Source organism: Grampus griseus (assembly GCF_964374135.1).
Source record: "Grampus griseus genome assembly, chromosome: 20".
Classification (NCBI taxonomy): domain Eukaryota; kingdom Metazoa; phylum Chordata; class Mammalia; order Artiodactyla; family Delphinidae; genus Grampus; species Grampus griseus.
The window spans coordinates 19,633,442-19,694,313 of NC_139014.1; the positions used below are offsets into that span (position 1 = coordinate 19,633,442).

Consider the following 60,872-nt stretch of genomic DNA (forward strand, 5'->3'; position numbering starts at 1 on the left):
AGACAGGAAGGAGATTCCGAGTCCCCAGAGCTGCTATACAGCCCGTTCGGTTGACACCCCAGCCCCCCTCCCCAACTCCCCCATCGCAGCGGCGGTCCGCCCACCTCCTAAGCGATCAGGCCACTGCCCCTAGCCTCCTATGTTCTCCTCCCAGTGTAGCCCGGCCTATCTCCCCACCCGAGGCCCCGCCCCCGACCCCTCCCTGTCCTGGCAGGCTCCGGAGAGGCGGTGCCGGCCAGCGGTCTGGGACAGACGCACCACCGGGACTACAAGTCCCAGCAGCCACTGGGGCCCGGCCTCGGGGGCGGGGCTATACCGGGCAGCGAATTGAGAGGAGCTCTGGAGCTCAGGCTAGGGAACGCGTGTGGCCAATCGCCGGGCGGCTCGGGCAGTGTGCCGTTGGGGGCGGGGAGAAGCCCGCCAGGGCCGGGACAAAAGCCGGATCCCGGGCGGCCGCGGGAGGCTGGAACGCTCCCGGTAGTGGCGGTGTTTGGGGCCCTGTAGACCGAGCGCCGCGCACAGGCTTTCGCAGAGAGGTGAGTGGCGGGCGACTGCTTTCGCGAGATGGACCTCACCTGGTCCAGAGCTTCCTGCCTCCCTCCCCCAACCCGGAACCGCCTCCCCCGACGCCGGCTTCGGGCTCACGCGCGCTCCCTGCACCTGCTTGGAAGTTTTGAGGGTCTTAAGCTTTAGGTTAGCCTTCGCCGGGATCCCGGCTGGTTGCCTCGTGTCGCCCCCTCCCCTCCCCCACTCCTCCACATTCCAGTTCCTCGGAGTTTGCACAGGGCTTGCCGCCGTCCTTGGCTGTCTTCTCTCCGCCGAATTGCATTTGCCCCTAACTGGAGCCCCTCATCCCCACCCCGGGGCCAGTCATCGAGCCTCGTCGGGCTTTATCCGGCCACCTCTTGCCCCCATCTGGGTGCCTCCCACCGGATGCCGGGGACGGGAAGTAGTGGCTAGTTTCCCCACTCCTACCCCTCATAAGCCGGGCTCAGGCCCTTCCTCTTAGTTCTGTGGAGAGTCGACTGAGCCCCGCGCCGAAGTGGAGGGAGCGAGCGGGGCACGCAGCCGCTGCGGGCCACATGGGGCCGGGCCGACCCAGGCCTCGCCACGAGGACCTAGCCTTGGATCGGCGGTGCAGGAAAGACCCTCCTAGCTCTGGAGGTGCCGTCGGGCCCAGCCGCTAAGCGACAGATGGTCGGGGTACCCGTGTCCCTCCCCACCCTTGACGTTGCTGCCGAGCTTGGTCGAGGCAAGGTCCTCATGGGGCTGGAGGATGCTGCCGCCGCCCTCCTGTTGGGCTTGGCAGAGGGCCAGTCGCGGCGCCAGCTGCCCTCTCCAACCTTGGCAGATACTGTGAAGGGCCAAGGAGTTCTGCCATTAGGTGGTCCTCCGGAGTCTGCCTGGGAAGAGGATTTTGCGGAGGTGGGAGGGGAGCAGTGCATAGCACAGTTTGGTCAGCCAGCCCACAGCCCGCTTCTCTCTCCTTCCTTTAACTTTGCTCTGGGTTCCAGCCAGCTCAGATCGTTGGGTTTCTGAGATTCTGAAATGTTGGGTGAAGGACAGCTGGTAGACCCAGCTGCCCAGAGGGTTGTTTTCACCTCTGAAAGAGCTGCTGCTGCTTCTGCTGCTTCTTCTGCTTTTTTTTTTTTTTTTTTTTAAGAGCTCCTTAAACAGCTTGGAGGATGGTGATGGGAACAGCCCTCAGACACTGAGCTGGGTGGTTGGTGCCCCCACCCCCATTCTCCACTATGTTTGCTGCAGTAGAGGACCCTCAGAATTCTGCCCCTCCTTTTACTCCAGGGATTGTCTGTCGTTTCAAAAAAATCCCAATCCTACGGATACTAACCTTAAAATAAGTGCTCTTTGGCCTTCCCACAGAGACCATAAGTAGCGTCCCCAGTGGTTCCTCTCCACTGGCGGTGTCCCAGGAATACAGTCCTGGGGAACAGGCTCCTTTCATTCAGCCTTGTCTGTGGGCTGCTTCTGCCCTCGGTGGCTGCTGTGAATGAACTCAGTTCTGGGCCACTTATCCTGTGTGCAGAAAAGACCCCATTCTGCTCAGAAGGTCCCTCCTTTGGATAGAGAGAGAGAGAGAGAGAGAGAGAGAGAGAGAGAGAGGTGTGTGTGTGTGTGTTTTCAGGTTCCTTGGCATGATATCTGCCACATTTAGCTAAGTAACAGTTTCTGGGGCCCCAGAGTGGACCCCTGGGGTCTTCGCTCTGCCCTGAAACCATCTCTCACCAGTTTGATAACACATTCAATTATTCAATTCCTGAGGAGGCAGCCCAAGACTCTGTAGTGGGGTGTGTGTGTGTTTGTGTGTGTGTGTGTGTGTGTGTTGTGTTCCCAGCCCGGATTGGTATACACGTTAAGTCCTATTGTCTCTTGAGCAGATGTTCTTAGCTACTGGTCTCTGGGCTGTCAGGTCATGGTCATAGGTCACCACCTTGAAATGATATGCACAACTGGGTATGTGCACGTTTTTCTGGGCTTTTTTTCTGGTGCTCAGAAGAGTTTGAGACCTCAGATAGGTTAAGAGCCACTGCCCTAGAGAGGCCCTACTGAATGATTAAACTTGCGGATTTATCTCCACCCAGTCCACTCCCTGGTTTTGTGAGCCTTCTTACCCTGTCTTGAATATGCAGAGGCCAGATTCTTTCCATGCTTTTTTTCTATCATGTAAGTTCTCTGTCTTGGCTTTGAGAGGGCCTTCGCCATCTAAGCCACAGTGCTCTAGTGGCAAATCTGTGTTTGGGTGAACTGGCAAAACTTTTCTATCCTGTATCATCCCCTGTTGTCTTCTCTCCCATCCCCTCCCGGGGACTGGTTGAAGATGAGTTCTTGGATCTGAGATTTGAACAAGGGCTCAAGAAAATTGTGATTTTTTTTCAGCTGCAGAAGGTCCCATTTCTCATCCGTGTTCTTTCCAAAGTTGGGTCTCTGTTTGGGGAGGTGCCAGGTTTGGGGGGTTGTTGTTCTGGGAGTGCCCTCTGCTGGAGAGGCTTAGCGAGGGGCTTCCTTTCTCCTGGAATCCGTGATCAGCCGGCGGCTGATGTGTCAGAACCGCTAAGGGTGGTCAGCAGCTGCCCCCTCCTTTCTCTGCTTGATCTGCCCTGGGCTGCACTCTGTTTGGGAGCGGGGTAGGGGCACGTGTACCCATCTGATTTCAGGACCAGTTTTTCTGGTCTGAGTCAAGGAGGTTGGGAAATGGAGCTGGAGTGGGTGGGGGGTGGACGGCTGTGAGGCAGTGGGGCTGGTTGAGGTACCTCCTTCGGAAACTTATGTTGAGAAGGAGCCGGAAGTCATCCCAGGGGAAGGTGAGAAAAGGGAACGTCTCCTTTGAGCCCCTTCCCAGCTACCCGACTTTGGGCCAGACACCAGACTGAATGCACCCATTGTGCCGAGCTGGGGACTAGCTGGGAGGCTGAGGGAGCCAGCCAAGCCAGGGTGAGAACCTGAAGCCCAACCTGGCTTTTGGGAGGGAGGTGCAGAGTGGCCCCTGGAACTCTGGCCTTCCCTCAGCTGGGAATGGAGACCAGCCTTCCTGAGTGTATAAACCAGCCAGCCCTCCAGTTCCACCCTCCTTTATTTACACTTGACTTTTCTCCCCCAGCAAATTCAACAACTTCAGTTCTGGGTCTTTGTTGGAGAGGCAGGAGTGACTTTTCCTGATCTGGCCAAGCTCTTGGCATGAATGACTTGGTTTCCTTTCCCTCCCTGTCTCCCCACCCTTTCTCTCCCCAAATCGCTCCTGGCACTACCCAAGGGAGAATGGGTGTGTCAGGACAAAGCGATGGGGAGGGAATATGAAGAAATTGTCATCAGAGACTCTTCTGTGAGGTGAAGGTAGGGGAAATGGCCTGGTTCTTGGAGAACTGCTCTTTTCTCTAGGGCTGAGATGTGGGTTTTCTGGGGACCAGGAGTGAGAGGGTTTGGGTTCAAGCCTTGGGTCCTGGACTTCCCTGGTTTGGTAGTCGTTAAGAATCCGCCTGCCAATGCATGGGACACAGGTTCTAGCCCTGGTCCCGGAAGATCCCGCATGCTGCAGAGCAACTAATCCGGTGCACCACAACTACTGAAGCCCATGCGCCTAGAGCCCATGCTCTGCAACAAGAGAAGCCACCACAGTGAGAAGCCCGCGCACCACAACAAAGAGTAACCCCCGTTGGCCACAACTAGAGAAAGCCTGCACGCAGCAACGAAGACCCAACACAGCCAAAAAAGAAAAAGCCTTAGGTCCCCTGCTTTTTTTTTGGGGGGGCTGCATTGGGTCTTCATTGCTGCATGTGGGCTTTCTCTAGTTGTGGCCCGCGGGCTTCTCATTGCAGTGGCTTCTCGTGTTGCGGAGCACGGGCTGTAGGGCTCAGGCTCGGTAGTTGTGGCTCACGGGCTCTAGAGCACAGGCTCAGTAGTTGTGGTGCACGGGCTTAGTTGCTCTGCGGCATGTGGGATCTTCCCGGACCAGGGCTCGAACCCGTGTCCCCTGCATTAGCGGGCGGATCCTTAACCACTGCACCACCAAGGAAGTCCTCTCCGCCCAACCCGCTTATTAATTAGGCTTCTTGGACAAGTTATCTTAACCCCTCTGAGGTTTTATTCCTCATCTAAGAAACAAGGCCATACATCTCCATGTCCCTCCCAGGGCTCACGTACATGTGACCGAGGATGGTTTCTGCCTCTTCTCCCAACTCTGGCTCAGTTAGAAGTGACCAGTATGGGTGGTCCCCAGAGAGGCCTCTGTTTTGCTCTAAATTAGTAGCTGGATGACTCAGTGGGGTGGGTGGGATGCACTGAAAGTCACGGTTCCGCCAGCCTGTTTCTGCTCTGAACTTGGGTGGGAGTCTAGTGTCCTAGGAGAAATGGGCTTTGACGTGACTCTTCCTCTTTGCTCCTTGGGGGCTTGGTCCTGCGTGAGGCTAAGTAGACTTGCTCGCCCAGCCTTCAGGCTGGTGATGTGTGTAAGAGTGTGAAGTGGGTGAGTCTGGGTGTGGGGGAGACCAAACATGGAGGGTGTGTAAGGCCAGCATTGCACCATTTGGCCGTGTTCCCCACAGGTCACAGGACCAAAGGGTGTGTTTCAGTGTCTGTATGCCCACCTCGGCTGGGACTAGCACTCAGGTGTGGGTCACATCCCTGCGATTCCTGGTCTCCCCATCTGGCTTCCTTTGTGCCAGGATGCATGTGGTCTTGGGTGAGCTAGTTTTCCTAAAGGGAGTGGAGGCCAAGAGTCTCTGGGGGAATAAATGCCACCTTTGTTTTTCTCCACCATCTTTCCTCATCCATCGTTTCCCGATCCTCCTTCTATGATGTTAGAAGTGCTGTTTGAGATCTCCCTTCCATCCCTCCTCCTGGGGCAGCCCTCTTCTCCCTCAGAGAAGCGCTGAGATCTGGTTTTATCGTCTGGGGGCAGCTGGGCATGGGTCTGCCCTGCTGGAGAAGATGGCACCTCCATCTCCCCACCCGCTCTGACCAGCCCCTCTCACCCCACCAGGTAGAGCAGGGCCCTCCGCAGCCATGTCGGCCAAGGCGATCTCCGAGCAGACAGGCAAAGAACTCCTCTACAAGTACATCTGCACCACCTCGGCCATCCAGAACCGGTTCAAGTATGCCCGGGTCACCCCTGACACTGACTGGGCCCACCTGCTGCAGGACCACCCGTGGCTACTCAGCCAGGTGAGCCTGCCCCCCGGCCTGAGCCCCTCCTCCAGGCCCAGAGTCCCAGGAAGAGAAAGCAGTAGGTTTGCTGGAGATGTCCCCCCGGGGCATGTGATGGCAGCCGGTCTGCATGGGTGGGCAGGGTGCAGGGGGCTGAGCACGTTTTGTGTTTGGCCCCGGGCCCTGCATACTGAGGTCCCCTGGCACGGCGTACAGAGCCTGGACTGGAACTGGACAAACCGGAATTCAGATGGCAGCTCTCTGCATATTAACCATGTGGCCTGGGGCAAGCCATTTCACCTCTCTAGAGTTTTAGATTCCCCATCTGTCAAATGGGCATAGCACTCACCCTGTGAGTTTAGGGATTAGTAACAATGTCTGGAAAGTATTCAGTGTGCTGCCTGGCACTTGGTAGTTGCTCACTGACAAACACCACCCTGTCAGGAATATGTCAGGGCCATGAGGAAGTGTGACGTTGTACTTTGGGTAGAACGGCTGATGGGATGCACCCTGGAGTAGAGGCTCCTCTCTGTAGATCTCTGCAGGGCCATTGTTGGGACGGTGTCTGGAAGCTTAGACTTCTTTGGCAGGCCCCAGGGGGCGGGACTGGGACCAGTAGGGGGAGGCATTCAGGGATGCAGGTTTCCTCCCACCATGAGGCAGCCCAAACCACAAAGCAAGCTGCCTCCGGAGGCGGTGAACTTCCTGGTCCTAGAAGTGTGTGAGCAGTGGCTAGGGGCTGCTTGTTGGTCTTACAGACAGGGTTCAAACCCTGGGATCGGGTGGACCAGATGTCCTCAAAGGTCCTTTGTCACCCCAAGGCTCTGTCTCCGTTCTTTCTTTTGAAACACAGGTGCTAGTCGATAGTCTGAGAAGTTGAATGAAGCTAGGATACCACATAGGGAGGGTAGGGAATCACTTACTCATTCAGCACGTATTCAGTGAGCACCTGCTCTGCCAGACCCCTTCCTGGGTGAGGATGGCTTTAGATTCCTTGTCGTTAAAAGAAAGATGTTGGCTGGGGTAGGTGAGGGAAGCTTCTGGGAGTTGACCTTGAAGGGTGGGTGGAATTCGTTCTGGGGGTGGGGTGGATTGGAAGCCACCAGGCTACGCTGTGCTTTGGGTCCCCAAACTGTCACCTCTTACTCCTCCCTATCTTTCCTTGCTGTAAATACAAACCCCTCTTATTCCAGAGCTTGGTGGTTAAGCCAGACCAGCTGATCAAACGGCGTGGAAAGCTGGGCCTAGTTGGGGTCAACCTCACTCTGGATGGAGTCAAGTCCTGGTTGAAGCCACGGCTGGGACAGGAGGCCACAGTGAGTCTGGGTGTAGGGTCGGGGTGGATGTGCTGTGGTAACAGAAGCAAATGTGGTCGCCTCCAGATCAGCACTGTGGGTCACCCCCCCAGCTGGTCAGATTGCAGCCTGGGGAAGGCAGGAGCCCGGCAGAGCTGCCTTAGGCAGCAGGGCCCCCTTGGTGCTCGTTCCCAGCTCCCCTATCAGGGAACGGCAAGATGTGCTGTGCAGGTAACCCCAGTACAATTAGAGAGCCAGGTGGAAATGATCTGTTTCTTTAACAACAGTCGTGGAGATGGGACTCTGAGAACTATTCTGGGAACTCCTTTCTTTTTAGTTTCCAGAAAGGGTAAGGTAGCTTGTCATGACCTGCGTATATAAGCGGGTGGGTAAAAAAAAAAAAAAAAACTTGAAGGGAGATGCAGAATCATTTAGGCAGAAACGTTCTTGGGCCAAGAACCTAGGAGGAGGAAACAATTAATAATACTGAAGAGTAAACTTAATTCTTGCCTTCTTCCAGCTCATTGATCCATTTCAACTCTGTAGATGAGATAGTTAAAGTGAAATACGGCTTAGGAAGGCTACGTGATGCCCAGAAATAAAACTGCATTTCTTTTTCTTCTCCCAAAAGGAGCTGGAGAACTGAAGGGAGGGAGTAAGCTGAGGCTTGGCTTACGCTGGGGAGGATGTGCTGTCCATACCTGGCTTTGTCGCATCTGGGGTGACCATGGACCAGGGTTGAGCTGTTCTCTAACTTGGTTGCCCGGGAGTAGGATGAAGATGGTGATGGAACCATCTTCCTTTTTACTGGCCTTCCTCAAATTAAGCTCTTCACGTTCATTTCCCTGTTTCTGGCTCTCCTGGGTAAAGAGGGATCCTCGAAGTTACACACAGGCCTGGGGGCAGAGGGATCTGGACCTTTGTGCCCCCAGGCCTTTGGGGAGAGGACAGCAGGGTTGGGGGCTGAGCAGTGTCCCCGGGGAGGTCCTCATGCTTCCTTCTCCTCCGCTGTCTGTTGGGAGGGGGATGTCAGGGACCTCTGAGCCGGCAGCAGCGTTGACCCCAGCGGGAGCAGCTCATTACCTCTGATGGATCACTGTCTGGTCCTGACTCAGCAGTGACGCACGCATGGGTGGGCGGGGGCTTCGGGACACGCTGGGAGGGATGAGGGCTGTCTCGCCTCGGCTGCTGCCAGGGACCCACTCAAACTGATTAGCTCTGCAGGCCTGTTGTCCTCAGCCGGGAAGGTCTGTGTGGAAAAGTTTTCCCTGTCAGGCTCCCCTCCCTCCCCGCTCCGAGCCATTCCCTGCGCCTAGACTCATGCTCTGGGGCTGGGTCTCCCTGCCTGCGCTCTGGGGTAGACAGCCTTGGTTTGTCTGAGCGCTTTAATTTGTGGCGCAGCAGAGGGGGAGACGCTCCTGATCTCTGCTTCTGGGGGCGGGCTGTTGCTGCAGCTCATTTATCCTCCTCCAGAGGAGGCAGGAAAGGATGTGTGAGGTCAGTGTTGAAGTGTAGCTGGCACGAGGTGGTGGATGGAAGAGGAGATCTCATGAAGACTTCTTGAGCCCACTGCCCTGGTTTCTGGAAAGATCTCTTTCTGGCAGGTGTTGTGGCAGTAGTGCTTGGGCCCCGCCTCTGATGGGAGGGCGAGGTGGAGGGACCAGAGGACGATCCTTCCTCCTGCCCTGCGAGCAAGACATGCCTTCTGGTCTAAGCTTTACCTCCCTCAATCTCTGTAGGTTGGCAAGGCCAGAGGCTTCCTCAAGAACTTTCTGATCGAACCCTTCGTCCCCCACACTCAGGTATGTGGGAAGTGACTCCAAGCTGGGGCTTCTCCCTCTGGGAGCTTTGTGCCTGTTGGCCCTAAAATGATGAAGGAGAAATCAAGCTGCTGGAGAAAAACCAAAGGGACCAGAGTCTCTGAAGCGGTGCTGAGGGTTTGAGGGTGCTACGGAGCAGGGAGTCCAGAGATGAAGGAAAGGGCTTAGTTTGCAGCAGGAAGGAATCAAGGTTGGTAACAGAGGGGACTTCCCAGTGCTGGGATGAGAAGGACTTGAAGGCAGGGCCCCTTCCCCCAGAGCAGGTCACGTTGGCTCAGTCTGGACTGTCAGCCAGCAAGGCAGTGGCCTCTTGTCTCTTGTCCTCAAGGGGAAGATGGTGATCTGCTCTTACCTTGTGAGAGGTGTCTATGGGGTTTTAGAAATGATACCACCGGGGTTGGGCCCCTCACCCACGTGGTGCTCTCTTCCCCGTAAGGAGGAGGAGTTCTATGTCTGCATCTATGCTACCCGAGAAGGGGACTACGTCCTGTTCCACCACGAAGGCGGGGTGGATGTGGGTGACGTGGACGCCAAAGCCCAGAAACTGCTCGTTGGTGTGGACGAGAAGCTGAATCTTGAGGGCATCAAGAAACACCTGTTGGTCCACGCCCCCAAAGACAAGAAAGAGTTGAGTGAGAGGGGTGGCAGGGAGGTGGCAGCGGAGGAACGGGGAAGGCCGACAGCTCTGGGCGCAGAGTGGGGAAAGCAGAGTGGTCTGTCCCTGTCTGGGCACCCACTGCGCCGCCCCAGCATCTGGCCGGAAGGTGGGGAGCAAAAGGCAGGCACCGCCACTCCCCGTCCCCAGGAGGGATGCTGCGGGTGGAGGGGAGGCCGGCTCAGACTGAAACGTGCGTCAGTGTCCCTCACCTCCGTGCCCCTTCTGTCTGGCGCGTGTCCCCCTCCTGCTGCATGCCTGACAGCTCCCTTCCGCCTCAGCGGCTGAAGAGTGATGTCTGGGGAGCGGGGTTTGGAGCGGAAAGCGAGGGGTCAGCGGGGTGGCTGTTGGCAAGTGGAGCTGTCAGAGGCAGTGAGGGATTGCTTCTGCGCCCGCTCCGCCGCGGATTGACAGTCCCTCTCTGCCTCCCCCTGTAGGATTCTAGCCAGCTTTATCTCCGGCCTCTTCCATTTCTATGAGGATCTGTACTTCACCTACCTCGAGATCAACCCCCTTGGTAACTGTCTCTGCTGGGGTGGGACAGGGCAGAGTCTGAGTACTTATGGTAGCCCTGGCCTTGACGTTCCGAGGACCAGACCCCCACTTGCAGGGGGCAGCGCAGACAGCTGTGCGTGGGCGGAGGGATCTCCGGGCTCCTGTTCCTGAGCTCTCAGGAGGCCACGGTCATTCCTCTTCGCCATCTCCAGTTTCTTTCTTTCTTCTGTGCTGGGGAAGTCCTGGCTGTGATCTGACTCTGCCCTGTGGCTCTCGCTGCCAGTGGGTTAGGCTGTTCTACCAGGAGCTGAGCCGCCCCTGCATCCGCCTGACCGGTCAGACCCTTCCTTCCTCTTGGTGCCTCGGAGACCCCCTCCCCGCTTTCCCCTCCAGGAGTTGGTCCATCATTGACCCCTGAGGCTGGAAAGACCTCGGCGAAGCCTCTCGCGCTGTGAAGGAGGCAGATGGCGTGGGCTGGCTCTGGCCAGGGCTTCATAGGGCAAAGTCCTGATAGATTCCAGCTAGGGACGTAGCCCCTTTAATGGACCAGATGGCTCTGTGCTGACTTAATTAGCTAAATGGCCCTGGGGGAAAGGGAAATGGACTCCAGTGAGGCGGCAGTAAATGAATCCTGCTGGCTGGGGGCCCAGTGTGCCCATGGCTTCCCACTTCTCGCTGGACCCTAGGAGCCCCTGGTGTGTGCACCCGGGGGCCTTAGAGACTGTGCCTTAGACACTTTTTTTGTAAATAGCAGGGTTGTGGTGGATGAATAGTTAGACATTTAAGGCATGGAGTATAGCATTTTGTAAAAATGCTTAAAAATTGCCATGGCAACTGAAACAGACGTTCCTGCCCTATTACCTGCAGGTCAGGGAGCGGGGACTGGTCTTGTAGAATTTGTTTTTCCTTGAATGGGGGAAAAGCTGTGTCTCCATAAGGACCAATCTGGTTTCTTGTTGAGCTGGAGGGTCGTTAGGCCTGGGTGGTCCCCCGTGGGAGTGATGTGTGGGGAAGTCTGGAGGGGGTTGGAGGTTGATGGTCACCTCGGCTAGGGCCCATGTCTGATTGCCTCTTCTTTGCTTTTTTTTTTTCCTTCTTAAAGTAGTGACCAAAGATGGCGTCTACGTCCTTGACCTGGCAGCCAAGGTGGACGCCACCGCCGACTACATCTGCAAAGTGAAGTGGGGTGACATAGAGTTCCCTCCCCCCTTCGGGCGGGAGGCTTATCCAGAGGTAAGGCTGGTTTGGGGAGGAGATGGAGGGGGACTGGCGGGGTGGGGGAGTGACTGATCTCCTATGAGCATTTGGCAACCCTTGTGGGCTATGTATTTGGCAGGAAAGGAAGGCCAGGAGCCATTTAATTTTTTAAAAGCCCTGGAGGAGGAGGGTGTGGGGGTCAGCCAAGCCCCTGAATCCCGGCCGGAGATCCTTTCAGACTCCCCTCTCAATCAACCTCCCTGGGCTCGTGACGTGACTTGTTGTTTCTCAGTAATTCTGAGTGGCTCCCCGAATCCTGCCAGGAAGGTAGTTCTCTCGGCCACTTGCTGAGAATTTTAATTGCTCCTTCCCACCCCATCCTCTGAGAGGTCCTCGCCACAGCATCAGGCATGTGTGACGGAACCCAGGTCAAGGGAAGAGGCTGGGCTGGGGGGAGGGATGGGGCCTGGGGGGCACAGCACGGGATGAGCTAGGCAGGCAGATGCTGGGAGTGGGGGCCATGCTAGAAGCAGAGTGACATAGCGAGGCCTGGGACTTGGGCAGAGAGCCAAGGACTTGAAGTCGGAGAGAAAGGACCTGGGAAGTTTGCCTCCAGGTAGTGACTGGCTGTGGGGGTTTTGGTGCTTGGAGACGGCATCACGTTTTGTCCCAGGCACGTGAGGCCCTGCACAAGCCCTTCTCCCTGACACTGTGAAGGCAGTGGAGGACCTCTTCATACGACCCCAGGAGAAGGGGAGGGGTCCTGGGATCTGTGACCTGGTGAAGGGTGTGCCCCCAGGGCCCACCTGTTGCTGTCTGGCCCCTAGGAAGCCTACATCGCAGACCTGGATGCCAAAAGTGGGGCAAGCTTGAAGCTGACCTTGCTGAACCCCAAGGGGAGGATCTGGACCATGGTGGCCGGAGGTGGCGCCTCTGTCGTGTACAGGTGACTGAGAGGGCTGCTGAGGGGATGGCAGCCAGGTCCACCTAGGCTTCCCACATGTGGCCTGGATCAAGTCGCTTCACCTCGGGGTCTCCAGTTTCCCCCCGCTCGGTGCAGAGCAGAACTCGTGGGCATCCCAGAGGGGCCTACACAGCGTCTCTGCAACCTTCTTCTTTGCTTCAAAATGCAATTATTAGTTATAATTCTTATCATTAGTGATAATGTGCTCCATGCAAAAGTACAACAAATACAGAAAATGAACCAGAAAGTGAATTTTGCTTGGCTGTGTCACCACCCCCTCCCCCTACCAGGCCACCACGTTGGGTGTCCTTCCAGGTGTTGTAGTGCCTGTATGAATAGTCACACTTTTACACTTCATAGAAGTCTTGGGTAGGGCTGGGAGGATGCCCCCCCGGGAGAGTATGATGCAGGACAGTTAACCTTCAAGTATGACTTGTTTGGGCCTTGAGGGTCTGAGGTCCATAGGCTGCCCGGCCTCAAGGCTTCAGGGGCGTCTGCGTGGCCTCCCAGGCACCAGGCCGCCACCCTCTGCCACTCAAGCTGGAGCCAGCACTGACTTCCTTGCTTCCCTGGCAGCGATACCATCTGCGACCTAGGGGGTGTCAACGAGCTAGCGAACTACGGGGAGTACTCGGGCGCCCCCAGCGAGCAGCAGACCTATGACTACGCCAAGACGATCCTCTCCCTCATGACCCGCGAGAAGCACCCCGATGGTGAGACACGCGCTCCTTCCCCGGGACAGCCCAGCGTCCTCGGTGGGGACAGCTTTGGCTGGGCTGTGAGGCACCAGGGTTTTCCTGGTCCTTTGCAACCTGGGACTAGTTATTTAACTTCTGGACCTCAGTTTCCCTGACTGCACAATGGGCAGTGACAGGGTCTGTCAGACTGGGGGCTCCGAGGGGGCGAGGAATGGATGGATGTGTACAGCCCTATGAGTAGGTGCAAGGGGAGGCGGTGGTGGCATGCTTTTGCTGACTGCTATAACGCGGTTCTTAGCGACTCACTTACACATTTATTGTCTGGGCTGTGTGATTCCCAGCTTTCCTGTATCACCTGTCCTGTGTTTTGGGACCACACATACCAGTTCCCCTTCCCTTGAGCCAGATAGAGATTCCCACCAGGGGTATCCAAAAACCAAGCTGGGTTTCTAGATGCCAGCTAGGAATGACGTAGAGATTCTGTGGGTTCGAGAATTCCCTGGCCGCCCAGTGGTTGGGACTCCTCACTCTCAGTGCCAAGGGCCCGAGTTTGATCCCTGGTCAGGAAGTAGGATCCCACAAGCTGCACGACGCAGCCAGAAAAAGAAATTGAGATTTTCTGGGCTTGGATCAGCCGCCTGCTTGGTGGCATAGGTTATGGAGAGGTGAGCTGATGACACTGAACAGGCATCAGGAGAGACCAGCTTGCTCCCCCCGCCTCTGCACTGGTATCTCCTAACAGCTGGGGGATGCTCACTCAGGAGAGAGCACTCTCTCAGTTGGATTTCTATGATGCCCAAGTCTACCTTTCTAACCTTTTTCTGACTTCTCTTGCTCCAAACCCAGGCAAGATCCTCATTATCGGAGGCAGCATCGCCAACTTCACCAATGTGGCCGCCACATTCAAGGTAACCAGCTGCAGGGGAACGTGGGTGGGTTGGGAGCAGGGAAGGGAAGTTTCTGTGCAAGTAGGTTTGAGACAGAAGCAGGTTCCCATGAGTTACCCAGTCTGGGGGAGGGGCTTTTGACCTAGGGATGCACAAGACACCGGGATGGATCTGGATCCGAACCTGTGTGTCTCTGGCCAAGCAGCCGACCCTCGCTGGGCCATAATTCTCCCATCTGAAGTGTGGGGAGAAGGGGAATTTCTGCCTTCCCCCCTTTCAGGACCAATTCTTCAAAAACTGGCTTGACTGATCTCATTTCCAACACTCCATTGTAAGACTCTGGGTTCTCTGCACCTCCTAGCGTTTCTGTTTCCCAATCATCTGCCCCTTCTCCAAAAGGTTGGCATGAGGAAGTGTCTGATGCCCTGGGGCTCCTGCTCTTCCAGCCAGAGGCCCGTCAGCCTGGGTCCCTGTGCACAAGTCAGGGGCGTGGGCCCCAGTTTAAAGAAAGTGTGACTGCTGGTCAAGAAGGATGACAGCTAGCGTGTCTCGAGACTCCTCCCCTTCAAGGGGGCCGCCTCAGGAGGCCACGTATCCCATCCTGTCAGGTGCTCACTGAAGCCCTTCAAAAGAGTGTCTTCCATCTGGTAGTTCCACATAAGCTTTGAAAATAATGCATAGGGCTTCCCTGGTGGCGCAGTGGTTGAAAGTCCTCCTGCTGATGCAGGGGACGCGGGTTCGTGTCCCGGTCCGGGAGGATCCCACATGCCGTGGAGCGGCTGGGCCCATGTGCCATGGCCGCTGAGCCTGCGCGTCCGGAGCCTGTGCTCCGCAACGGGAGAGGCCCACGTACCGCAAAAAAAAAAAAGAAAGAAAATAATGCATAAATAAATGTCAGTCTTGAAAGTCTGAGCTCTCGAGAAGGAGGAGACCAGGCCTCGCCAGTCCTGCCTAAAACAGGTCCCTAATTGGACCTGATTCAACAAACAGATCTGACACAGGTGAATCTCGACAGCTTTGTTTTAACTTCTGAGCAGCCTGTAATAAAGGCAGCGCGTCGATCAGGGCGGTTATGTCTGGAGCAGGAACTGTGTGTAAAGCTTCCCGTGAAATGCCACGAGCGACAGCACGTAGACGCAGCAAACTTGCCCTCCATCTGGAGAGACGAAACTGGCCCACACCTGTACGTGCTCCCACGTTTCCGAAGTTGATGCCCATTGCAATGCTTTTCCCCCAAATCACTTGAAGAAGCTTTTGTAGGACTTTGACGTTTAAGTAGACAATGTCCTGATCACCCTGACAGCTCTTGCATAGGACCTCGGTATAGAGTTTCCCCCAAAATTGCAGTAAGAGAACAAGAACGACTATAGATTGGGATAAGAGAGACCAGCAAAGCCCCACTGGTGTTGGAGGCCCAGCACCCCGCGCATCGAGGGGTGTCACCGCTAGGTGCCCCATGTTCTCACCTCAGCACCATTAACAGTGGTTGCTTGTCCTGGGCCTTTGGGTCGCTTGTGTGTGCAACACGTGTAAAATTCTTGAGTGCCAGGGCCTGCCGTGCTTTGTGAGAAGCCGCCCTATTTTTTTCGTTTTGTTTTGTTTCTGGCTGTGCCGCACGGCTTGTGGAATCTCAGTTCCTCGACCAGGGGTTGAACCTGGGCCGCGGCAGTGAAGGCCCCGAATCCTAACCACTGGACCACCAGGGAACTCCCAGCAGCCCTTGTAATCTACGCCCTGGGACATTTGTTTCCCGTGGTTATAAACGCTTGCTTTATGGCTGCGTTCATTCTGGTCACATGTCTGTTGTCCCTTGGTGCTTCCAGGGCATCGTGAGAGCGATTCGAGATTACCAGGGCCCCCTGAAGGAGCACGAGGTCACGATCTTTGTCCGAAGAGGTGGCCCCAACTACCAGGAGGGCTTACGGGTGATGGGAGAAGTCGGTAAGATGGGGAACCTTTTCTGTCTCTCCCACCCTGAGTGTCACGCCTCCTCGGGATTCCTGCAAGAGTCAGTCTTCCAGTGCCTCCGTGCCCTCCTCCCCGCCTCTGGAGGTGCAGCTCGCTTCTGCTGCTGTTCAGTGCCCTCCTGACACAGAGCACCGGACCGAAACCTAAACTCGGAATGGGCAGGAAGGCATTTTCATTCAGCTGTTCACTTAACAAATAATTGTGGAAGGCCTGCTGTGTGCCGGGCCCTGTGCTGAACCCTGGGGTCACAGCCACGTGCGACAGATGACGGGCAGCGAGCCCTCGTGCAGTTGAGAACAGTGACTGCAGTGTCAGGCGGCATGAAGGAAGATGAGCAGGGAGAAGGGGCGGGACATCTGTGCCTCTAGCATCTGTGGGAGGGGACAGGGCAGTTTTAAATGAGGCAATCGGAGAACGCTTGACCAGAAAGGTGGCATTTGAGCAGAGACCTGGAGGAGGGAGCAGTCAGTGGTGACTGTCTGCCGAGGAAAGGGCAAGTCCCAAGGCCCTGGGGTAGGACCAGCTGGGAGGGCTGAGGGACTGGGGTCGGGAGAGCAAAGGCAGGGGATCCGGGGATGGAGGCAGAGAAGCCGAGGGAGCAGATATGCGCGGGGCTAGAACAGGTCCCGTGGGCACTTGGCTGTGACCCTGGCAGCTGCTGGAAGACTGAGCAGAGGAGTGACACCATTTGACTTAGGTTTGAGAAGGTTGTTTAGGCTGCTGGGTGGAGACAAGACCAGAGGGCAGCCAGGTCGAAGCAGGGGGACCACCTAGGAGGCTGCGGCAGCCTCTAGGGCAGAGTGGTGGCCTGGACTGGGGGGCGGAGGAGGGAGACAGTGGTAAGTGTCCAGGCCCCGACCGCTGGTGGCCTGGTTGGAGGGAGGGGTCTGGTAATTGATAGAACCGGAGGGAGTTGCCCCTCGCTGAGGTGAGGGCAGAGAGGATGTGGGTCCATTTTGGTTTCCTTTCTTCCTTCTGCATTTTGGGCGTCTCCTGCAGGCTCCTGAGACCTCAGACTCAGAGCCGTCAAGAACTTGGGGACCATGTGATGTCAGTGAGGACTAAGACTGGGTCTCCCTGAGTTGACCTGATAGAACCAGCAGCTTTGGTCTTGAGTGCAGCGCGACCCCGTTGCTAAGAGCAGTTACGTGTGGGGTGGGGGGGTGTGAGGGTGAGGATATGAGACACTCCTGCTCGGTGATCATGCCCTCTAACAGGAGAGACAACCTTTCCACCTTCCCATTTCCCCAAATCTGATATCCATGGCAAACACTGACCCACCTAGGTCACTTGAAGTGGTACCAAGTCCTAGTTTTCACCTGAAACTGTGGACCTGCCATGGACGTAGCCCTCGGAACAGCACGGTGAATGTTACTCAGTCATGCCTGGGACGTTCAACTCACGGGACAATGAACAAGTAAACAGCGGCTGGAACAAGAGGCTGTTTGGTGGGGATCTCCAGGCAGGGCGGTGTGGAGGGGAGCGACTGTCGAGGTCAGAGAAGGCCTTTCCCAAGAGGTGGCACTTGAGCTGAGCTGAGTGACAGCCAGGTGACAGCTCCATGCAGAGGAAGGAACAGGGCCAGAGCCCTGGGGAAAGGAGCCCGGCTGTTGAGGAACAGAGGCCGGGCCTGGGTGGCTGCAGCGTGGTGGCCACGGGCGACAAATCTGGAGGGGGTCGGAGAGCCGGGGAACGTGAGGAGCGCAGGCTCTCGTGCTGCCTGTGGTCACTGGAGAGTGTCTGTAAGGCTCTTTCTTGCTCTTACTGGCAGGTAACCTTTACAGAGTTTTGTTTGATGGTGAAGATAATGACCACCAACTTCTCCTGGGATAATTGGTCTTGCACAGAAAGCGCCAGACATCGGGCGGGCTGTGAAGGGGCCTTGCCAGTTATGTGGCCTTCCTTGCAAGGCACTTATTAGGAGACTTGAACCATGGATCCTTTTCCGTCCCTCACAGGGAAGACCACTGGGATCCCCATCCACGTGTTTGGCACTGAGACTCACATGACGGCCATTGTGGGCATGGCCCTGGGCCATCGGCCCATCCCCAATCAGCCACCCACAGCGGCCCACACTGCAAACTTCCTCCTCAACGCCAGCGGGAGCACGTCGGTAGGTGCCAGTCTTCCTCTGCCGTAAAGCCTGCAGAGTCATCTTTGTCGCCCCTCACATCCCATCCCATCCTGGGCACGGTCCCCAGCTTTTTGGGGGCACTGGGGAGGTATGGGGAGAAGGTAGTATGTGGTTGGTTTCTGTATCCCTGCCAGTTTTTTCTGCCCTATCAAAGTAGTGTAATGGAAAGACCAGGGATTTTTTAATCAGACCTGAGTTCAAGGGAGGGACCTTGGTGGGTATCGCCAAGAACCTCAGTTTGCTCACCTGTGGCTTGGAGACAATACTAATTCCTATCTCGGAGGGTTGTTAACTAGTTCTTTTGGAAGCAGCTTGTAGAGAACAGAGCTGTGCATAGTTCTTGTTACCTGAGTTCTTTGGGGCCTTAATGACCGGTAGCTTTTTTTCCAGCTGTTCCCTGCGACTGTTTCTCTCTCCTTGTTCCCCCAGACTCCAGCCCCCAGCAGGACGGCGTCTTTTTCTGAGTCCAGGGCTGATGAGGTGGCACCTGCAAAGAAGGCCAAGCCTGCCATGCCACTAGGTAACTCCCAGCAGTTTCAGGACCCTCCTGTCCCCCTTCCCTTCCTGGGCCCCGCTGGGCCAGCAGAGGTGGATGGAAAGCGGTTTGGGCTTTGCTTTTGGGCCTGGTGCATGGGATGGGAACAGACACGAGGAAGTGGTGGCTGGAGCCTTCCCCGTGGGCTCTCCTGGTGCTGAGGGCCCACGCTGCGCCTGGGTCACCCCACTCCCCATTGTCTTCCCCTCCGCCCCCTTCTATGGGGTGTGTGAGCTGGGCAGGGAGGCTGCGGAGGAGACAGGGTTACAGAAATACCAGGTGGGGGCAGCGTCCCTCAGCCTCTCCTCCTGAGTGGACGGCAGGAGCCCAAAGCTCAGAACGGCGGAGAACTCCCGCGCCCATGCCCCCAGCCATCCTGGGGCTCTTCCCAGGACAGTCCCTTCCGGTGAGCCCACCGCAAGGGCGCACATGGTCTCCCAGCCCGTCTGTGCTTTGCCTGCTCGTCTGTCCCTCCTGTGATTCATGAGAGACGTGATCCCTGCCAGCCAGACCTTGCGACCAGCACTAGGTAACCTGTGTTAGTTACCGCTGGGCTGACGTGGCCTGTGTGGCCTCTTCCCGGGACGGACGGAGCGTGCTTAAGGCATCTTGTGAAATAGTGACACTGGCTCCAGGCGCTCAAGATTGGAAGCCGCCGCCCTGCAGTCCCCAAACCGGTAGCTTTGTCCACAGCACAGAATGACAGGTCCAGTCCCTCGGCCTAATCATCTCATTGTGCTTCATGGGGACAAAACAGGTCAAGAGGGTGGGAGCGGGCCTGCTGTCCCTCTGGAGGGCCTGGGCCTTTGGTGCTCAGCACACCCTCCAAGCCTTGGTGCTTTTGCTCCTCTCTGCGCTCTGTGGGCCTTCTCCCCTTCTTGCCTCCACTCTGCTGATCGGGGGTCTCTCTTCTGTTGGCCTCGCTCCTGTCTGTTGTGAATAGACAAGAGACGGTGAGCGCAGCAGCCCTGCAAGGCTTGTCCATGGACCTCTCCGTGTTCCCACCCGCTCCCTCCAAAGCCTCCAGCCATCAGCGGGTCACTCAGTTGCCTTGGTCATTTTCTTTGACAGATTCAGTCCCAGGTCCAAGATCCCTGCAAGGTAGGATGCCCCCAGCTCCGCGTGTGGCTTGATAGCGGGTTACAGTCTTACGGTGTGCTTTGTCTCCCCGTCCCCGGTGGGTTGCAGTGTTGTCTGGTATACTTTCTGTCCCTGCCTTGGTGTGGCCTGCCCCAAGTCCTAGTCTTCGCTCTCCTTTCTTTCCCACCCCTGCTTATTTCACACCCCCGCTTTCCTTGCCGTGGGGCTGTGACTCCATGTGGGAGGGGGTGGAGAGCGCAGGACGGGCAAGAGCCAGGCCCACAGCCTTGGGCAGTGGGTGGAGCTGAGGAGGGAGGGTCCTCCTGGGAAAGAGGGAGCCATGGAAACTGAAGGGGGCGTGGCAGAGCCAGCGGGCCAGAAGGGGAGCCACTGACCACCTGATTTTCATCCACATCCCATGATGTCCTCGTTTTCTTTTCCCACCTCAGCCTCACCACCGCCGACTTCAGCCCAGACTCCCAGCACCAGGGACAAGTTTAGATTTCTCTGGGATTTGGGTGGAAGACAGAATGGAGAAGGAGAGAGAGAGACCCGGAAGGGTGTGCAGTAAATCTGGAGGAGGGACTGGGCTTTGTCTGCTGTGTGAGGTCACTGTTTAGCAGCGACATTTTCTGTGTGTGTTCACACAAACTTGTACACGTTCACCTGTTGACCGAGGTGAATAGGTGAATCGGTTCAAAGCGCCAGCGCCTTCATTTACCTTTTTGACATTGACAGCTGTGAGAGATCCCCCGCTCTGGGGAAGGGGAGTTTCTGGTGAAGGGGGGTTTCGTAATGATGGCCTCTGACTCCTTGCTAAGAAGAGGAAAGGGGTAACTAGGCAAGGTCAAGTAGCCCTTCCTCCCCTACCTCTGGCATCATCCACTGTTACCTAAAAGACCAGACCTGAGGCTGAGCCCTGCGCAGAAGGACAGAAGGAACGGGGGCAGACTCTCAGTGAGAGCTCTCGGCTGTGGAGGGTGGAGGTGGGGTTTAGTCTCACTGTCCTGGGCGGTGCTGAGACGTGGGAGAGGAAGGATGGCGGTGGATCAGGAAGGGAGGGTAGATTGGGCCAGGACAGCAGAGCCAGTGGAGGAGCCTGGTGGGGGCTTAGCCCCGGAGCACAGGTTCTCTCTGGGGCCTCCATCTGTGCTGCTGCTGGGCTGACGATTGCCACCTTCAGCTTTGCCTTCTCTGTGCTCTGAGAGCTCCAGTTCTGCCCCCGTTCGAGCTGGAAGTGCGGGTGGGTTCATAGAGATTCCAGGCCTTGTCCTGATTTCTGTAGCCTCTCGGGTGGACAGATGGGTGTATGTGCACTTGCGTGCGTGCTGACTCTTGGGGATGTGGGCTCCCCGAGGATGGGGAGTGGTGGGGCCGTGCTGGCTTTATATCCCTCCTCAGTTGCACAGTTGAGCTGCATCTCAGGTTAGGACAGAATCCTGGCTCTGATGCTAGATGACCTACAATCTTCGTCATTTGGCAACTCTGGCCTTCAGTTTTCTGGGACTGGAAAGTGAGGGAACTGGATTAGGTGGCCTCCCTTGTTCTGTGATCTCACGTCTCATTGGAACCCAGATGGGTCCAGGGCACAGTAAATCCCGGGTGTTTGCACCAGCAGGAGCCTTCTGTCATGAGAAGCTTATGGCTGTGATGGAAGAGGCAAGCCTGCGTAGGGATGAGAATCTTACATGCCTTGGGAAACTGGTCTCTTTTAGCCAAGCCTGTGCTAGTACAGTAGGTTAATTAATACCAATGCCCCTGGGCTCTCTACGTTATTTTCCTTGGGGGAGCTGAGCACGTCCCCTGTGGGCTACTTTTCTCCAGCAGAAAGCAGGAGGGTCAGGTGACCTGCCTGTCTGGGGCGACAGCTCAGGAGGAATGCACTTCTGCCAGCTCTTGTTGTTCCCCTCACCCCTTTCCTGACGCCCCTTTCTGCCCCTTTCCTGCCGCCCTGTCCAAGAGCATTGTTCCGAGCAGGAAAGAGCCACCTGGGAGGAGGCTGTGGGGAGAAGGTCAGGTGGAAGGTCAGTTAGGATCAGGCTACAGCAGACCTCTTCATTGGACCTACGCTGACCTAGAATCAAGAGGATTCAAATCCTGTCCCGAGCTGGCTTATGTCCAAGTTCACAGGCGATAAGGATTGTTGGGGAGCTGTTTGAAGTCTTGTGGTAGACAACAGGGTCCCACGGTATAGCACAGGGAACTATATTCAGTGTCCTTTTATAAACCATAGTGGAAAAGAATATAGAAAAGAATATATAGATGTATAACTGAGCCACTTTGCTGTACAGCAGAAATTAATACAGCATTGTAAATCAACCATACTTTAATTTTAAAAAGTCCAAGGGATTTCCTTGGTGGTCCAGTGGTTAAGACTCCATGCTTCCTAAGTCAGAAAGAGAAAAACAAATATCGTATGTTAACGCATATATGTGGAACCTAGAAAAATGGTACAGATGAACCAGTTTGCAGGGCAGAAATAGAGACACAGATGCAGAGAGCAAACGTATGGACACCAAGAGGGGAAAGCAGCAGTGGGGTGGTGGTGGGATGAATTAGGAGATTGGGATTGACATGTATACACTAATATGTATAAAATAGATAACTAATAAGAACCTGCTGTATAACAAATAAATAAAATTAAAATTTAAAAAAAACCCAAAAAAAACAAACGACTCCGTGCTTCCACTGCAGGGGGTACAGGTTCAACCAATCCCTGGTTGGGGAACTAAGATCCCGCATGCCCACGCCCCCCGAAAAAAAATAAAGTTAAAAAAAAAAAACTTTCGGTCACCCAAATTGGGAGAGCTTAACATTTTTTGCTGGTGACTTTAAAAATAATTGATCAAGCCCTCATTTGCATGTACATACCTTTCCTGTGAAGTTGAGCAGGTCCTGTAGGAATTCTGCTGTCTGTTCCCTGCTGAGCCCTTTGCCAGCCAGGCAGGTTCCCTCGGTTCATTTTGCGCTCTCTGCCACCTCTTTCCAGAAGAAATCTAGGCGCCTCCTCCCCCACGTTCTCAGAGTTCCGTCTTCTTGACATTCCTTTGCAGTTTTGACGCCTCGCCCTCGCAGGACGTGGGGCGTGGAGGGGTCTGGCAGGCAGCCCCCGGGGGGTGTGTTCTGGGTATACTCGCTCTGTCTCTGCCCCCCAGGAAAGAGCGCCACCCTCTTCAGCCGCCATACCAAGGCCATCGTGTGGGGCATGCAGACCCGGGCCGTGCAGGGCATGCTGGACTTTGACTACGTCTGCTCCCGCGACGAGCCCTCGGTGGCTGCCATGGTCTACCCTTTCACGTGAGTCGCGCACGGAAGGGAGGCTGGACGTGGCCACCGAGCGGGATGTCCTCATCCCATCTCCTCCAGCAGCAGCACAGAGCTGGGCGAGCCCTGGATTGTCCCCTTTGCCCGAGAAGCATCTGCCCACCCCAGACGGGGCGGTCGATGTTCCTGGGGGATCTTTTTCCCCCACAGACTAAACTCTTTGAAGGCAGACCCTGCCTTTCCGCCTTCCGGGTGAAGCCCCTCCCGAGCCCTGGCCGGTTAAGAGTGTCCTGACCCCTCCTCTGCCTTCCTCACAGCGGGGACCACAAACAGAAGTTTTACTGGGGTCACAAGGAGATCCTGATCCCCGTCTTCAAGAACATGGCTGATGCCATGAAGAAGCACCCGGAGGTGGATGTGCTGATCAGCTTTGCCTCCCTGCGCTCAGCCTATGACAGCACCATGGAGACCATGAATCACGCACAGGTAGCTCCCTGCGCCCTGGGGCGGGAGGCAGGGGCACCCTGAATGGCGTCCGCTGCGACAAAGGCCTTGGGACTCGGGACTGGCCAGTGATTGGGGGGATAGTGGTTGGAGACCTGATCTTCAGGAGGCAAGGTAGTCACCAAGGGTTGGTGGGCTGCTTACCCGGGCTGCCAGAGAGTCAGTCCGGGGCCGTCTGCCTCCACCAGGTCCTCTCTGTGCTGAGACTGGCTTTCAAAACAGGATCAAAAGCACTTTTTTTGCTTACTGTAAAATTGTTACGTATTTATTATAGAAAAGAATTAAATGCTGATAGTAAGAAGAAGAGGGTAAATACCTCGGGTCTCATTTCCCAGAAATATGGTTGCTGACGTTTGAGTACATCCTTATTCACACCTTTTTCTGGGTTTGAACAAATGGAATAACGCTGTATCTATCTTATAATCCTTCAGTGACTCTTTCCACATCAATACTTACCAGCAACATCATTTTTGCTTTTTCGAGTCTCATGATGAGCATAGATCCTTAATTGTTTACCCAGCATAAATGTCTCGAGGTCAAACTGCTGCATCAGAATGTGCAGATTTGAAAGCCTTTGATCCATCCTGCCCAGGGGCCCTCCAGAAAGGTCCAGAACTGGGGATGTAAACTCCCATCACTAGCATGAGAACGACTGTTTCTCTCTACCCTTGCCAACATTGAACGCTTGGACATAAAGAACGTACATACTTGACAAAATGATAGGCATTCTATTTAATTTGCATATCTTTGATTATTAACTAAGATGAGCTTCGAAAATACGTATTGGCCATTTGCATTCTGTGACACGGCCTCGCCTCCTTTTTCTCTGTTGAGCTGTTTATCTTTTTTGTTACTGATTTGTAAGAGCCCTTAGGGATTAAGATACTGAGTTTTCTGTTCAAAATTATTGTCTGATCCCAGACTGGCTTACTTCAGTTTATGACTGGAGTAAACTTGTTCTGATATCTCGATGAAGCAAAAAAGAAAACACACCTGCTAAAAATGAGTGGCTTTTCTAGTTTAGAACAGAGGTTGGTGAACTACAATGCAAGGGCCAAACCCAGCCCCCTGCCTGTTGTAAATAAAGTTTTATTGGAACACAGCCATGCTCACTCATTTACATATTGTCCGTGGCTGCTTCTGTGCTGCAGAGGCAAAATTTAGTCGTTACCACAGAGACCACATGACCAACAGACCCCAAAACACTGTCTGGCCCTTTATAGAAAAAGTTTGCCTTGGATCTTCCCCCCGACCCGCCAACCCCCTCTGGCTTCTCCCTCAGCCCACTGTCTGGTCCAAGTGTGGAAGCAGCTTGTTTCTATCAAGGTTTTGTCCTGTGGGGGTGTAGAGTCAGAGCCTCAGAGGGCACAGCAGGGATAGCCCTGGATAGCTGCTTTATGCTCCGGCACCTGGACGCGTGGGAAACAGGTGGGGCTGGGTCTCATGAGTTTTTGGATAGGTGAGAATATAACAGTTTTGACTACAGCGAGTTTTCAGAAACATTTGTTCCACTTGGTTACTGACTCACTGTGGTGTTAACCGATGGAGCGTAGTTTTGGGTGCCTCTCTTTGGGGGGAGGGTTGAATAAGCAGGGTAGGAACAGAGGCCTGTGGGAAGAAGGGGGTGCATATTGTTATCATTACTCCTGGAAGGGGCCCTGGGAGATGGGTTCTGGAATGGTCACTGCCTCGACATCTCTAGTGGTGAAATGATAACGGGAAGGGACTATCCTCGTGCCCTAGATCCGGACCATCGCCATCATAGCTGAAGGCATCCCCGAGGCCCTCACGAGGAAGCTGATCAAGAAGGCAGAGCAGAAGGGAGTGACCATCATTGGACCTGCCACCGTGAGCATCCCTTCCACTTCTGGGCCCGTAGGAAGCTCATTGCTGATGCTACTGTCTCCCATCTAGTTTGAAAAGATTGAGAGAGTACCTGTTGAAAGTCAGGCTGTCCATTTCCAGTGAATTTTTTTTTTCTGGCTGCGCCGTGCGGCCTACAGGATCCTAGTGCCCCAACCAGGGATCGAGCCCAGGCCCTGGCAGTGGAAGTGCTGAGTCCTAACCACTGGACCGCAAGGGAATTCCCTGTCCACTTCAGTTAATAAAGGGCTCTCTCCGCAGACCATATCACCTTTACAGTTTCGAGGGGCTAACAAGATTTTTTTAAGTGTCCACCCTCAGACAACCATAGCATGGTCTTTGATTATTCCTTCAACTGTAAACCAAAGAAAAATCTACCTAGGGACCTTATTTTTGACCCAAAGGCCTTTACATAAGAAAAAATGGCCCTGTGAATGTTTTTTTGTTTTTGTTGTTTGTTTTTATTTAGTTGTTGCCTTAAAAATTTGGCTGAAGCTAAGAATTTTTTTTAACATCTTTATTGGAGTGTACTTGCTTTACAATGGTGTGTTTCTGCTGTATCACAAAGTGAATCAGCTGTACGTATACATACATCCCCATATCCCCTCCCTCTTGCATCTCCCTCCCACCCTCCCTATCCCACCCCTCTAGGTGGTCACAGAACACCGAGCTGATCTCCCTGTGCTATGCGGCTGCTTCCCACTAGCTGTCTGTTTTACGTTTAGTAGTGTATATATGTCCATGCCGCTCTCTCACTTCGTCCCAGCTTACCCTTCCCCCTCCCCATGTCCTCAAGCGTAAGCTTTTTGAGCTAAGCAAGGGACCTTTCATCTTGGAGACAGAGGGTGATCTTGAGCAGAGGTGCACACTTGCATCAGACACTTTTACTGGGTGCTGTTGCCCTTTTGGAGCAGAAGAGGCGACCTGACCCTGAGTGTACACCTCCAAATCTGCAGTCGTAAGCCACGTTTTACCAATAAGGCTCCCTTTTTTCTGTGTGATGTCTCTTGATGGGAGAAGAGAGTCTTCCTCAGCAGGAACCCCGACATGCAGGTGCTGGCCAGGGTGGGCTGGGCGGGTAATCCAGGGCTCTGTGACCACCCCCCGAGCTCTATGGTCAATCAGCCCGCCCTCCTCCCTGACCGCGGTTTCCGCCCTTGCAGGTTGGTGGCATCAAGCCCGGGTGCTTTAAGATCGGGAACACGGGCGGGATGCTGGACAACATCCTGGCCTCCAAGCTGTACCGCCCCGGCAGCGTGGCCTATGTCTCGCGTTCGGGCGGCATGTCCAACGAGCTCAACAATATCATCTCTCGGACCACGGATGGCGTCTACGAGGGCGTGGCCATCGGCGGGGACAGGTGATCAGCTGAGGGACAGGGCGCTAGGTCCTCTATCTCTGCTCGCCGCCCGCCGCTGAGCTCCATGCACACAGGGATGTTTCTTAAGTCCATAAAGTGGGGCATCTCTTCTCTGTCTCAGGACCAACATGAGCATAAGATCAGAAAATACAGAGAAAAACACAGGAAGGTGTTTTGAAAGGTGTTTGGGCTTTGGGGGTAATTCCCTTTGTTGTCTGAGCTGTGGCCGGAGGGTGGCAGCAGAGTGCACTGCTTAGCAGGGCTCATTCTGAAATCAGACCCTGGGGGTTCAAATCCCAGTTTCCCTGTTTGGGGGGGCGGGGTGGGGGCAATCCTGGGCAGGTTTCCAACCCTCCCTAGACCTCCATCAGCCTTACGTAGCAAATGGGTAAGGTCATAATCTCTACCTCCTGGGGTTGTTGGAGGATTAAGTGAGACTAACACAGGGCCTGTGCTTAGTTAGTACTCAGTGCTAGTTGTAGTTAATAAGAGTGAAAGGAAACACTGTTCCTTTACTCACTACCATACTCATACTTCTGGCCACAAATGTGGCCAGATTTTCCCACACCAAGCAGTTCTCTGATTCTCTGCAGATAGCAACTGGAGGTCCTACAATTCAGTTCAATTCTGACACTCTACTTCAAGATGGCATCATAGCGTCAGGTCCCACGGGTTCAGGGCTCAGTCCCACAGGAGTGCCCCCAACTTCATATGTCAGTCACAAGTCCAGCCCTCTGGTACTTCTGACCACCGGCTATAAATCAGAGGCTCCCATGATCCCCTCCTCGAGTTCGATAATTTGCTAGAAGGGCTCACAGAACTCAGGAAAAGTTTGCTCACTAGCTTACCGGCTTATTACAAAAGGATGCAACTCAGGAACAACCAGATGGAAGAGGTGCATAGGGCAAGGCATGTTGGGTGCGAGGAGCTTCCCTGCCTTCTCTGGTGAGCACACCGCAGGAGCCCTCCAAGAGTTGCCTCATGAGAACAAAAGACACTCCTATCACCCCCATGACTAAGGAAATTACAAAGTTTTTAGGAGGGCTGTGTCAGGAACCGGTGTCAAAGACCAAATATCAGAACAGACGATGCTCCTAGCGCCCCTGGTCACTCAGGAGATTACAAGGGTTCTCAGAGCTCCGTGTCAGTAACTGGGAGCAGAGACATACATATTTCTTATTATTTCGCAGATAGTGTCCTCATTATTTTTGTTAGTAGGAACAGTAATCGGTAGGACATCAGTTGAGTAATGTCTTCGAGCAATGCTTGGTATTTATTACCATAATAAATGTTAGCCATCACTCTTTACTGTCCTTACTGCTGTCACTACTGCAGCTGTTTGGCTCAGGAAGCAAAAGCTGTTGGGAGAGTGAGTCACCTTGTCAAGGCTTTCTGGCTCCGCCAAGTCATTTCAAATGGAACAACTGTGTGAGAAGGGAGAGGTCTTCAGGGAGGTGGCCTTGGGACCCTAGTCCCCAGGTGCTCCCTGACGAAAGGCTCTGGGTCAGACGGGTCTGGGCAGTGCTGCCAGTTATACTGTCCTCTTGGGATTTAAATGCCCCTGAGCATATCAGAAGCACTCGAAGATCTACAGGGACCTTGTAGATCTGAAGCTTACTTGGCCTTAAACAACTCTTTTGCAAACTCATGTGACAGTAGAAAATTTAAAAAAATATTTTGGTTTATACATAGACCTTCTAGCAATCGCCTAGGATATAGCTTGGTACATTGTATTAATTATCTTTTGCTTTGTATTAAAAAAAGTCACCCCAAAACAAAGTGGCTACAAACAACAATGAACGTGTACCCTCATGGTTCTTGTGCGTTAGGCTTCAGGGCTCAGCTGGGTAGTTCTGGCAGGTGGGCTCTCTGTTGAGGCGGTCAGATGTGGCACGCTGGAGGTGACCCATCCACGTGGCCGGCAGGTGGTTCTTCTCTGTGGGCTTCTGCACAGGCTGCTGAGAGTCCTCAAGACTCGGCGGCTGGCTTCCCCTAGAGCGAGCGATTCAGGGGAGAGCGCTGGACAGAAGCAATTTTTTTATGACCCCGCCTTGGAAGTCAATGTTACAGAATGACTTCCTCCATATTTTGTTCCTTAGAAGCTAATCATTAAACTCAACCCAAATTCAGGAGGAGAGGCATGAGTTTCCACACTTTTCAAAGAACTTGTGGACATATTTTAAACTCACCCCACATGTGCTCTCGAGGCATCTCTTACTGCCGTATGAACTTCTCTGGGCTCACTAATTCCTCTTCCTTCCCTTCCCTTGTGCCCCATTTACTACCTCCCCCTCGCCCGTTATTCCTAAGGCATCTCTGGACCCTCACTGGGCATCCACACCCACAAAAAAACCCCACAGTGTTCTTAGTACAGGTGTGCTTCCCACACGGGTACACACACCTCACCTCACCGAGTCTCCTGCTCATGAATATCCTCCCTGCTCTCACCAGGTACCCCGGCTCAACGTTCATGGATCATGTGTTACGTTACCAGGACACTCCAGGAGTCAAAATGATTGTGGTTCTTGGAGAGGTGAGTTATTTTTAAAAAATGGTTTTACAGCGGAGATTGACACAACACTGTAAATCAGCTATGCTTCAATTAAAATAGAAAAGGTTACTTGATTATTAAAGTAAAAAAAATTTTTTTTCTGATTATAAAAGTAACGATGATTTTAGTTTTTAAAAAAATCACGCATTTTGGTTATCTATAACTGAAAGTGGCAGCCCCTGGTAATCCTGCTCCCTAGACACTGGGGCTTAGAGGCTGCCACGGTTAACACTGCCATGTTTGTTCCTAGGAGAGAAGTTCTTGCCTCTCAGCGGCACAGATATTTTAGTGCCAGCAGAGGAGAAGCTTTCACTGGCTGGCCCCAGTCTGTCCCTGGTGGGCAGTGGGTAGCTGGAGTCAAAGAGCCTCTCTTACTTGTGCCCCTGATCAGGTCTGGTCCTAAATTATCTCATACCCTTAGATCAGGAAAGGGGAGTTCCGGGGACTCTCCGAGGATACCCACTGCCCTTTAAACATTCTTCCTTGCATCTGATCTCAATCTTCCAGGCCAAAGCCCATGTGCCCTCATCTTCTAGCCAAGTTCTAACTCGGGACACCTGATGGCCCCGGCCCCTACCTGATGTGGGACAGATTTCCTGCTGCACTGCTGCTCTAGGTGCAACTCAGAATGGGTTCCACTGACTTGGGGGCTTTTTCTTGTTCCCTGTTCTCTGGCAGATAGGAGGCACGGAGGAATATAAGATCTGCCGGGGCATCAAGGAGGGCCGCATCACCAAGCCCGTGGTCTGCTGGTGCATCGGGACCTGTGCCACCATGTTCTCCTCCGAGGTATAGCCATGACAGATCCCTGCTGGGCAGGGAGGCCGAGAGGGGGGGCGTCTGCGGGGAGCCGTGTGGTCGTCTTATGAAGCAGCTGGTTCCTTCGATAAATGTTTATTACCTGCTTGGTTCCTACAAGGTCCAGCTGGGGCCCTGCTCTCTAGAAGCTAAAATCCAGTTGGAAGAGACAAACTCATAGCCAGATTAAGGCCAGAACAAGGCTCTGAGTCCCTTCTCAGAGTAGAAGCAATTTACTGCCTGGAGGAGTTGAGGTGGCTTCCTGGAGAAGAGGAACCGCTCCTTAAGGAATAAGGAGGAATTCGCTGAGCGAGAGGGAGGCCTGGGAGGGAGAGGATACACCCTAGGCTCAGAGCTGGGGAGGGCGGTGGTGGGAAGTTCTGCACGGGGAGAAGCTGTAGAAGAAAACCTCTGTATGTGTTACCATGACCGGATGCCTGTGACAGTGCCTGTGGGCAGAAGTAAGTACAGCCTGTAGTGGACGTTAGATAGAAAAGCTCTGAGCTGTCGGACTCCTGCGGGGTGGGATCGGCCAGACCTCAGCCCCTGTAGTCCAGCTTAGACAATCCTCTATCTCGAAGATGGCCCACCTGGTGAGGATGAAACCGAGGAAACCACCACCTGTCACCCATCAGTTCATCAGTGGCTGAGCAGGCTCTGCGTGTAAGGCCTTGACCTCTGCTCTGTGTATATGAAATAAAACTCGGCCATCAAGGATTCCTGCAGCAATGATAATCCCTACGCTTAAACCCTCGATTCTTCGAGTTAGCCTGTCACCCTATCCTTTCCCCCGGATTGCTCGCCTTTCCCCTTCAGAGTCCTGCCCTCCTCCAAGTGGCAGTATTTTGTCCGGTTGTAAAATGCACCTCTTTTGAACCAGCAGTTCCATTCCTGCAAATTTACTCTGTGGGTCTGCGTGCAAAAATATTTCAAGGTATGTGTACAAGGATGCTCACTGCAGTGTTGCGATGGCAAGAAAAGGAAACACCCTAAACGCTGGTCGGGAGGGGACTGTGTCCTCGCGGCACGGCCACGTAATTGGAAACCAGGCAGGAGAAGAATGAGGTGGATTTTGAGATGTCGACATAGAGTTCAGGTTATGTTGACTCTAAGAAGGGGCAGGGTGCGATAAATGCCTATCATAGGATCCATCTGGTGTAACTATGAACTGTGTACGTGTGTGTATCTGTTTTCTAAGTGAAACGGGAGGGAGCAGGTCACGGAATCCTGCCCATCGTCCAGGGCTGAGCTCCACTCTCACAGGCTTGAGAATCAGCTCTTGGTGGATCTGTGTGACTGGGGCAAGTCGTTTAGCCTCTCCGTACCTCAGTTTCCTGAGCTGTAAAAAGGGGATGATTCGGGATTGTTGCCTCACTTACATAAGAAGGTAATTGTAAAGGTCTGCCACATACAGTTCTTAGCAAATACTCATGTCCATTCTTCAGCACACCTGTTCCATGAAGCTCTTCCTGATTCTCTTTCTTTTTTTTTTTTTTTTTTTTTTTTTTGCCGTACTTGGGCCTCTCACTGTTGTGGCCTCTCCAGTTGCGGAGCACAGGCTCCGGACGCGCAGGCTCAGCGGCCATGGCTCACGGGCCTACCCGCTCCGCGGGCATGTGGGATCTTCCCGGACTGGGGCACGAACCCGTGTCCCCTGCATTGGCAGGCGGACTCGCAACCACTGCGCCACCAGGGAAGCCCCTGATTCTCTTTCTTCACGGCTGCTCTCCCCTCCACCACAACAGCCAAAAATAATTCCTCCCTTCCCTCCAGGGTTTCTCTTCACCAGCTCTGCTGTATAAGAGCCCCCCACCGCCCCACTCCCGTTATGCCGAGGGCACCTCCTAGAGGGCAAGGACCCTGCTCTTCTGTTTCTGGCCAGGTGCTCAGCATCGCCCCGTGGGTAGGGCAGGTCCTCAAGGTGTTTTGCTTTGTGATTCATTTTTTTAACAGTTTTCTTTGTGTAGTTTCAAGGATATACAAATGTAGAATAGTACCTTGACAGGCCAGCTAAGAAGTGCTTTTTGATTTCTTGAACAGGTCATATGACTTTGCAGAGCTTTCTGCCCTGTAGAGGAGATGAGATAGGTAACATCCTCAGTTCAGTGCCTCGGGGAAACTGAACTGAGAACTGGGCTCTGGGAGTAGAGACAAGGGGACAGTGGTAAGGTGGCATTTTCACACAACACTGGTCCTGTAGCAGTGGTCCCCCAAACAAAAACAAACAACGGGAAGCTCCTGTAAATTATGAACATGCAATATCATCTCTCTCCCTTCTAAAAGCTTTAGTGTTAGCTTTGAGAAATCTGAGTTACACTTGCTTAACTTCCTTGGACGCAGTGTTCTCTAAGTTTATGTGAGTACAGACCCTCCTTCCCACCCCATCCACCCATGCAGATTAAATGCTAAAGAAGGCATTGGGAACCCACTTTGAAGCATGTGTCTTCAAGCCTCGCTAACTGGAGCAGTGGCTCCTAACCTTTTCAACACTTGAGCCCCTTTTGTTATATGTCGTGCTAGAGCACAGTGAGAGGCCACATTGCCTGGTTCAAATGCTACCACGTACTACCTGTGTGACCTTGGGCAAGTGACTCTACCCCTCTGCGCTTCCATTTCCTTGTTGAGAGGAAACAGTCATAGCTACTGAATGATGACATTTGCAAAGCTCTTAGAAAAGTGCCTGGACACAGTGTTATTTAAACAGGGAAGGTATTGTTATGATTACCCACCACACCTGCCCTAATCAGGGTTTCATACCAAGTTTCAATAGGTTAATTCCTTTTCCTTGTTGCTGAATCAGAGACAACAGGTAACACGTAGCTCTTCTGATTGGTTTTCTCTTCCCTCTCACTCCCCATAACAGTTACCCCTCCATATTCTGTTGAGTTTATAGTTTAATCTTAGTTCATGCTCAGGTGGAAGGGGGCAATAGCTAATTGGCTCCCTGTGATCGTTGCTAAGTAGGAATACAGTACAGGCCAAATGGTGCAAAATCTGATTTTTTTTTTTTTTTTGCGGTACTCGGGCCTCTCACTGTTGTGGCCTCTCCCGTTGCGGAGCACAGGCTCCGGACGCGCAGGTTCAGCGGCCATGGCTCACGTGCCCAGCCGCTCCGCAGCACGTGTGATCCTCCCGGACTGGGGCACAAACCCACGTCCCCTGCATCGGCAGGCGGACTCTCAACCACTGCGCCACCAGGGAAGCCCAAAATCTGACTTTTTATAAGAAGCTGGAAATTTGTTGTTGTTGTTGTTATTAATTAATTTATTTACTTGTTTTTGGCTGCGTTGGGTACTCGTTGCTGCACACAGACTTTCTCTAGTTGCGGACGGGGGTTACTCTTCGTGGCGGTGCGCGGGCTTCTCATTGTGGTGGCTTCTCCTGTTGCTGGGCATGGGCACTAGGCGCGCGGGCTTCAGTAGTTGTGGCACGCAGGCTCAGTAGCTGTGGCGCACGGGCTTAGTTGTTCCGCGGCATGTGGGATCTTCCCGGACCAGGGCTCGAACCCGTGTCCCCTGCATTGGCAGGCGGATTCGTAACCACTGCGCCACCAGGGAAGTCCCATTTGTATTTTTAATGATACCTTCTGGTGTTCTGTTTTGCTTAATAAGGGTACATCCTTTATACGAAGTATGCGCAGGACAGTCAGATCATGCCTATGAGCTCAGCTTAGCTAAGGTTGGCAGTTTGTAACTTCGCACAGTTGCTCAAAACTAATGGCTATTCTCTGTCTCCCTACCCCCACCCCAACAAGTGCCGCACGGGAAGCCAGATGAAGGTGTTTGTGGAGTTGGGCACCTGGCTTGGTGTCCTGGGTGTAGTGCACCAGCTGTGTGACCTTGAGTAAGCCCTTGAACTGCTTGCTGCCTCGGGTTCTCATCTGTGAATGAGAGTCAGCCATCGTGCCTATTTATTGAGCCTTCTGGAGGCTTGAAGTGATTCACATAGAGCACTGAGTGGGGTCCGGCCTATAATCAGTGCCGATGGTCCCAGGAGCCTTTGTCCTCTCTTTCGGGGGATTAACAGGCCTGGTAAAGCCGTTCTCCTTTGCCTTCCAGGTACAGTTCGGCCACGCTGGAGCTTGTGCCAACCAGGCTTCTGAAACTGCAGTAGCCAAAAACCAGGCTTTGAAGGAGGCTGGAGTGTTTGTGCCCCGGAGCTTCGATGAACTTGGAGAGATCATCCAGTACGCGGAGCTGGTGGAGCATGCCACCTCCCTGTCCCTTTCCCATTCCCTCCCGAGGACAGCACCCTCTCCAAAATATAGGTGTCTGATATTCCTGGACCCTCTCAGGTGTCTAAGGCAGCTCTACGGATGGTGCAAAATCCTTTCTTTTTGGCTTTCATTTTGTTTTGTTTCTAGAAGCAGCAGTTACGTGCCGTTCAGACTGGTGTTAAAAACATTCCGTTTCTGAGCCTACCTAGTTGGCGGGCCATAAATGAGAGAAGGGCATAGAAACATTAGAAAATGTCATCTCAAACCAATTGATAAAGAGCTGCTAGATAAGCTATTGTCTCTTCCTGTTCCTTCCCTCTGGCCTTCCATGGCCTCCAGATTCTCAGCCTTCTCTAAAGCCCCATTCAGAGGCGGTGGGGCAGGCCTTGGCTAGAACCTGTTTTCGTTTAGTTCTCGGGAATCCACCTGGTAACTGCTGACAGGAGGGGATACAGAGCTGGGAAACTCTGGGGTAAGAGGGAGGACCGTTCGTGGGGCAGCTTAAAGAGCCCAGAAGAATAAAATCCACATGGATGTCTTTTCTCCTCCCCTTCCCCTGCCTCCCAGGTCCGTGTACGAGGATCTCGTGGCCAGAGGGGTCATCATACCTGCTCAGGAGGTGCCGCCTCCGACGGTGCCCATGGACTACTCTTGGGCCAGGGTAGGTGCCACGTGTGTCCCTGACTGTGTGGGCAAGGTGCACTGGAGCTTGTGAGGTGGCCCCTTTTGACCAGCAGGTGAAACAAATGCAGGGCCCAGGAGGGCAAGGGGCGGCGTGTATCTCCCACAGCTGTGTGGCCTGACCTGGGGACGGGGGCTGGGGACAGACGACGTCCTCTAGAGCTGTTTGCACCTGCTAAGAGATTTCAGGCTACTTGTCTAAGGCGGGGGCATAGATAAAGAGGGAATTTCCTTATATACAAGAACTCTTAGAAATCAATTTTAAAAAAATAATTTATAAATTATTTACTTATTTTTGGCTGCGTTGGGTCTTCATTGCTGCACGCAGGCTTTCTCTAATTGCGGCGAGCGGGGGCTACTCTTCATTGCGGTGCGTGAGCTTCTCATTGCGGTGGCTTCTCTTGTGGAGCACAGGCTCTAGGCGCGCGGGCTTCAGTAGTTGTGGCACATGGGCTCAGTAGTTGTGGCTCGCGGGCTCTAGAGCGCAGGCTCAGTAGTTGTGGCTCGCGGGCTCTAGAGCACAGGCTTAGTAGTTGTGGCACACGGGCTTACTTGCTCTGCGGCATGTGGGGTCTTCCTGGACCAGGGATCGAACCCGTGTCCCCTGCACTGACAGGTGGATTCTTAACCACTGTGCCACCAGGGAAGTCCCTAGAAAATCAATTTTTAAAAGACCAGTACCCATTAGAAAAATGGATAGGAGATGTCCTTTCAACATAAAGAGATGCTCAACTTCACTCTGTAAAAAAACCAAAGTAGAAGCTGTGACACCAATTTTGCTCTACAGGTCAGCAAAGAGAAAAAAAAAAACAGTTCTCTGATACATTGTTTGTATGGGTGTGAGGAGGCTGCTACATTCATTCATTGGTGGCGAGAGTGGAATTGACACAGCCTTTGTGAAAGGCAGTTGGGTAATGTCAATCCAATTTAACAGCACTCCTACCTTATGGCCCGGCCGTTCCAAGTCTGGAAAGCTCCTTCCAGGAAATGCTTGCGTACACACACTTGTTCAAGAATATTTTTCTAGTTGATGGTCATCAGTGGAGGAATGGCCAACCTGTAGGATTGTCATACGAGGGGATACTCTACAGTAGTTAAAAGGAATGAACTAGATCTACGTATGTGCTGACATGTGTAGAGCTCAGATTCATTGAGTGACCAGCACATTATAGGACAGTATTTATATTATGATTATGAAAAATGTAGGCACGCAAAACACCGTTGTCTCTTCTCCACGTGTCTATGCGCGTAAATAAAAGTGGAGAAAGAAAGGTCAAGAAAGATGTCCACTAAACTAAGAAACACGAAGGCAGAAAACCAAGATGGGGTGGAGGTCAAAGGCAACATGATTTTAGCTGTTCTAGTGTGGATTTTTTAAAAGGAGGATGTATTCATGTTGCTTCTATTAAAACATAACTTAAAAGCATTTCTTAAGTTCACAAGGGATAATTGAAGAAATGGGCTTGGACAGAGTTAGCTGATGCTACCCCTGTTGTGCCCCAACTCTGGAAACGGAGGATTCAGGAGCTCAGTCCCCTCCCCCAGGGAAAGGACGTGTTGAGGGGATTCCCCATTTTCCCAGCCATGTGCCTCATTGTTTTGCTGGGGGACTGGTAGCTGTGTGTAGAGTATTTTAAAAATTGTCCCTTGGGATTCATTCTTCCATTTCTTAGCCAGGCGACCTGGGACTGGTTACTCTGTTTGTGAGGTTAAAATGAACCCCTGGATTTCAACAGCTTAGCGAACTGCCTGGGCCCGCAAACGCTTGGTAAAGACCAGCAACAGTGCCCAGGCTGAGCGGGTGCCATGGCGTGACTGCTCCTATTTTCTACGCCCCACATGATCTAATAAAAGGGCTTTTGCGTTTCCTTATTGGGAGGACTTTGAGAGCCGTTGCTTGGCCGCCAGAATTTGAGACCTGCCTGGGACACTGGTTCTGGGCACAGACAGTGGGGCTGTTGTGGGAAAATCTCTGTGGTCACCACAGCCCTGCTTGCCTCTGCCCCCATCTCTGCTCAGGAGCTGGGCTTGATCCGCAAACCTGCCTCATTCATGACCAGCATCTGTGATGAGCGAGGCCAGGAGCTCATCTACGCAGGCATGCCCATCACTGAGGTCTTCAAGGAGGAGATGGGCATCGGCGGGGTCCTCGGCCTCCTCTGGTTCCAGAAAAGGTGAGGCGTGGAGGGCAGAAGATGGCAGGGCCCCGTGACTCAGAGTTAATTTTCTTCCCCTGACAAGGGAGTGGGAGTGGGCAGCCTTGGGGACCATGTCCAGGTCCACTCTTTATGGCCACAGATCAATTGAAAGGTCAGAGAAAAGAGATAAAGGCTGGTCCTAGGTCTTCCAAGGACAGAAAGGCCAGCCTTAACCAAGAGAAGTAGAAAGCAATGACCTCATCAGGGATCTTGTATCAGCCCCTTTCCCATGGGAACTTTTAAAGAAACGGGCCAGAGTTGAATGCAGGCCTCTTTGAGAGAAAGGTAGGGGTTAGCAAAGGAGGTCTAGAGGCGTCCAGTAGCTTAAGGAGTGCAGGCCTGCTGGAGTTGCTGAACTGGCACAGTTAAAGTACCTTGTATTGTGTCCTCTGTAAATTTGTGTCTCATCAGCCTGCATGGAGAAAAAAATTGGTTTTCTCTGCAGCTCCCAAGCTTAGCCCTCCCCTGGGACTGACAGTTGGGCAAGGAGGCCGATGAGTACATGTTCACAGAGCCCTGGCTTGGAGTGGCTCTGGGCAGAAAGCCAGGTGGAGGTCTTGGTTTGTGTCCTGCCCTCACCTGAAGAGAGATGGGTCTTGGTCCTGCTTTGGACCCTTTGGGAAAAGTTCAAGGGTTGTAACACCCGAGCAGGTTTTACTGTGTGTGCTCTTGCGTCCCCACGGCTCCAGACTTTGGTTTTTGTTTGTTTTCTTGTTTTTTGGGATTTTTTTGGCTGCACCGCTCAGCATGTGGGATCTTGTTTTTGGGGGGTTTTTTTGACTGCGCCGCACGGCTTGCGGGATCTTAGTTCCCCAACCAGGGATTGAACCCGTGCCCTCGGCAGTGAAAGCATGGAGTCCTAACCACTGGACCGCCAGGGAATTCCCCAGACTTTGTTCTTAATCATCAGCTGGGAGGCTGATCACTGTGCACTGTGAAAGGGACAGGGATCTCACCTCCTCTCTGTCTGGCATGTGGAGAGCAGCAACCACAAAAAAGGTCACATCCTGTCACAGCAACTCAGGCTGAAAACTGCCTAAAGAAGAGATTTCAAACCCTGCTTGCTAACCTCAGTTCTAAAAGCAGTATTTGATCTGGGCGACATCCAGAGCCACTCAGGAATCAGAGGGTGCTGCCTTGGAGTTGTAAGATAGTATTAGGCCTGGACTGGGAGGTCGCTGCCTTTCTTGAGTTTGAGTGACTTGTTCAAGGAGACGGGAGACAGGAGGACCGTGGCCTTGTCAGCGTATCTCCTGTTCAGCCTCTTGCCTTTGTTCCAGCTCTCCTGTCCTCTCCCCTTCACTCCTTTACGCCCCCCTCCAGGTTGCCCAAGTACTCCTGCCAGTTCATTGAGATGTGCCTGATGGTGACGGCTGATCACGGGCCAGCCGTCTCTGGGGCTCACAACACCATCATCTGCGCTCGGGCCGGGAAGGACCTGGTTTCCAGCCTCACCTCGGGACTGCTCACCATCGTGAGTACCGTCATCCTGGGAGGTAAACAGCAGGGACACCAGGCTTTAGCATCATGCCGCCTGGCTGCAGGAGGGTCGTAGAGGGAGCCGTGGAGTGTGACACCCCGTGCTGGGGGCTGTTCGGGGCACGCCGGATTGGCCTGCGAAGCTGAAGGGGACTCCGACAGCTTGGGGCGACATGGGCTGGCTTCTCCTATAGGGCGACCGGTTTGGGGGTGCCCTGGATGCAGCAGCCAAGATGTTCAGCAAGGCCTTCGACAGTGGCATCATCCCCATGGAGTTTGTGAACAAGATGAAGAAGGAAGGAAAACTCATCATGGGCATTGGTCACCGAGTGAAATCGGTAAGTTGTCGCTCTCACGGCACTGGATCTACAGGGTGGATGAGGATGAGAGAGCACTGATCTAGTTGGGCACAGCCGGGCTCTCGGCTCCCAACATGAAAAGCTTTGTTGACAGATGCCAGCACTGAGGCAGCTGGGTTTTTTGTTTTTTCTGTGGTACGCGGGCCTCTCACTGCTGTGGCCTCTCCCGCTGTGGAGCACAGGCTCCGGACGCTCAGGCTCAGCGGCCATGGCTCACGGGCCCAGCCGCCCCGCAGCATGTGGGATCTTCCCGGACCGGGGCACGAACACGTGTCCCCTGCAACGGCAGGCGGACTCTCAACGACTGCGCCACCAGGGAAGCCCGAGGCAGCTTTTTTTCCATTATAATACAGACTGCCCTTAAACAGTTTTTATTGTGTTCAGTTGTGGTGTGAAAATACAATGAGCTGGAAACTTGGTAACTTTAGCTTCCCAGGTGAATCTTAATAGGAGAAAGGACTAAGGTCAGGGTTAAGGGGACATATTGGTCACCATAGGCTACATAATGCTGCAGGTTGCTGTAACAAACAACTCCGAAAATCTCAGTGGCTCACAGCAGCAAAGGTTCGTTTCTTACTCATCCTCCATCCACTGTGGGTTGGCTACGGTGACGGCTCTGTCATCTCCACCGAAGGAGCAGCCCCTATCCAGGAGGTGCTGGTCTCATGTCAGAAGGAAAACAGCTGTGGCAGAACCACAAGAAAGCTCTTGAAGCTTCTGTTTGGGCGTTGCACAGCCCCTTTTTCTTCACTGACATTTCATCGGCCAAAGCAAGTCAGTGTGGTTAAGCCTGACACCACTGGGGCGGGAAGAGTAATAAAATCAGGGCCAGCCCGATTGGGAGAGGCCAGCGTGACTATTCTAAGTAATTAATAGAGTCTCTCACAGGGCATCTAGTCCTCTGTGTGTCCTGTGTGAGCTGTGTTTAGAAATCAAAGGCAACGAGAGAAGGGGAGCTGCTCGGGGTCCTTGGCTCCGTAGCTCCAGAGCCCTCACTCTGCTGCTCTGAGCGGGGTGTATGACTCACATTAATACAAGAGGGTCATGCGTGCGATCCAGGCATCCCCGTGCTGGGCCAGCTCAGGGTAGATCCAGAGGCAGCTGGATGGCAAAGACTGAACCAGGGACGGTGGTTCCTTCTGAGGGATGTTGCATCTGGGCTCACAGAACTTGGCTCAGCCATCGCCACCTCCCAGGCAGACGGCACACGCACAGCGCAGGGCATCTTCCCCAGCTAGCGGCAGGCCTGTGCTGCCACGCCCAGTCTTTGGGTGCCTTCCTTCCTGGACTCCATCCTGACCTTGCGTGTCTTGGCCAAGGGAGGAGGTCCCTGTGGTATCGGGACTTGGCGGGCGCCTAACCTGTCTCACTACCCACCCCCCACCCCCAACAGGTGATTAGTGTGGGTCTCTGAACAGAAGGTTCATCGCCATTCATCTCAGGTCCAGACGTTTTCCTGGAATTTCAGGGATGCTTTGCTGCTCCACTGCCAACACGTGCTTGCGTAGTTAAAAACCTAGAACTTGGTTACAGCTTGACTACGTTGCCAAGCTGGTGGGCAGTATGGCTAGCGGCTAGAACCTCAGACTTCCCATTGAGGGTAGGCGCCCCAGCCCTGCTGCCTGACCCTATGGCTGACTTACCCAACATCGCCACATCTCAGGTGGTTTTGAGGCTCAAATAAGATATGAGAGGACGTCAAAAAACCTTAAGCCCCACAGCAGTGTCGTGATCTGTGCTGCATGGAATCATACATGTGGATCAAGTCCCTGAAACACACCTCCTGGATATGACACGTACAGTTGTGTCCACCTGTGTGAGACACAAGCATGAACATATCTTTTTTTTTTTCCCCCTTTGGCCGTGCCACACAGCATGCAGAATCTTAGTTCCCCAACCAGGGATCCAGGCCCCAGCAATGAAAGCGCAGAGTCCTAACCACTGGACCACCAGGGTATTCCCAGGAACATGTCTTTTAACAGCAGTGTTAGAGTGGGTTCCTCTGTAACTTTGGGTCACTTCCTAGATAAACAACCCAGACATGCGCGTGCAGATCCTCAAAGATTACGTCAGACAGCACTTCCCTGCCACACCCCTGCTTGACTATGCCCTGGAAGTAGAGAAGATTACCACCTCGAAGGTAAAAAAGAAAATGTCCCTAATGCCCGAATCAGAGTTTTGGCTGAATTTCTCGGGGAAAATGAGAGCCAGGTTACATTTTGACTGTGCAGCTAAAATTGAACCTGGTTTTCTGGAAACTTTTGTTTCTGTTGTTTAACTAAGTTGAACAGGCGTACTAAGTGTCAACGAGGGGTTGGGTCCTTTGCTAGACATTGGGAATTAAGTAAGACACTGTCTCTCCTAATCAACTGGGATGTTTTGGCGGGAGCCTTTTAAATGGTGGTCAGGAATTCGTAGTAATAGTTGTCATGGTAATAGTGGAACATTACGAGGAACAAAAATGAGTACTAATGATAAATACTTGGAATTTTTTTGCCTTCCCAGAAACCAAACCTTATCCTGAATGTAGACGGTTTAATTGGAGTTGCATTTGTAGACATGCTCAGAAACTGTGGGTCCTTCACTCGGTGAGCTTGCAGCTATATTCTTCTTCCTAATGCCTACTGATTTTTCGTGTTTCCTCCCAACTCTAAAAGCAACGCATGCTCATTAGAGAGGATTTAGGAAATATGGAGAGGTATAAAGAAGAAAAAAAGTGCCTCTACACCTACCATCCAGAACATCCCTTTTTTCTACTTTGAGTTCAAAGAGAGCTAGCTTCTCATTCCTGGGCAGAAATTGTACTTTCTTTGGGGAGGAGGGCAGTCATGTGAGCCACTGTAAAACTACAAGTGGATTGTGTGTTGCAGGGAGGAAGCTGATGAATATATTGACATTGGAGCCCTCAATGGCATCTTTGTGCTGGGGAGGAGTATGGGCTTCATTGGTGAGTTGGCAGTAAGAGTTCTGTGTGTTTGTTTTTGTGTTTTTTGTTTGTTTCTGTTTTTGTTTGTTTTACCCCATGGTTCAGGTATACCGCTTAACCTTTGTGGCCAGTTTTCTGGGAGAGAGATGACACCTTGTCTTAATCATTGTTCCGAATCCTTCCTTTCTTAAACTTCTGCCTTATCTTTATCTTTGTTCCTTTGTTCTTGGAAATGAGTTTGATTGCTAGCCCAGGGAAACAGAATGAAGTCCAATAGTCCCCTTTTACCAAGGCTGGCATCTGCCTGGGGGATGGATCGGGATGTCCTTCCCCATTTGTTTTGTATTAGTTAAGATTTCCCTTCCTTATCTCCTCCCCCTCACCAAAATTTAAAAAACTCACCAACTCTTAACAAAAAGATGCGTTTGCTTCATGTTAGGACACTATCTCGATCAGAAGAGGCTGAAGCAGGGGCTGTATCGTCACCCATGGGATGATATCTCATACGTTCTTCCGGAGCACATGAGCATGTAATGGAGCCAGGAACCCTGCCACAGTAAAGTGAAGACGAGAACGCCTCCCCCCACCCCCGGGAAATAGCCACAGACAGCTGGCACTGGAGCTTGCTTAAAGGGTGGGCCTGGAATGTAAACAGCCACCAGTGTACAGGCACCGAAGACCAACACCCACAGGCTAACACTGTTCAGTCTACACAAAGAAGCTTAATATTTTTTTTATAAGCATAGAAATAAGAACCCAGCCAATACTTGTAACATTTGCTTTGCTACCTGCTGTATTTATTATATGGAAGCATCTAAGCACTGTCAGGATAGTGTTTTTCCTCATTGTAGGGTGTTACAATGTTGCTTTCTTTTTTCCATTAGTTAAAAAAACGTTTTCCCCTTGAAGGAAGGGAATGACACTTTTAAGACCTCAAGATACTCTCCACTTAAAGGACCCCTAATATGTTGTTTTTCCTTTTCGCCCTCCTCATATAACCTGAAGAGCATTGTATTAATCTGATTTTTTTTTTAGGATCTTTTCGTATGTTGTGTGTTAAGAGTTTGTTTGGTATCCCCCTGAAATGTTCCATGTTGCAGACCAATGTCAGGGGGACAGGACTATTGCATCCTTAGCCATTGTTACAGAATATGTGGAGCAGTAATTTAAAATGTAAAGTCGTAACATACATATGTTTAAAATGGAAGCGCCAAGCAAAAAGCTGTGAAATGTCTTGTGTCTTGACATTCTCTGTATTTATGCAACTGACTTGTCTGTTATCGACTTGTCCTCAGTTTGCATCTGTAATCCACAAAGATTCTGGGCAGCTGCCACCTCAGTCTCTCCTCTGTATTATCACAGTTCGGTTTAAATAAACTATATAGTAACAATGAAAACATACTGCTGTCTCATGTCATCCATTTCCTTTCATCTGCATTCCTTTGAAGTGTACTTTCTAATAGTTTTACTACATGTAGTTTTAAAAATGTTCATCCATCTCTTAAAAAAAAAAAGAATCAAAATACTACCTTCAAAAAACCCCCACTATCTTCTCCCGTGAATCTGTACCTTCCATTTCTCAGTGAATGGGAACCAAAGCTTTACTTAGATACTCAAGCCAAAAGCCTGCCTTCACTTCTCTGGTTGCCAAGTCCTGTCGATTTACCCCTCTGATCTACCCATATCTGGTCTGATAACTTAGTGCCCTTAGTTCCACTTTTGTCCCCTTACGGTCCATTCTCCACACAGCCACCAGCGACATTTTAAAACAGGCATCTGATTGAGCCACTCCCTTGCTTAAAGCCCCAAAGTGGCTTTTATTTATCTTTTTAACAAGTATGTATGGAACAGTAACTGTGGACCAAGCACTGTGTAAAACACCTGACAAGCATCTCATTTAATCCTCACAGCGGTCTTCCAATCTAGATAGTATCCCATTTTTTAGAAAGATAAATTAGTTCAGAGATAATAAGTAACTTGCTCACCCGCATCCACTTAACTGGGGCTCAGTCTCGAGTCTTTTTTTTCTTTTTCAATTTTTACTCCAAGGCCATTCTAAACTTTTAAATAAAAATCCAGTGTTGCCACCCAAGACAACACTGGGTGAGGGTCTAAGGGGGCTTTTGTTTTACAAAACGATCACGAAGAGCACGCTGCTCTCTAAGGGGATGGAAACAGCCATCCTCCCAAGGGCGTGTGGATGGGCGGCCCCCGGGGAGACTGTCATAACTGGGGAGCATTACGTTTGCACCTTACCTGAGGGGGACAACGTTAGGGCGGGGGGGGGGGGCGCATGCGCAGACCCAGCGGCGGCCGGCTCCGCCCCGCGCCCACTACTTATTCCCAGAATCCCTCTGTGTCGCACCAGGACTGCCGGATCCTTCGGGGACTGCGGGGTCGCGGGCGGCGGCGTCAAGATGGCGGCAGCGGCGGTGGCGGCAGCAGCAGCGGCGGCTGCGGCTGCATCTCTGCAGGTGCTAGAGATGGAGAGCATGGAGACGGCCGCCGCCGGCTCGGCGGGGCTGGCCGCCGAAGTCAGAGGCAGCGGCACGGTGGACTTCGGGCCTGGTCCTGGCTTGTCTGCAATGGAGGCGAGCGGGGGCGACCCGGGCCCGGAGGCCGAGGATTTCGAGTGCAGCTCTCACTGCTCGGAGCTGTCATGGAGGCAGAACGAGCAGCGGCGCCAGGGCCTCTTCTGCGACATTACCTTGTGCTTCGGCGGTGCGGGAGGCCGCGAGTTCCGGGCCCATCGCTCGGTGCTGGCCGCCGCCACCGAGTACTTCACGCCCCTGCTCTCGGGCCAGTTCTCCGAGTCCCGCTCGGGCCGGGTGGAGATGCGCAAGTGGAGCTCCGAGCCCGGGCCCGAACCCGACACGGTGGAAGCTGTTATCGAGTACATGTACACCGGGCGCATCCGCGTCAGCACGGGCAGTGTGCACGAGGTGCTGGAGTTAGCCGACAGGTAGGTGGCGAAGGCGGGATGTGCAGGGCGGGGGTGGGGATGCTCGCCGACCGAGGGCCGCATCCAGGGAGGGCGCAGGAGAAGGCGGGGAGGACAGTGTCCAGGGTGGGCTCGAGTGAGCCCTGACGAAGTGCATTCGTTTGATACTTATTGAGTTCCTGCTGTGTGCTGTGGGGCCGCCCCTGCGCTGGGTGCTGAGGTTGCAACCTGCCAGTCCGGCGAGGGCACCCTGTCAGACTCCAGGTGAAGGGACAAAGGCAATGAAGAAGAAGGTCCGCATGTAATAAGTACTGTGTTGACATTTAAAAAGGATGAAAGGGGGCTTCCCTGGTGGCGCAGTGGTTGAGAGTCCGCCTGCCGATGCAGGGGACACGGGTTCGTGCCCCGGTCTGGGAAGATCCCACATGCCGCGGAGCGGCTGGGCCCATGAGCCATGGCCGCTGAGCCTGCGTGTCCGGAGCCTGTGCCCCGCAACGGGAGAGGCCACAACAGTGAGAGGTCCGCGTACCGCAAATAAAATAAATTAAAATAAAATAAAAAGGATGAAAGGATAGTGATTGCGTAGAGGAAAGACCTTTCTGAGGAGGTGACATTTAAACAGACCTTTAAACGGCAACGGAGTACTGGCCATGCAAACATGGGGAATGACCATTTCTGGCAGATAGCGCAAAGGCCCTTGGGCGGGATCTCATTTGGCTTAGAGAAGAAGTAAAAAAGGAAAACTCAGTGATCTAGTGGATGAAGGGGAGAAGGGTGTGTGAAATGCGTTGGGAAAAGGAGTTTGGATTTTACTGGGTGATGGGAAGCTGGCTAAAGAAATGATCTGATTTAAATATTTTTAAAGATGATCCTGCTGCTGGGGAAGATGGATTGTAGGGGGCCCAGATGGATGTTCCAGAGACTAGGTAGGAGGCAGGTGAATGCAGTTTGGAGGTGGGGCGGAGTCTTTGGGGGCGGTATTATGTTACACATTCGTTATTTGAACAAATACCTATTGAGTACCTATTATGCATCAGTTCAGACACTGGGTTCTAAGCTGCTGGGAATTCAGCAGTGAACAAAACAGACGAAAGTCCCTTTCCACATTGCACTTACATTGGTAGATGGACAATAAATAAAACAGCATGTTAGGTGATTGCTAGAGCTGTTTTGAAAAATGAAGGATGGTGGGGCATATAGAAAGTGCTGGTGTAAAGGAGCTGTTTTTAAAATTGGATGGATAGAGAAATCCTTGTGAAGAAGACATTTTGCAAAGAACCGAAGGAAGTGAGGTTAAGGGTGTTTCAGGTTGGGGACACAGGTGCTTGTCCTGAGGTGGTGCTTGTCTGGGTGTTAGAGAATAGCAGGAGGCCAGTGTGGCTGAATCAAAGGGATGCAGGGTGAGAGGAGTAGGAGAGGCCTGAAGGTGGTAATGGGGATGGATCCGGATCCCACAGGGCCTTGTCAGCCTGTGGAAGGACTTGGGCTCTTACTCTGAATGACATGGGAAGGTTTGGGCTAGAGGAATGATGCACTTTGATTTGGAGAATGCTGTTGTGTTGAGAAAAAGGATGAGGTGGTGGGGAAGGGGCTGCAAGGGCAGAAGCAGAGAGACTAGTTTAGGAGGTTGTGGCAATGGTAGTGGAGGTTTGGATTGAGGAGGGAGAAGGAAGAGTGATGAGAAATGCTTTGATTCTAGACATATTTTGAAGGCAGAGGAGATGCATTTGCTGATGGATTTGATGTGGGGGGTTAGGGAAAAGACTGCTAGTTTTTTGACCCACTGGAAAGATGGAGTTCGTTCATTATTTATTAAGATGTGAAAGACTGCAGGAAAGTGTTTGGGAGGAAAATCAGGAGTTTGGTTTTTCGTCCAGGAAGTGTCTAGTAGGCAGTTGTATAGAAGAGCACTGGGAGCTACAGATTGGAAGGAAATTAGCAATAGGTGGTAATTAAAGCCTCGGGACTGGATGAAATTACTTAGGAAGAGAGTCTAGATAGAAAAGAGAAACAGCGGGACTGAGCCCTGGGGTTCTCCAGAATGGTAAAGAGGAACCAGCGGAGGAGACTGATCCCATGGAAGCCTAAAGTGTGTCAAGGAGGGAGTAGCCAATCATGTCAGCTCTGTCAACTGTAAGTGATCATTGGATTTGGTGATAATAGAGGTCCCTGATGGCACTGACAAGAGCCATTTAAGTCTGACTGTCAAGAGGACCAGAAAAATGATACACATGGACATGTGTGGAGAGGAGTCCAGGAAGGTCTTCCCCCCCAACCCCAAGACAGGAGATAGTGGAGCGTGTTTGTGTGCTGATGGAAAATGAATCTGTGGAAGAGGAGAAATTGATGTTATAGGACCAAAGTCCTTGAAACCAAGAAGGGGATGGAATCCATATTAAAAGTGGAGAAGTTGGACTGGGAAGGCAGAGTATAGGGTACAGCTGTTAGGCAGACAGATTGGATAGTGGGAGAGAATTCCCCGGCAGTCCAGTGGTTAGGACTAGGTGCTCTCACTGCCGGGGCCCGGGTTCAATCCCTGGTCGGGGAACTAAGATCCCACAAGCTGCGAGGTGTGGCCAAAAAAAAAAAAAAAAAGGTAGTGGGAAAATGAAGTTTCTGCCTGACTGCTTCTGTTTTCTCAAAGCATGAGACTGGGTCATCTGTTTGAGGGTGGGGTTGGGTGGGTGGATGTAGGTCTGAGAGAAGAGAGGGAGGTTTGTTGAATGCAGATGGATAGAGAAGGGTCATTGCACTCATTCAAGCCGCGTTTGCTTCTGTCATGTGAGCTTGTGTTCTTTCAGATTTACTGCTGCTTTACTGGAGAATTGGGGTGAGGAGAGGAGAGAACACCCCAGGCAGTTGACTTAACACTTTAACTTCTCTCCATATGTCAGTTGCTGAGCAGCTGCCTTGTGTTTGGCACTAAGCGCCCTGCAACCATCACATCCAACCTCACCCATCAGCTCTGAGGCAGGATTCCTTTACTACCTCCCCACCTCCCCCCATATACTCTTTCTGTTGATCACACCTACCTTGCAGGCACCTACAACCTGAAGGGATAATAGGAAGTGCCCAGCATGATGCCTGTCACATGGCGCGTGCCCAGTATACAGTAGCTATTGTTTTCATAGAGCAGTGTTTCCAAATTCCCGTCCAAGGGGATACGTGTCGGCTTACCTGGAGTGCCTGCCAAAAATCAGAAGTAGGGGGTGGGGCAGCCCAGGAGTGAGTGACCCTGGCACCGACATGTTTGAGAGCCACTAGAGCTCTTACCACTCAACCTTGTCTCTGTTTTATGTCTGAGATGGTGTGTTCTCTGGAGAGGGTGAAGGGAGCCTGTCTTGGGATTCATCTTCATATCGCAGTCAGTTATTAAGCACAATAATCACAATAGCAAATGGTTACTGACGTGAGAGAGGCCTGGACTGATGAAGTCATTCCTTTTTTTTTTCCTTTTTTGGCCGTGCCAAGCGGCCTGTGGGATCTTGGTTCCCCAACCAGGGATGGAACCCGCGTCCCCTGCAGTGGAAGCACGGAATCTTAACCACTGGACCCCAGGGAAGTCCCGATGAAGTCGTTCTTACATTATTTAATGTTCTCAGTTCTGGGGACTTACTCTTCAGCAGTGGTCTCAAATTGGCCACCCCTGGGGCTGAATTCTGCCAGATTAATTTATGTGAGCAAACAACATCTAGTCAGCTACATGCCAAACTACTTTCTTTACTTTTGTAACGTGGACCATCCTACACGTTTTCTGTTGTTGTTTTATTTCCTGGCTTCTTCAGATGTTTTCGTTTGTCTTGCCTCACCTGCTTTAATGAGAACCCAGCTCAGGACAAAACCCCTGAGCACCACCCCTGCCCCCACCCCTGGGCTACTCAAGGAGAAAGCTCTGGTGAAGAGAGGATTAGAACCTCTGACACAAAGCCTGCACCGCCATTCCCTCTGAGAGCTGACCAGACAGCCTCCCAGGAGTCACAGTTCCTGTACCATGTAGCTGATGCTAAAGAAATTCTCTTCACTGAGACCCAGCCTCACCTAAGAAGAGGCTGGTTGCTGGCAAAGGACTAGGGCAGGATGGCAGAGACAACCTTGGATAGGGATTTGCCTTTGCCAAGGGCAAGTTAAAGTGGAAATAAAGTATGGGACTGTTGCACTTTATTGAAGGATATGTTCTGAAACACCTTACATAATCAAAAATTCTGTGTGTGTGTGTATTATACATACTTTGTGTAATATATAGTACATATAAACTATCTAATGGAAATAATTTAAAATATATAAAGATGATTTTTATATATGCTTTTAAACCTACTTTTCAGCACAATCCTTTTTAATTTGGGAGGATATGCTTTTTCAGGTGTTGTGCATGAAGTGAGATGAAGCTTACATTTCAGTTTATAATTCAGATGCTCTCAAAAGTACAGCCACATAAAATACGCACATTTGAAAATTCTTTCTCTTTTTCTTGATTTTAGGTTCCTATTAATTCGTTTAAAAGAATTTTGTGGAGAATTTCTCAAGAAAAAACTTCATCTGTCTAATTGTGTGGCCATTCATAGTTTAGCTCACATGTATACTCTAAGCCAACTTGCTCTGAAAGCTGCGGATATGATACGGAGAAACTTCCACAAAGTAATTCAGGATGAGGAATTTTATACTTTACCGTTCCACCTCATTCGAGACTGGCTGTCAGACTTGGAGATTACAGTTGATTCTGAAGAGGTTCTATTTGAAACCGTTTTGAAATGGGTTCAGAGAAATGCTGAAGAGAGAGAGAGATACTTTGAAGAACTTTTTAAATTGCTCAGATTGTCCCAGATGAAACCTACTTACCTTACTCGTCATGTCAAACCAGAGAGGCTGGTGGCCAATAATGAAGTTTGTGTCAAGTTAGTGGCCGACGCAGTGGAGAGGCATGCTCTTAGAGCCGAGAATATACAGTCTGGCACGTTCCAGCATCCTGCTTCTCATGTCTCATTATTACCTCGCTATGGGCAAAACATGGACGTGATCATGGTTATTGGAGGCGTGTCAGAAGGAGGGGACTATTTAAGTGAATGTGTGGGATATTTTGTCGATGAGGACAGATGGGTAAACCTACCCCATATTCATAATCACCTTGATGGACATGCTGTTGCAGTAACAGAATCCTACGTGTATGTTGCTGGGTCGATGGAACCAGGGTTTGCTAAAACTGTGGAAAGGTATAACCCAAACTTGAATACCTGGGAACACGTTTGTAGTCTGATGACAAGGAAGCATTCTTTTGGACTAACAGAAGTCAAAGGGAAGCTATACAGCATTGGAGGACATGGCAACTTCAGTCCTGGTTTTAAAGATGTGACTGTTTATAATCCCGAGCTTGATAAATGGCACAACTTGGAATCAGCACCAAAGATTCTTCGAGATGTTAAAGCACTAGCCATTGAAGACCGGTTTGTGTACATCGCTGCCCGCACTCCTGTGGACCGGGACACTGAAGATGGATTAAAGGCTGTCATCACTTGTTATGATACGGAGACTCGACAGTGGCAAGATGTGGAATCTTTGCCACTTATTGACAATTACTGCTTTTTCCAAATGTCTGTGGTCAATTCAAACTTTTATCAGACAGCCTCATGCTGTCCCAAGAGCTATTCTTTAGAAAATGAAGAGGCAGTAAGAAAAATTGCCAGCCAAGTTTCCGATGAGATCCTTGAAAGCTTACCTCCAGAAGTCCTAAGCATCGAAGGAGCGGCCATTTGCTATTACAAAGATGACGTTTTCATTATTGGAGGCTGGAAAAACAGTGACGATATTGACAAACAGTATCGGAAAGAAGCTTACCGATATTGTGCCGAGAGAAAGAGGTGGATGCTTCTTCCTCCCATGCCACAGCCTCGTTGTAGAGCCACTGCCTGCCATGTGAGAATCCCATACCGGTACTTGCATGGCACTCAGAGATATCCTATGCCTCAAAACTTAATGTGGCAGAAGGACCGGATCAGACAGATGCAAGAAATACATCGACACGCCCTAAACATGCGACGAGTGCCAAGCTCTCAGATAGAATGCTAGGTTCTCTGATATGTGCAGCTCAAAACCGTTATACCTGTTCATGAGGCTGAAGATACCCAGACTGTTACTTGAAAAAGTATGTCAATAACTTATTTTCTACATGAACTGATTATCGCCCCATATAAAGGAGATATAGTCAAAAACTGAAGAATGGGAAGATCAATTCAATACATGGTAATTTTTGTTAGTTTGCAGTCTTTATCCATCTTTGGTTTGCGTGTGTATTAGCTGAATAAGATCTTACTAAAGATAAGTGGAAAAACCAGGTGTAGTTACTTGACTGTTTGTCTGCCAGCAAGTTTTAACTCCTTTGTCTTAGGGTCTTATGTTTTGAACATGCTTTAAGCACCAGTTATATTTGCACATTTACTTTGATAATCTTTTTCATTTTTTTCCCGAATGGTTGGTTTTGACAAGATCAGAATTTATGCATTGAGCCGTCATCTACAGGAGGTATGTGCAATAGTGAGATTGAAATTTGAAGGGAAAAGCACAGTATTTCAGCAAGGTGATTTCAGAATGTTTGCATTGATACTTCTTTATATTTGTTTATCTACAAATGCTGTCTTGTTTATTTCTAGAAGAGATGATTGATAAGAACTTTGTGATTGGCTCATGCATTTTTTGAGTATTTTTCATTTCTTTAGCAACTGTGTTATAAACTTCAAGTCATCGCTCTGAGACAGTGGTAGTTGGCAAGAGTACTGATCTTTAGCTGACTGATTGAATACAGAAGAAGTCATATCTGTGAGATTTATTTCTCTAAGAAGAAAAGTATTATTAGTCTAGAGTAAGAAATCAAAGGCACCGAAAAATTTAAAAACGCTTTTTTCGGGAGTTGCAGGCTTATTTGAAGATAAATTAATGAGTGTAAATAATGCCAATGACAATCGACACAATGCCTTCAGTTTTAACTTTTGCTCTGATGCATATTGTATGGAATCCTTACCATTCCTTTCTAAAAGAAACTTCCTTCAAAATGGGAAGGAAGTAACAATTTAGAGAAATGTTGCTAAAGAGAAGCCTTATTATTTCTCAGCCTGGATTATTACAATGTTTTATCCAGTTGCCCTAGACTTTCATTGGAACTTTGCCTGAGCCTAGAATACTACATTTGGGCGCATAATTATGGCTCTTAAAAATTTATCACTTTGGTTTTCTTTTATTTATTTTTATGCATTCTTCTGATATTCTTATCTGCGCCCAGGCTTTATGCAAATTAGCACTTAGGTTGACTTTTAGCACTCAGTTAACATAAGGGACTCCTGCTCTAATGGTTTGAAGTGTGGGTCCAGTATACTTTTCTTGTTTCTTTCAGAATGTCTCTACCTTCTTAGACATTCTGGAATACCATTCTAGAAGGTGAATTCCAAGTACAGTGATTTTTTTTTCCCCCTAGTCCATTATAGTTAATCTTATTAGTTGGATCAAACATCAAAAGGAAAAAAAGCACAACCAGGAATTTTGGCTCTCAGTGTGCTGTGAGACTATTAATGTTTAGCCCTTGGACTCTATACTAAGAGCTTAACTGAAATTTCTGAATCGGTATCCCTGCCTAGGACAAAGTTTTTCAATAATGTGTTGGAAATCTGCTTTAAAACCATTTAATTTAGGCCGGGGTAGGGATGGGAGACTGCAAGTCTATTTCTTTTTTTTTTTTTTTTTTTTTTTTTGCGATACGCGGGCCTCTCACTGTTGTGGCCTCCCCCACTGCAGAGCACAGACTCCAGACGCGCAGGCCCAGCGGCCATGGCTCACGGGCACAGCCGCTCCGCGGCATGTGGGACCTTCCCGGACCGGGGCACGAACCCGTGTCCCCTGCGTCGGCAGGCGGACTCTCAACCACTGCGCCACCAGGGAAGCCCTGCAAGTCTTATTTCTATATGAGGATATATTATCCTACCCCACCTCTACTGTTTTCTTAATTTCCATTTATTTGTAGTTATTTTAATAAAAGCTATTTGGATTCTGAGAAGTGCTAAGTAGTTGTGAGAGGTCTATGCAAGTAAGACAGGAAAGCTCATTGAATGAAGTTCTCATTTCTCTCTGATAGACTGTGCTAGCAAACTGCCTTTTCTTGGTGCTGTTGAAATAATTTAGTAGCTCACTAAGGTGCCAGTTTCTCTCCAGAAGGGTGTAAGGTTTTTGATTGCCTTTTTTTTTTTTGTCTCAGAGTTGTCTTCTGAGACAGTCATTACCAAGTTATTTGTAGGGTTATCTTTTTTTCACATGATGTGGCGGAAGTCATAACTCATAAGATTTAGGTAGAATCTGGTTTTGAAAACGTGATTGAAACTGTTGTTTTTTAACTCGGCAGGCAGCCGAGGCCATGGCTGGAAAGAGAGGGTAAGTCCTTCCTTCCTTGCATGACGATGTGTGCAGGGTTCCTGACTACTGGATTCCTAATTTTCATCTTTGAATTCACATGTGTGATTTCACATCAGTAACTTGTGTTTCTGAAATATCCTAACTAACTTGTTAATAAGGAAAGAAACCAGATTTGCTTAAATCTGTTCAAGGCTGACATTCTGAAATTCTAAACTGGAAGTAACTTCCTGCAGTATTTGGAAAGGTTCTGATTATGATGACCAGCCTAAAGTGGCTCTTTGGGAAAGAAATTTCCTTTTTGATGAAACCTTAAAGATTGTGTTTGATAACTTAAGAAGTTAAAAATGCAGCTTTAAAAAGACAGCTTAATGTGTATTCAAGCAAACCTTTTTTGCTTTTGTTTTTGTTTTGTAGAAGGAAAAGAGAGAAATTGATTATACCAAAAAGTAATACCTATATGAGTGAGGCTGCTTGTATCTTAGAATGGATATCCTTTAACTATACCTACCCCACCACGGTTTAAAAAAAAAAAATCAGTGTATATATTGAGAATGTCAGTCATGAGCTTAGTGTTTAAGTAATACATCTCACTTGCAGTTGTTTGCATGATTAGTCTTGTGTATCTTGATACCCAACTTTGCTTTTGCTGTGCCAATTCAAAACTACTTTGCTAAAAAAAAAAAAAAAAAACCCTCAAAATTCATTGACATCAGTTTTGTCTTGATTACTTGATTTTGTATTGTATTTCTGGGACAAAAAAAATTTTGAAATCTTTTTTTATGTAGGACAGAAGTTTGAAGAGATAGAAAGATAGTGTTTATGGCAGATTTCTGTTCTTCTGTATATTAAACTCCTCAGGCTGCTGGTAAGGCAGTTTCTAGGGCACACTTTTTTTCCTCTTTAGGTTTCTTGCTAGTGTAGACGTGGTATGTGTAAATACTTCATTCTCTGCTTCATAATTCTAATATGAACACTATACTATTGGTAGACACATAAGCTGAATTGTATATTTTAGTTACTTGGCCTAATCGAGCATAACCAAAGGGAGGTTTTTTTTGTACTTGCCTCAAACTAAGTGTATCGGCCACATTTCACGTCTTTTCCAAATATGTAGAATTGTGAAGCAAGTTCTCTGCCTACACTAGAAACATAGGGTGTGTATAGGTTGTCATTTAAGTGTAGAATATTTGGAGAAACAATTCAGTCTCTCCTTTTTTAAACTGTTAAACATTCTGTCACAGTTCGTCACTCCAGTTTGTTACTTTCTTGAGAATAGTCCATTTTTGTTTTTGTTATAATGCTTACTATTATAATATGTTTTGGTCATTGGAAACAAAACAGCTCATAGTCGTGATGTAATACAATAACAATAACAGAATCGTCATTTTGCTTCAAGGAATTTAATTAGATAGCAAATAACCACTCTTTGTTGATTACCTTTGTGGGGCTTTTGTCTTACTCTCCATGACCATTACTGGAAATGTCTGACAGTGAAGCACATACAGTAGGGCACTTGTTAACTTAATCCTCCTGCATAATGCACTCCTGAAAAGTAGTGCTTGCTACATGGTTGAAGAGCTTACGATCCATGTGCTGGGGCTCTTTGAGTTATTTGTAAAATAAATATTTAGTTCCAGTTGATATAGTGAGTTTTCTGGGCTGACAGTATCAAGCCCCTATCTACTGCAAGTATAATCTTGACTGCCCCCCCTTAAGTCAGAGGAGATATAGAATTTAGGACGCTTTGAGACATTACATTGTAAAATAGCTTGTTTTATGTTCCTAAGCTATCTTGTTCTGTGTTATAGCTACTAATCATCTCAATGTAAGTTTTAAATAAATGTATTTCTTTAGAGCTGATTTGCACTGTGATTTTTCCTTTTTAACTCTGCACCATTGAATATAATTGCTTTCTTCCTCCCCTCTTATTCCCTTCAGTCATGCAACCCTTGGCTCCCTTAAGTTGAACATTTTCCAATACTCCTAGAAGTTTAAACACTGCATTTATTTAAAAGAAAATTCTTATTGCTTGCTTAGACTTTTTATTAGCTAAGTGAAGAGGCTCATACAGGTAGGGTACTTGTCGAGGCGGAATGCCTTACTTCATCGCGCAGTGCTAATCCTGTGAAGTTGCCTCGTCTAGCTGCGTATTCCTCAACGTTGGCCAGCCCTGGTACCACACAGCAGCTCAGAGCACTGCGGTATATACTCATGTCATGAGCATCATACCACTCTTCGGTCTTTTCATCATAGCACTCAACATTAAAGGTGGTGGTAAAGCCATTAAAGCCACCCACCACAAACAAGAGGTCGTCTACCACCCCAATACCAAAATTGCTACGAGGAGTAAACATAGTGGGGATTGTGCGCCAGATATTAGCCACTGGGCTGTAGACTTCTGCACTCCTAAGTCGATTAGCTCCATCAAAGCCGCCTACCTGTGGACAGCAGAGGAAACACAGCTGGCTGTTAACCATCGCTTCTGTTTGCTGAGGATGCCCTCTTTGGGGGTGGCGGGGGGGACCAGTGATTTCATACCTCCCTCTTCCACTATCTTCCATGGAAAGAAGCTTTCAGATTCTTCCCAGTGGTAGTGTAAACCTATTTGCTAATAGGAAATGTAGGGCTATAATTTTTGTTGTACAAAAGCAACTCACCGCATATACGTGTTCTCCATAAGCAGTTACGCCTATTCCACTCCTCCTGCTTCTCATGGGTGCTATGACTGTCCACTGATTACTCTCAGCGTTGTACACTTCTGCCGTTGACAGGCATTCATTTCCGTTAAACCCACCACATATGTAGACCTGTGTGAAGAGAGTTCCAAGATTATTAAAACTGGGGAGTAGAAAGAAAGGGTGTGTATATGGTGGTGGCTGGGGCAGGGGACACTTCTGATGCCAGTCTTCAGTCTGAGTTTCTTTTTTCCACATGTGCACGCATTGCTTTTTAATAAGTAAAATCAGAAAAGATAGTCATTTGATGAAGGAGTTAGTATTGCAAAGTGAATCCTGCCACTTCTGTTTTCCATCCATTATTTCCAGGCCTGTTTGCTTTCACATCTCCTAACCCCCCCTTCCCCTGGGGTCTTACCTTTCCATGGAGTGTTGTGGCACTCGCATCACTCCTCTGTTCATGCATGGGGGCAATGAGTGTCCATTGGTTGGTCTCTGGCTCATAACGTTCAGCAGTGTTGAGACGCACATAGCCATCAAATCCTCCCATGGCATAAATAAAATTACCGAGGACTGTCACGCTGACATAGCAACGCTTGGAGTGCATCGGGGATACCTGGTGCCACGTTTTCTTGACTGGGTTAAAACGCTTGACACTATTGAAATAGTCTATACTATCGAACCCCCCAATGATATAAACATAGCCTTTCAAATAAGCTGTCCCGTGGTAGGCACGAGGACTCTCTTCCTCACAAGTGACATTCAGCCATCTGTCTGCCCGAGCATCATATGCCTCAATGGTATTGGTGGGGCTCCCACCACTCCAGCCACCAATTGCAAATAGGATGGCGTAGGGCAGGCGGGGCCTGGTGAGTGGGTTGGTGAAGTCAGAATTAGAAGATCCGTTCATGTTTAGGTCATACATGGCCTTCAGTGCATTAATGATGACTGGCTTGCATTCCTCGCTGTCTTTGATATAGTCATTCATCTTAACATTGGTCATGAAGTATTCAGCATGCATTAGACCCAGGCGAACCTAAGAAGGAAATAGAGAAAGTCATTCAGACTAGGTGTGGTGTCTGGAAAACCCATGTCCTTAAGCCCGCAGTTTTACAGTCTTCTCCGAATGCAGTAGGATCATGTTTTGTTTTGTTTTTGTAATTTACAGCTCACAGTTTAAATATTTGTGTTTTGGAGGTGGTATACATTGGATGCTGAGAATGAGCGAGATAGAAGCCACCTCAAGTGGTCACAGAGCTAGTCCATTCCTTGGCCCCTGGACAGGACTATTAGACCAGAAAAAGCTGTGGTCATTATTCAGTAATTGGATATCTATGTCTCTATATGTAAAATAACATGAATTAGCACCAAATGGCTACAATTGAGTGCAATGCCCATGATCTGGTTTCTTGTCCAACTCCTGTTTTGGTTGGGGAAACTCACAGAAGGAAAGGGGTGAGAGGAAGACCCTTTAGAATTCTTTTGAAGGCCTGCCCTCTCCTTCCCCCACTACCAGGGAGAATCTTGGTCAAAGAGAATATAACTGGAGCAGAAGGAACTAGCAATGTCAAGGGCAAAGAAAATTGCAAAATTCCAGAGAATAGCAGGGGATGCCTTCTGTAGAGGTACATATATAAGTATATGTAAGTATAACTACAGCCTTGGAATCTGTCAAACATCTGAGTATGGCTCTTGGGACAATCCCTCTGGGATAAATGAATCAAAAGTGAGCAATTAAGGGAATTCTCTGGCAGTCCAGTGGTTAGGACTCTGAGCTTCCACTGCAGGGGCATGGGTTCGATCCCTGGTTGTGGAATTAAGATCCCACAAACCATGTGGCACAGGCAAAAAAAAAAAAAAAAAGCAATTAAGCATCCCACAAAAGAATAACTAAACGACCTTGGGAAGCAAGACTGAAATATGCTGCTTCCTATTTTGGGGGTCATAAGAAGTCCATTTTACAATGGCCTCAAATACAGCATCTTCTTGTTTGACGTTGAGCTCATCTTTCTCAATGATATCCTTAAGTTCAGTGACTGAGAGCTCTAAAAACTCTTCTGAGACTTTCACCATCTCCTCAAAGTTGTGCAGTATGAACGTGTAGGTCTTCCGCCTCAGCTCAGGGCAGTAGATGTAGTCTGTGAACTTGCAGATGCCGATACAATTATCCAAACACAGCTCCGACTCGAGGAACTCACAGCAAGCCCTGACAATACCCATGATGTTAAATTGGTCTGCAGCAACCAGCAGGTTCTCCATGTTGTCTGGTGTGATGGGGACGGTCCGGGTGTACGCATATTCGATAATTAGCTTCATCATGTTGGGGGTAATGCCAGGGATGTTGTATACCTTCTTTTCAATGTTGTTCCAGCCACTTGTAAACAAAGCTCTGGAAGAAAGAAAGAAACTAGCGGTCACTGAAATACTTCTCTCTAGTTTGCCATGTTCCCTACCCCCGCCACCTTCTCTTGTTGTGGGACATTTGGACATTTTCCAAATAGTGTGCACAATAAGTAAATTGGAAATAAATTGGCGTGAGGAAGCGGGGGGAGGAGGGTAGGTTTTATACAGTGGTCAAGAGAACCTTTCCAAGAACTTTGACTTCGGTCACTTTTATTCCTATCTTCATGATAAGTAGGCTTTTTCCCATTTTGTGGATGGAGAAACTGGTATCTACAGCTGGGAGTAAGACCGAGGTCTTTTTCTGTCTCAGCCCATTGCCCACCAAATTCTATCTTAATTAAGGAAATTAAACTTGAGCAAATACACTTTTAAAACAAGTATTATTGGGCTTCTCTGGTGGCTCAGTGGTTGAGAGTCCGCCTGCCGACTGGGGGGACACGGGTTCGTGCCCCGGTCTGGGAAGATCCCACATGCCGCCGAGCGGCTGGGCCCGTGAGCCATGGCCACTGAGCCTGCGCGTCCGGAGCCTGTGCTCTGCAACGGGAGAGGCTGCAACAGTGAGAGGCCCGCGTACCACAAAAAAAAAACAAGTATTATTCAGTCAACACATATCCAGAATCTGATCGCTTCTCACCTCTCTCATTGCTACCTTCTTGGTGTGAGCCACCACCAGCTCTTGCCTAGATTATTGGAAGTAAACCTCCCAACTGATCTCTCTGCTTCTGCTTTTGACACCTCCAGAGTTTATAGTCTTATCCCAGACACCAGCATGCTCCTTATGAGTTGATGCTCCTCTTCCGCTCAGAACCTTCCACTGACTTCCCTTGTTACTCAGAGTAAAATACAAAGTCCTTACCAGGGACTACAAGAGACCTCTGAGATCTGGACCATGAATACCTCTCTAACCATATTTCCTCTCACCTTCCTCCTCACCTTGCTCCAGCCCTGCTGGCCTTGCTTTCCTTGAATACACCAGAGATGCTTCCATCTGTGCACTTTGCTTCGTACTCTGCCTGGAAGGCTCCCCCAAGATCTCCGTTATTTCCCAAGACCGCAGCCCCTTGAAGTCTTTGCTCGAATGTCACTTTGTCAGCAAAGTGATAATCCTATTTAAAATTACCACTGACCCCTCTCCATCTTCTTTTTTTCCCTAGCACTTATGACGTAATATGTATTTTATTTATTAAATGCCTGTTCCCCCTACTGGAAGGTAAACTTTACGAGAACAGGAATGTTTATACATTGTTTTATTTCCAGTACCTGTCACAAAATGGGCACTCCATAAATAATTATTGAATGAGTAAAATGACTACTATTCTACAACAACTTATTGGGTCCCTACTATGTAGCTAGGTACTTCTCTAGGTGTTGCAGAGGACAGAAGTCCCTGCTCTAATATATTTTTCCTTCCTTTTTCTAGGAAGTTTAAGGGAATGTGGGCTCAGAGATCAAATTCTCTAGAGAAGAGGTCTGAAAACCTACAGCCTCTTGGCCAAATTCAGGCCAACTCTTGTTTTTGTACTGCACGTGAGCTAAGAATATTTTTTACATTTTTAAATGGGGAAACATTTTTTTCTTTTCTTTTGGGGGGAAAATATTTTGTGACACCTGGAAGTTAAATTCAAATTTCGGTATTCATAAATAATTTTATTGGAACAGAGCCATGCCCTTTCATTTAGTATTGTCTGTGGCTGCTTTCCTACTAAAGGCAGAGTGGAGTAGTTGTGACAGAGACTGTATGGCCTGCAAAGCTTAAAATAGTCACTATTTGGTCATTTTGTATACCCTGCTCTAGGTCTAGATGAATGAGAATTTTTAGCAACGGGTGGCACGCACTTATCATATCTTCATTGGAACCGAGTACTCACATATTTTCAGCTCATGAACAAAATAGGTCTTTTACTTCCTGGGTTACAATAGTTTTGGCTCAAACTCCTTTTTTCTTCTGAAAAATATTTCCTTGGTTCTTTCCCCTCATCCCCCTTCCCACCCTCTCAGTCCTTGTTAATTTGTCACCCTGTTTGAGATAGTCTCAGATAGGGGCTTAAGGGGTGGCTGGAGTGGCACTGTCATCTAGGTTTAAGTAGGAAACCCACTACAGGTGTCCAACCTTCCCAAAGGTTGGTTTGGGTGAAAATCAAAGAAAAAAAGCATCTGGCCCACCAATAGTTGGTTGAAATCTAGTTGAAAATGAGACACAAGAGGCTCTGGCCCTAGCTGTGCCTCTTCAGAAGACAAAGGAGCCAGTCTACAGGAGCCCAGGGCTTTGACAGTGTCCCTAAACTTAAGATAATGGGGTGGGAAATATGAAATGAACCAAAATGTCTCAGAATGAGCCCCATTCCCCCTTTTGGCTTAGTCCAGCAACCGTGTTGTACCTAAAGTAGGAACTGCAGCTACAGAGGATGTTCTTGTGGGCATTGAACTCAAAACCATTGACCTTGATGACCACGTCGCAGAGCTTGCCCTCTAGCCTAAGCTCGTTGAAGATCTCACAGGTCATCGCACTCATCTTCCTCTCCATGTGAGGCTGGTGGAAACCTGCGGAGGCCGCCGTGCTCTCCATCTCCATGGTGCCCTGGGACAAGGGGAGCCAGGCTGCTCTCCTAGGGTGTCGGGGAGGGTGGTCGGGGCCCTTTAGCCAGCTGTCACTCCTTCTTCCTACTATACCTTTCACATTGGGCCCAGCAGGCAGCCCAAGTTCCAGAATCCTGGGCCCGCTGTGACATCACTCTCAGGATTGTGATGTCAGGTTCTGGAACTCTCTCCTGTCCCTGTCCTCATTCCTCCCCCCCCGCCCCCATGGCATCACTCAGGCTGAAGACCACCCCACATCTTCCGCAACCAACCACAAGCAGGACGTGACCACTGACACCACGT

At 50.5% G+C, this 60,872-nt stretch overlaps 3 protein-coding genes across 5 annotated transcripts; 2 read left to right on the forward strand and 1 right to left on the reverse strand.

Moving 5' to 3' along the window:
• Positions 1-414: 414 nt before the first annotated feature.
• Positions 415-43,064, forward strand: ACLY (ATP citrate lyase). Of its 2 annotated transcripts, XM_082678942.1 has the most exons (29): positions 415-536; positions 5,495-5,676; positions 6,852-6,974; positions 8,693-8,755; positions 9,210-9,400; positions 9,866-9,945; positions 11,026-11,156; positions 11,948-12,066; positions 12,661-12,797; positions 13,629-13,690; positions 15,493-15,610; positions 17,596-17,750; positions 18,201-18,291; positions 19,378-19,407; positions 22,542-22,683; positions 22,968-23,136; positions 24,898-25,002; positions 26,181-26,377; positions 28,829-28,910; positions 29,607-29,717; positions 33,785-33,912; positions 34,510-34,603; positions 36,643-36,797; positions 38,145-38,295; positions 38,495-38,638; positions 40,686-40,799; positions 41,165-41,247; positions 41,530-41,606; positions 42,025-43,064. In XM_082678942.1, exons 2-29 carry the CDS (start codon positions 5,518-5,520, stop codon positions 42,117-42,119), a joined length of 3,306 nt encoding a protein of 1,101 aa, XP_082535068.1. In that variant the 5' UTR covers positions 415-536; positions 5,495-5,517; the 3' UTR covers positions 42,120-43,064. The 2 variants fall into 2 exon arrangements, with proteins under 2 accessions (XP_082535068.1, XP_082535069.1); XM_082678943.1 differs by lacking the exon at positions 19,378-19,407.
• A 938-nt stretch (positions 43,065-44,002) lies between these two features.
• On the forward strand, positions 44,003-54,716 carry KLHL11 (kelch like family member 11; the record flags this gene model as incomplete). Of its 2 annotated transcripts, XR_014298336.1 has the most annotated exons (3): positions 44,003-44,547; positions 49,005-50,760; positions 52,904-54,716. XR_014298336.1 is itself a non-coding variant. In XM_082679289.1 (2 exons), the coding sequence occupies 2 exons, from the start codon at positions 44,003-44,005 to the stop codon at positions 50,584-50,586; spliced, it is 2,127 nt and encodes a 708-aa protein (XP_082535415.1). In that variant the 3' UTR covers positions 50,587-50,929. The 2 variants fall into 2 exon arrangements, 1 of the variants encoding a protein (XP_082535415.1); XM_082679289.1 differs by lacking the exon at positions 52,904-54,716 and having other exon boundaries at positions 49,005-50,929.
• Positions 54,717-54,977: 261 nt separating this feature from the next.
• Positions 54,978-60,564, reverse strand: KLHL10 (kelch like family member 10; the record flags this gene model as incomplete). The annotated part of the gene is made up of 5 exons (XM_082679508.1): positions 54,978-55,352; positions 55,572-55,721; positions 56,008-56,625; positions 57,489-57,978; positions 60,371-60,564. 5 exons carry the CDS (start codon positions 60,562-60,564, stop codon positions 54,978-54,980), a joined length of 1,827 nt encoding a protein of 608 aa, XP_082535634.1.
• Positions 60,565-60,872: the final 308 nt, after the last annotated feature.

Excerpts from the sequence above, each read along its gene's own strand:
- ACLY (XM_082678942.1), top strand. The coding sequence starts at position 5,518 with ATGTCGGCCAAGGCGATCTCCGAGCAGACAGGCAAAGAACTCCTCTAC. Across the intron at positions 12,798-13,628 it reads CCGCGAGAAGCACCCCGATG|GCAAGATCCTCATTATCGGA; the intron begins GTGAGACACGCG and ends CTCCAAACCCAG. Across the intron at positions 41,607-42,024 it reads GAGGAGTATGGGCTTCATTG|GACACTATCTCGATCAGAAG; the intron begins GTGAGTTGGCAG and ends GCTTCATGTTAG.